The 72,089-nt window shown below is 33.6% G+C and overlaps 1 protein-coding gene and 1 pseudogene across 1 annotated transcript; both read right to left on the bottom strand.

The window, feature by feature from the left end:
- Positions 1-27,458: 27,458 nt before the first annotated feature.
- Positions 27,459-29,962, bottom strand: LOC120174169 (annotated as a pseudogene).
- A 15,532-nt stretch (positions 29,963-45,494) lies between these two features.
- On the bottom strand, positions 45,495-47,156 carry LOC120174162 (transcription factor HY5-like). Its single transcript, XM_039181114.1, has 4 exons — positions 46,976-47,156; positions 46,560-46,743; positions 46,268-46,424; positions 45,495-45,772 (listed from the first exon to the last, which is right to left on the bottom strand). Exons 1-4 carry the CDS (start codon positions 47,070-47,072, stop codon positions 45,512-45,514), a joined length of 699 nt encoding a protein of 232 aa, XP_039037045.1. The 5' UTR covers positions 47,073-47,156; the 3' UTR covers positions 45,495-45,511.
- Positions 47,157-72,089: the final 24,933 nt, after the last annotated feature.

The raw sequence follows: 72,089 nt of genomic DNA, 5'->3' as shown, positions 1-72,089 counted from the left end.
CAGTATCATCATTAACCTCATTTTGTTATCATTATTATATTCATTCATATTTCTTAGTCATATATTCTTGTACTTAACATTCTTAACTATCATATTATTCATTTAATCAAACAATAAACACAACTTCACATGATTCACATAATACCTTTCATATCATAACAACATACACATCATATAATACACATATCATTTCACAAGGAAACACATAATATCATACCAAGTTTATTTATTTTATCTCTTTATTAGCCCATGTATATTTCTGAGAACTTAAGGTATGTGAGTACTTTGAGGTTGTGCACATATGCTATCACCACAGCTCGTATAAGGGTCTATTGAGTGGCATGTGAAATTTGTCCTGAAAGACCTCATATATTTCCCGAAGGACCTATGTATATGACCTGAAGGACCTATGTAACCCTCGACTCTTGGCATACCAACTATACCTATAGCTCTCACATCATATAACATGGGCATTATCATTTACGTTTATCACATATGCACATGTAGTCTATTAACTTCTTATCACATAGATAATATAACATTCTTGTATATTCTCATAGCTCCTTGTCATATATTGCATATCACATATAATTATTTCACATAATTCAATGTCATTGAACTTATTTCACTTTCTCATGTTATCATATAGATATATCATCTCATATGTCTTATCAATACCATATAAGCTTACACATGGACTCATTTATACTCTTTCATATAATTCGCATAGTAATACCATATACTTATATCATATAATAATTACACCTAACTATATCTTAGATTCATTTCCATGCCTACATCATATTACATCTAGGTCTTCCTCATGGAGTTTATACTACATGTAAATACTACTTATCTTGTCTCATTTTTCCATTTACTCACATAAATCATTTATACCAGTTCACATGGTTTATTACACTAACCTGAATTTATATCGATCATTTAACCTATACAATAATATATAACTTACATCACTTATCTCACATTATTTATATACTAAGTTAATCTATTTATTTAATTCAGTTTCACATGACTCCTATAACCTTCTCATAGAGCTTTATAGTTCTTTACTCTATAACTCTTATATCATAGTTTCCTTTAAATATAAATCTTCCCTATATCGTTTATCTTATAAATTTGTATCATCATTTATGTTCATGTCCCTTAATGCATATATATTATTCTCATAGAGTCTCATAATTCATTATCATATGGTTTATATTTTATTTTCTTATGCCTTCTCATAGACGTGTATTTACATAAATCATATAGCACATATAAGAACATATCAATATATATAATCATGCATACATACAAATCATGTCATTCACATATCTATATTAAGGACTTCATGCACTATAATTATAGGAAATAGACTTATCGCAAGTCCAATTTCCATATAATCTTATATCAAAATAAGATGCACTCACCTGGCCTCACTAGTCAATACCGATCTTTTATCTCTTTCTCGATGACTACTACCTGGTCGACTCGTCCGAACCTTGCTCTCGATCGAAATCTATACGAATCCACAATCCAATAATTATCGGTATTCAATTTACTCGAAAATATTCTTACGAATATAAACTAACCAAAGCATTACTTTCTTAATCCCAACTTAAGTAGTATCAGTACTACTGTTACAGTACCGATACCCTCATGCTTGTAGTATCGATACCCTTCCACGGCATCAATACCCATTTTCAATTCTGTAATTTCATATAAAAATGGTACTGATACCTCCACCTTGGTACTAATACCCCTTCAACCAGTATAAATACCACCCCTTTAGGTATCAATATTTCTTAAAAGATTTCATCCAGTTATATCATATGGTATCGATATTGTTCCATCAGTATCGATACCCTAAGCTCAATTTATACTCTTTTTAGCTTTGAAGTATCGGTACTGGATGAACAATACTGATACCCCATGCCCAGAACTCACTTGTTTCACCCGAAAATTTTCCATCACTTGTCTAACTTCCACTCTATTAACTTCTTTTGATTAATTAAACTCAAATATACCTACTCAAACCATCTTATATCACTTATCAAATTATCCAATATCTCATTAGAACCCTTGAATTTAAAAATCTTACCAATTATTCAACATGTTCTTAATTCACTTCTATTACTTCTAACTTCTCAATTAGATCCTTGACAACTCAAATTTGACTTAAAAATCCATTTATAAATTCTTTCTTATCAATTCACTTAAAAACTCTTCATATTTAATCCTTTATAACTTATCTATATTGGAGTTTCAACACACTTTAATATCTTATTAAGCTTTTTTAACACTCTAAGAATCAAAGCTAAGCTTAAAAATTAAGAAATAATCAGTTTACCAAGTCTCACCTTTTTTTAACACTCTAAGAATCAAAACTAAGCTTAAAAATTAAGAAATAACCAGTTTACCAAGTCTCACCTTAGAAATGGAGCTCACGACAATGAGGGAGAAGAAGAGAACTAAGTCTCCAGACTTTTCTTTCATTTTTATCCCATTTCCACGTGTTTCATGTCCTTATAAAGAAATAATAAAAATCCTTCCATTGAAAGACTAATTTACCTTTACTTCATTACATATATACTAAACAATCCTTCACAAAATATTCCTAATTAAGTCCTTGAACTTTTCATTTTTATAAAATCAGACCTCAAAATTTCAAAACTTCCCTTTTAGTCACTAGCCCTGATTTTAGGATGTTACAAATCTCCCCCTTTAAGAAAATTCGTCCTCAAATTTTCACTGCACCAATAGATGAGAATAATGTCTACACATATCTATTCATTTTCGCATGTTGTTTTCACTACTTTAACCATTCCCAGTTGTAATTTATAATTTGTCTTTAATTTCCAAAGAACCCAATCCATTTCATATCTTTTCACTTCCTTTATTCTACATTTACCTTTGAACTTCAAAAATTCATATCATGTCACTTATCATATAGACAATAATATCAATTCTTATCACTCAAGGTCATAAATTAATTGATTCCTTCATCAATCTCTAATTGCCTTGCAATAATAACCAAACCTTTATTCCATTATCCTTTCAAAATCATATGCTTATCCTTAAAACTTGATCAAAGAGAATATTATTCTTCGATTGAATCTTGAACTTTCTTAATACTTATAAGCAATTCCTTATCTCTCTTACTACATTTTACTTGACAAAAAAACACAATCTTAAACCTTTATAAGATATGATTAAGACATACACTTTACGAACTCAAACAATCTTTTATATCACCTTACATACTTTCTTACTTCTATATCAGATTTATTATCTATACCTCCTTATAACCCTTTCCATATTGATCATTTATACTTCATCTTTTACTTTCATCTATCCATTTCTTTCTTCAAAATCAAAATCTCCTTGAAACATAAGTCATATCTTTTCCTTCTTGCTCACATACTCTTTCTATATCACTTATACTTATATCTGATTACCCATCTTTATCATATCTTCCTAACTTTGATAATCAACACTACCTGCGCAAAACTTTATTCAAATTACAATACACATATCCCTTTTTATCATCTTAAACTTTTCTATCAATCCTTATCTTCACTCAAACATATGAATCCTCATCTCCTTCACTACATCACATTTACATGATCAAAATACACAACCATATCCAAATCTGCGTCATACTTGGTTAGCTTAACCTGACATAATCTTCTAATCCTTTAACTCTAATACATTCATCATCACATAACTTTGTTAGTCAACACCAGTTCTTCCAATCATGTACATTCTTTCCGGTCGAAATTAACTTAACAATAATTTATTTAACTTATCAAACTCGCATTCTTACTCATTCACAATGCAATTTCCGCGGTTCAAACTTAAACATTACAACTTCCTTTGTCTAACAAACTGATCACCGATGTACCCATTCTTAAACTCTTCCGAACAATATTTGCATCACTTGATCCATTTTAGATACTCTACTACTTAAGTGTATCTAGATTTCATAGGATTTGATCTTTTGACATAGAATAAAACTAATTCAAACCAAGTCTATAGTGGAAACCCATAATCTCTATCTCTCTTTGATAGTGCTGATCTCTATGAAATACCAGTTTTCCTAATCATTCTGAGCTCTCTCTAGAACTTTAGCACAATTAAGCACTTCTTAAAAAGGGAAAAAATTTCAACACCAACAACACTATTTTAATATAAGCACAAGTTCTCCACAAACCACTTGTTTACATCATTTTCATTTAAATTAACTTAACAACAATTCGCTCAACTTATCAAACTGCACTCTTATCCATACACTTTACTATTCCCTTGTTTCAAACTCATAATTTTTGAATTAATATGTCTTATAAACTTGTCACCGAGATACTTATTATTGAAATTTTCTAAAAATAATAACCACATCACTTAATCTTCTATCATTCTCATAATAACATTTGTTCACTATACTTTAACCTGTCCACATAGTAACTGAACTTCTTCCTCTAACTTCTCCACTTCAAAACAGTGGAGACTTACCAACAATATCTTCACATAATTTAACTAAAGATCCACAACAACATGACCTTCCTCAATTTTACTCTTGAATTCGAGTGTTTCTAATCATTTTTCTCTTTCTACAAGCACTCCCTGAGGTATTCACTCTTCACCCTGTCTGGCTAGGGCAGGTGAATTGCTACTACCTTTAGGTATATCGCCTCTCACTTTACTTCGAAAATTCTCATGGTCAAACATATAATATAATATAACTATTTAATCCTATTAGCAAGACAACATACTCCTTACACTATTAGATTAGAAATTTTTCACTTCATGTTGGTATGTACACATTTGAAAACTGATTTGACTTCGATTTAAGCCTAAAATCAGCTAAACCTTAGCTCTGATACCATTAAATGTAACACCCCAAACCCGTACCCGACCCGGATACGAGTTCGAAGTGTCACATTGACTTTTCAAAACGTTTTCTTTTTCTAAATAATTGATAATTCAAATTGATTAAAAACTGAATAATTTATATTGAATATCATTATATAGTTTTACAAAACTGATCAGAGCATAATCTAATAAATCTTTATTTACATGCCAACTACAATCAATATGATAAAATAAATATGATTCAATTCTTTTCTGATCTGATTCTTGTAAAGGAGAAATTAACCTGTCTTCGATCACTTTTCATCCTCTCGGAACATACGTGTGAAACACTCACACGCTAAGTCATTGACTTAGTGAGGCATAATAAAATATATAATGAAACTCTAACTAATTAACAATGCATGATAATTTCAAATCAATGATATCTCACAAAATAATATCACATTTACATATAATCAATTGTATACATCTACATATCTTGTCAATATCATCATTAACCATATTTTGTTATCATTATTATATTCATTCATATTTATTAGTCATATATTCTTGTACTTAACATTCTTAACTATCATATTATTCATTTAATCAAACAATAAACACAACTTCACATGATTCACATAATACCTTTCATATCATAACAACATATACATCATATTATACACATATCATTTCACAAGAAAACACATAACATCATACCAAGTTTATTTATTTTATCTATTTATTAGCCCATGTATATTTCTGAGAACTTAATGTCTGTGAGTACTTTGAGGTTGTGCACATATGTTATCACTACAGCTCGTGAGTGGCATGTGAAATTTGTCCCGAAGGACCTCATGTATATCCCGAAAGACCTATGTATATGTCCTGAACGACCTATGTAACCCTCGACTCTTGGCATGCAAACTATACCTATAGCTCTCACATCACATAACACCTATGTACATGTAGTCTCTAACTTCTTATCACATAGATCATATAACATTCTTGTATATTCTCATTACTCCTTGTCATATTTTGCATATCACATATAATTATTTTCACATAGTTCAATGTCATTGAACTTATTTCACTTTCTCATGTTATCATATAGACATATCATCCCATATGTCTTATTAATACCATATAAGTTTACATATGGACTCATGTATACTCTTTTATAAAATTTGCATATTAATACCATATACTTATATCACATAATAATTACACCTAACTATATCTTAGATTCATTTCCATGCCTAAATCATATTACACCTAGGTCTTCCTCATAGAGTTTATACTACATGTAAATACTACTTATCTTGTCTCACTTTTCCATTTACTCACATAAATAATTTATACCAGTTCACATGGTTTATTACACTAACCTGAATTTATACAGATCGTGAAACCTATATAATAATATATAACTTATATCACTTATATCACGTTATTTATATACTAAGTTAATCTATTTATTTAATTCAGTTTCACACGACTCTTATAACCTTCTCATAGAGCTTTATTGTTCTTTACTCTATAACTCATATATCATAGTTTCATTTAAATATAAATCTTCCCTATATCGCTTATCTTATAAATTTGTATCATCATTTATGTTCATGTCCCTTAATGCATATATTATTATCATAGAGTCTCATAATTCATTATCATATGGTTTATATTTTATTTCCTTATGTCTTCTCATAGATGTATATTTATATAAATCATATAGCACATACAAGAACATATGAACACATGTAATCATACATACATACAAATTATGTCATTCACATATCTAAATTCAGGACTTCATGCACTATAATTATAGGAAATAGACATATCACAAGTCCAATTTCCATATAATCTTATATCAAAATAAGATGCACTCACATGGCCTCACTATTCAATCCCGATCTCTTATTTGATTTGTAATACCCCCAACCCATACCCAACCCGGATACGAGTCCAAGGTGTCACATTGACTTTTCAAATCATTTGCTTTTACAAAATACAAAAATTCAGTTTGACATTTCCAATAAAACAAAATAAGTTCTATTATATAAAACATATGGTTTTACAAAACTTATCAGAGCGTATACAATTCAAATCATTTATCTTACATGCCAACTAAAATTTTAGATAACAAAACACATATTAATAAAAGACTTTTCTGATCTGATAATCAGGAAGGAGAAGCTGACCTATCTTGTCTTGCCTACCTTTGCTTTACTCCTCTTCTTGCTTCTCGAAACCTATGTGTGAAACACTCACACGCTAAGTCGATGACTTAGTGAGGCATATATAAATGTTTTATGACATATCATTACTAGTCTGTACTATGCACATTTCATATAATCCTCATAAACTATAAAATGCATTATGCATCAAAATATAAACACAAACATATACATATCATTTCATTATTCTTATTCTTATTCTTATTATTATTCATATGATTAACAATCATATTTCTTATTTATGGGCTCTTGTACCTAACCTTGTTAACTAAATATGTACATATCATCATATATGTTTCTGTTACATATTTCAAATATTAACTTAATAGAATTATCATATACTACTTTACACAAAACTCAACACATTATCATATCATGTTTATTTATATTGTCTTTTATTTGCCCATCTACAATACTGAGAACTTAAGGTATGTGAGTACATAGAGGTTGTGCACTATGTTGTCACCACAACTCGTATAATTCCCACTAGGGGCGCGTAGAATTTATCCCGAATGACCACTATGTTCCGAAGGATCACATATAACACATATCACATATGTCCCGAAGGACCACGTAGAACCCTCGACTCTTGGCATGCCAATTATACCTAGCTCTCATAACATATAAAATGGGCATTGTCACTTATGACATTCATATATATACATTAATATCACATATCATGTAATACTCTCATGGAGTCTCATATCACATGTTCACATGTCACATAGGCACATTCACATATACATGTAATCATGTAGTTTATTTTCACGTAGTTCATATCACTTTTCATATGATCTCATATCCATGTCTCACATAGCTTATAACACTTCTCATGTGTTCATATAAACATGTATGTCTTATCTTGTTCATATATAATCCCCATATATATCACATAGTTTATATTTTATTCTCTTATGTTCACCTAGATATATTATATAATTGTTATAGCTTATGTCACATGTTCCTATCATTCTTTATGTCCTTATTATATCTCTTATTTCATATTCTTATATAATCACATGAATCATTTATACTATTCGATATGGCTTATCCCACTAACATGTGTTTACATAATTTATGTAATATACAACAACATGTTAACATATATAAATCATAACAAACATATGCTTATATTTATGAACTCATGCATTCTACTATAGGAAATAGACTCATCGCAAGTCATATTTCCATTAACACTGGATACCACTAGTATGCACTGACCTGGCCTCACTAGTCAATATCGTTCTCCTAACTTTTCTTCGATACCCAATACTTGTCGACTGATCTGGACTTGCTCTCGATTGATATCTACATAATCATATATTATACATATCAATATTCTAAATAGTATACTCAAATTTTCATTTCTTAAACTAAAAGAGAGATCTATTTCCATTTTCCTTTTGAAGTGTATCGATACCCACTATAGGGTATCGGTGCATCCTTTTACTGGTATATCAGTACACTGCCTATGTATCTGTACACAAATTACATTCAAAAACTTTCTTTTCAAGGGGGTATCGATACATTGCCTATGTATCGGTACTCTTTGAATATCTTTATGAATTTTACTCTTGCGGTATCAGTACCTATTGAATGGGTATCGATACCCCCTTGCCCAGAATTCACTTTTAAGCCCGAAAATCTCTTTATTTCCACTCAAATACTTTATATTTCATATCTTTTTATATTCCTAACTCACATACACATGCTTAAACTCATTAATACACATTTCTCACATCTCTAATCTCAAAATCCTATCATCTACATGGAATTTAAGAATCATACAAATTTTTCCACTTGTTCTAAATTTACTTCTATCACTTCATATCTCTTAATTTAACCATTGACAAATCAAATTTATCCTCCAATTTAACTTATAAACTCTTCTTCAAGATTTCATTTAAAAACTCCTTAACTTTAATCTCTCATAACTCTTTCATTCTTTATTTTTGAAGTTAACTTAAGCCTAACTTAACTTTAATCTCTCATAACTCTTTCATTCTTTATTTTTGAAGTTAACTTAAGCCTTCCTTAGGCTTAATTAGCACTCAATAATCATAAACTCAACTTGAATTCAAGGAATAATTAACTAACCAAAGAACTCACCTTATCAAGCTTGGTTCCACGTTTGGAAGAAAGAAGAAGATGAAGATAATTCTGGAACTCTTTTTTTTCCCTTATACTCACCCCACGTGTAACATATATATCCCATAAAAAAATTATCTTAGTGGTCAAATGACCATTTTGCCCTTCAATCTTTTCATATTTACTAATCAATTCTCTTGAATAAAATTCTCAATTAAGTCCTTAAACTGTTAACTTATTTCAAAATCAAGCACATAGTTTTCCAAATTTATAATTTAGTCACTAGCCCTGATTTTGGGATGTTACACGACTCGTCCGAACTTTGCTCTCGATCGATATCTACACGAATACACAATCCAATAATTATTGGTATTCAATTTACTCGAAAATATTCTTACGAATATAAACTAACCAAAGCATTACTTTCTTAATCCCAACTTAAGTAGTATCAATACTACTTTTACAGTACTGATACCCTCATGCTTGTAATATCGATACCCTTCCACGGTATCGATACCCATTTTCAATTCTGTAATTTCATATCAATAATGGTACCCATACCTACACCTTGGTACCGATACCCCTTCAACCAGTAAGGTATCGATACTTCTTAAAAGATTTCATCCAATTATATAATATGGTATCGATATTGTTCCATCAGTATCGATACCCTAAGTTCAATTTATACTCTTTTTATCTTTGAAGTATCAATACTAGATAAACAGTACCGATACCCCATGTCTAGAACTCACTTGTTTCACCCGAAAATTTTCCATCACTTGTCTAACTTCCACTCTACTAACTTCTTTTGATTAATTAAACTCAAATATACCTACTCAAACCATCTTATATCACTTTAACTTATCAAATTATCCAATATCTCATTAGAACCCTTGAATTTAAAAATCTTGCCAATTATTCAACATGTTCTTAATTCACTTCTATTACTTCTAACTTCTCAATTAAATCCTTGACAAGTCAAATTTGACTTAAAAATCCATTTATAACTTATTCCTCGTCAATTCACTTAAAAACTCTTCATATTTAATCCTTCATAACTTATCTATCTTGGAGTTTCAACATACTTTAATCTCTTATTAAGCTTTCTTAACACTCCAAGAATCAAAACTAAGCTTAAAAATTAAGAAATAATCGGTTTACCAGGACTCACCTTAGAAATGGAGCTCACGGGATAAATAGAGAAGAAGGGAACCAAGTCTCCAGACTTTTCTTTTCTTTTTATCCTATTTCCACGTGTTTCATGTCCATATAAAGGAATAATAAAAATCCTTCCTTTGAAAAAACTAATTTACCCTTACTTTATTACATATCTACTAAACAATCTTTCACATAATATTCCCAAATAAGTCCCTGAACTTTTCAATTTTTCAAAATCAAACCTCAAAATTTCAAAACTTTCATTTTAGTCACTAGCCCTGATTTTGGGATATTACATCATCTGTAATATCAGTATCAGTAAGACATCACCGATGTTTCTTTTGACTAGTAGTGGCATTTATATTTATGTTATAAACCTGGTTTATCAGTTATGACTATATGGTCTGTAATAGTAAATTATGGTTGTTTAGTTTGACTAGTTTAGTTTATCAGTATTTTGGTATGACTGAATATATAGTAGTTAAAATATTATGTTTTTAAATGGTACATATTTTTAAAAAAAATAGGTTTAAACGTTGAAATTATAAATGTTTAAAAGAAATAAAATTTTAAATAACTATGAATAGTGATTGTTAGTCAGTTTGATGTGATATATATGGCTCAGATTCTTAGAGGTTTACGGGCTATGGGTGTTACATTTATTGGTATCAGAGCTATAGGTTTAGCCGATTCTCGGCCTAAACCAAGCATATAATATGTCAGAAATATGTACATGCCACTAGGATGTCGAAATTATTGATCTGGTATGGTCTGATGATTTTATTTATAATATTCCTCTTTACTAATGTAAGTTTGTGATTTTGTTTAGATGTCATGTTCAAAAGGCATAAGACGAGCCACCGAATAAGAGGTTCCTAAGGGAACTGGTATTGGGAGTAGTAATGAGGTAGAGCATGTATCTCAGCGATAGGGAGAACAATTACATCAGGGAGTACATACTACAGATCAAGGAATGTTTTTGCACGTTCTGGAGGCTATCTTGGCTCGATATCAGTCATCAGTAGCACCTCCCCTTCCTCCGCCTCTATCTCCTCCTCTAGTTCTGAGAATATCGGTCCAAAATAATTAAAAAGTTTAGGAGCTGCAGAATTTAAAGGTGAAGAAAACGAAGTCCCAATAGTGGTAGATATGTGGCTGAATAATGTGAAAATAATGTTGGACAACCTTCACTGTTTGGAGAATGAAAGATTGGAGGGAGTAGTTTCATTGTTACGAGGCCATGCTCATTTATGGTGGACGAACGTGATGACACGTGTTCTTCCAGATTAAATCACGTGGCGATTTTTCTTAAAGGCCTTTCAGAAGAAATATATCGGTGAGCAGTTTATTATCCAAATGAAGTGAGATTTCTTTAATTTGATTTAGAGTGGTAAATATGTGTACGAGTATGAATTCGAGTTTAGTAAACTTGCTCGTCATGCCTTTGAGATTGTTCCCACCGAGATAGATATATGTCAGAAATTTATTCGAGGTCTCCGTCCCAGACCTAGGGAACTTCTGTTGGCTACGAACTTGACCACTTTTTAGGAAGTGACGAACAAAGCAAAAAATTTGGAAATGGTGCAAAATGAGGGTTATATGATAGAGTAGAGATGACAATATAAAAAATTAGGAGCATCATCCTCGTTTCAGTCTAAAAGAGGTCGAAGTTCTAGTTATCAAAATCAAAATAAATATGAAAGTGGTGCTTCTAATCGTAAAGGATTTGAAAAAAAGGGAAAAAGGTCAACAAACTAAGATGACAGCTTCAGGTGCTAGCAGATCAGCTTGATCACAGGATCAGATGTTACCATGTCAGCATTGCGGTAAAAAATCACCCTGGAATTTGTATAATGAAGACTGAAGCATGTTTTCGTTGCGGAGATACCGATCATTTTGTCAGAGACTGCCCATTAGCAGGGGAGAGATCAGTACAGACCGAGAGGTCTATAGCGGTGTCTCAGAGAGGCAGTAGATGTAGAGGTAGAGGGTGGGGATATTTAGAGACAGCCTCCCAGTCCGATGTTCGTGCTCCAGCAAGAATTTATAACATCAAGACTAATGAGGATCGTGATGACCCAGAGATCATAGCAGGTACTTTCTATATTTATGACGAGCCTATATTTGTTTTGATTGATCTAGGTTCTACGCATTCCTATGTTAGTTTGGAATTAGTTAAAAATAATAATATTCCGTTAAAACCCATCAATAGCGATATGATAGTTGTAAATCCACTGGGTCATAGTGCTAGAGTAAAAAAGATTAATAGAAATTTTTCGATAAAGATTCAAGGGGTTGTATTCCAGACGAATCTTTTAGAGTTAATGTTTGACGAGTTTGAGATTATATTGGGGATGTATTGGTTATCTCGACATTATGGCTGGGTAGATTATCGCATGAAGTGATTATTTATAAAGTATGTAGAGGGTACCGATATAATAGTAATTGAAGAAAAAGTAAAATCTTTACCCAATGTGATATCAACAATGACAACAACAAAAATGATGGAAAATGGATGTACAACTTTCTTAGAAAATGTAATTGACACTCGGACATCTGAAATTTGATTGGAGGATATTCCAATAGTTAGAGAATTTCTAGATGTATTTCCTGATAATTTACCTGGATTACCTCCTGATCGAGAAGTGGAGTTTAAAATTGAAGTTTTCCCAGGTAAAACACCTAATTCAATGGCTCCATATTAGATGGTTCCAATGAAACTCAGAGAATTAAAGGCATAATTACATGAGCTACTAGATCGAGGTTTTATTAGACCGAGTATATCTTCGTGGGGTGCGTTGATACTTTTTGTTTAAAAGAAAGATGAATCGGTGCGATTATGTATAAATTATCATAAACTGAATAAAGTGATGGTGAATAATAAATACCCTCTTCCGAGGATCGATGACCTGTTTGATCAGCTCATGGGTGCTTTAGTATTTTCAAAAATTGATCTTCGATTAGGTATCTTCAGCTAAAGATAAAAGAGGAAGGTATTCCAAAGACGAGTTTCAGAACCCGATATGGTCATTATGAATTTGTTGTGATGCCGTTTGGACTGACCAATGCTCTAGTATAATTTATGGATTTGATGAATCAGATGTTTTAGCCGTATTTGGATCAATTTTTGGTTATGTTCATTGATGATATTTTCGTGTATTCTAAGACTAAGGAGGAGCACGATGCAAATCTCTATATCGTACTACAGACGTTGTGAGATAAAAAGTTATATGCTAAATTGTCAAAATGTGAATTTTAGCTGACAGAGGTTACTTTTCTGGGGCACGTGGTTTCAGCAGAAGGAATTAGAGTTGATCCCAAGAAAGTGCAAGCGATAGTGGAGTGGAAACCTCTGAAAAATGTCTCTGAAATCTGAAGTTTCTGGGATTAGCTGGATATTATCAGAGATTTGTGAAGAATTTTTCAATAATTGCATCTTCACTTACCAAGCTACTTCGAAGGATGTACCATTTTTCTGGACTGAAAAGTGTCAAGAAAGCTTTGATATGCTTAAAAATATTTTGGCAAAGGCTCCAGTATTAGTGCAGCCAGAGTCATGAAAAGATTATGTGATCTACAGTGATGTGTCCAATAATGGTTTGGGATGTGTTCTAATGCAAGAAAATAAAGTGGTAGCCTATGCTTCAAGACAGTTAACGGCATACGAACAAAATTATTCGATACATGATTTGGAGCTAGCAACTATAGTGTTTGCTCTGAAGGTATAGCACCACTATTTATATGGTGAGCGATGATACATTTATACAGATCACAAGACTTTGAAATATTTTCTCACTCAGAAAGAATTAAATCTAAGGCAAAGGAGATGGATTGAGATTCTTAAAGACTATGATGTGATTATTGATTACCATCCTGTGAAAGCTAATGTGGTAGCCGACGCACATAGCCAAAAAACCTTTGCTGCTATGAGAGCTTTAGATGCATGACTATCAATGGAAGAAGATGGTGCATTATTTTTAGAATTAAGATTGAGACCTGGCCTATTAGATCGAATCAAGGATCATTAGAATAAAGATAAAAAATGTTTAGATAGAATGGATCAAGTAAAGAAAGGAGAAATGACAGATTTTAAAATTAAGTCTGATGGATGTTTGTATTATCGGAATTATATTTGCATACCAGATGACGAAAAACTGAAGAAAGATCTTCTTACTGAAGCTCATTATAGTCCTTTGACTTTGCATCCAGGAGGAAATAAAATGTATCAAGATTTAAAGAGTCGGTATTGGTGGGCAGGTATGAAAAGATATATCACTAAGTTTGTTTCTAAATGTCTATCCTGTCTGCAGGTAAAAGTAGAACACCAAGTACCTTCCGGGTTGTTGCAACCTATCTTCATTCCTCAGTGGAAATGGGAACGAGTTACCATAGATTTCGTGATAGGTTTATTTTTCACACCTAGTAAGAACGACTTGATCTGGGTAATTATTGATAGATTGACAAAGATAACATATTTTATTCCAGTTCTAGAGTATTACTATATGGACAAGTATGCTCAGTTATATATAAGAAAAATAGTACGACTTCATGGAATACCAATTTTGATAGTTTCAGACAGAGATCCGAGATTCACTTTGAGATTTTGGAAGTCTTTGCATCAGGCATTGGGAACTCGATTAAATTTCAACACGGCTTATCATCCTCAGACAGATGGTCAATCTGAGCAAACTATTTAGATACTTGAAGTCATGTTAAGGGAATATGTTATTGACTTCAAAGGATCATGGGAAAAGTATTTGCCTTTAACAGAGTTTGCTTACAACAATAGTTATCAATCAATTATCAAAATGGCCCCTTTTGAAGCATTGTATGGAAGAAAATGTCTAACACCACTGAATTGGTATAAACTAAAAGATCGAGATGTAATTAGTCCAGATCTGATTAAGGAGGTGGAAGACAAAGTGAAGATCATCAAAGATAATCTCAAGATAGTTGTCGATAGAAAGAAATCTTATGCTGATTTAAAAATAAAAGAGATTGAATACCAAGTGGGTGATAGAGTATTTCTTAAAGTTTCACCTTGAGAAACGATTCTGAGATTTGGATGAAAAGGAAACTGAGTCGAAGATTCATCGGGCCATACGAGATTGTAAAGAGAGTTAGACCAGTAGCTTATCAATTGGCGTTACCTCCAAAGATGGACAAGATTCATAATGTATTTCATGTATAAATGCTTCGAAGATATCGATCAGATCCTGCACATGTGATTGCACCAAAGGAAATTGAGATTCAACCGGATTTATCATACGAAGAGGAGCCAGTAAAGATACTAGCACATGGAGTTAAAGAATTGAGAAATAAGACGATTCCACTGGTAAAAGTTCTTTGGCTGAACAATAAAGTTGAGGAAGTAACTTGTAAATGAGAAGAATATATGAAGGAAAAGTTTTCTCGTCTGTTTAATGCATGTCCTTTATACTTTCTTAGGAAGTCTCACGAGACCTTAGCTTGCTCCGAATTCAAAGAAATACGCCTTTGATTTTCGCCATAAATGTAATACCCCAAATTTTGTATAGTGACTAAAATGTAAGTTTTGAAAGTTTAGTGGCTAAAGAATAAAATTTGAAAAGTTTATGCACCAAAATTATAATTTTTAAAAGTTATATATTTTATCTTGTAAATGAAGAGTTTGGATTAAAATAGAGATTTTAGAGGGAATATGATTTTTGGTACGGGAATTGTGTTAAAAGCTATAAAGCAGTAAAGTTCGGTATTGAAATCGAATATTCGGATCGAATCAAAATTTTATGAAAATTTGAAGGAGGTTATACAATGATTGGAAATATTATTTTCATAGTTTATATCAGAGAAATTTAGCTCAAAACAGTGCAATTTTTCAAATTTGACCGAAACTGTGGAATTTTAGTGACTAAAATACAAATTTTGAATATTTCATGGCCAAATTTGAAAGTCAAAGCCAAGTTGATTCATCTTTGACCAAGGAATATTTTAATGAAAGATAATACAATGTCATTTGTAATTTTCAAGATTTATTAAGGGTATTTTTTAGAATTCTCATTAATTGAATATTAAATTTAATTAATTAAAAAATTGCCATGTGTTTTATCTTTTATATACTAGAATAATCAATAAAATTAAGCCATTTTCAGTTTCTTTCTTATTCAAGATCTAATTTACAAGTTCTCAAAGGTAAGTATTTTTATTTTGATTTTTGAAGCTATATACTTGATTTTTGAGTTTAGATATTAGATAGAGAATTAATCTACATGAAATTCTCTATCATTTGGTACCAAAATTTCATGGTGAAGATGATTGTGTGATGAGAATGGATGATTAGGGTTTAAGGAGGTTTAGTGATCTTGAAGAATTGATGAAAGATTTTTATGTTTTTGATGTTAGTGATTATTTCTAAAGCATGTATGATGATTAAAATTAATTGTACATGCATAAATAATGTTTGGCTTAATTAGGGTTTATGGAAATGTTAGGATTTGGATTCAATTTGATGTTGTGATAATTAGAAATGCATGAATTTATTCATAGGAGGTTGAATTCATGCTTGAAATTGAATGAAAAATTCACTCTAAGTACATGATGATATTCGATCATAGTGAAGAAAATTGGGGGGAAATGTTGAAAAATTTCATATGTATTAGAAATGATATTAGAAGTATTCTATGTTGTTTCGAGATTTATTTGGATCAATTTGGAACCTTAAATGTACAAAAGGGTTAGTTTACAAGTTTTTGGAATTGTGGGATATTATTGTAAGATTGAAATTCTTGAAGGATTCAATGATGATTTTGATATTTATAATGCTGGAATTTTAATTGAAAAGTTGTTTGAAAGCCAAATTGCAAATTTGGTAAGTTTTGAGGTGGAATTTGAAAAGTCCCAAAACCTTGGGGACTTGTTTGCAAGTTCTTAAATGTAGAAGTATTATTTGAGTAAATTATTGAATGCTGGAAAATTTATTAGTATGCTCAATTTTGAATTAAATATTGAGTTGGGTTGAATTATAAATTTATAAAGTTTGGTGATGAAAATTGAAAGTTTTGGAAAGTTTGGGTTGAAATTGATAATTTTTGAATGTTGAAGTATTGATTGTGTATTTTATTTAAGTTCTGGAATTTTAGTAATTTATGTGAAATGATCATAATGTGAAGGACCATTATGAATTAAATGGAAAGGTAGAGGTGATTTCTAAAAAGAATTCATAATTTGTGGCTCATTTGTGTAAATTAGTAAAGATGAAAAGTTAAGGATGAAAATAAATAGTAATGGATTTGGATGAGTATTTTGAAAATATGGAAATTATAATGGAAATGTGATTTAGTTGATATCAATTTAATTTCGATTTTTATTTTATAGATTTTCAAATGTTAAAATCAACTTATGTTAGAACGATACTAATATGTAGTTTGAACATTTTGTGTTATAATTTGGTATTGTCAGGTTACGATAAATCTAACAATCTGAATAATCCGAAAGGAAAGGACAAAGCTCGTGACTAGGATTATTGTATACAAGTTCTGTAGTGAGGCAAAGATGAGTGCATTTTATTTATTTAATTATTATGATTCAGAACGACTTGTGATAAGTCTACCTCGTTTATTTTCAAAGATATAAATTATGTTTTGATTTTGGAAATATATATGTAGTATTTTAATAAATTTTACGAATGATTTTGGGTATGAACTGCCCATGTTATGTTTTACGAATGTGATTTTAATTTATTTATGATTTTGATATGATTTTTATCAAATGATTACGAAATGAACTGAAAGCCCATTGTATGTTATATTGAGAGTCAAAGGTACAATTGGCATGTCATGAGGTGGAGTGATTATATGTTCTGATTCTGATATACTGTGGTGTACCCGGAGTGTACACTAGTATATATATATATATATTTTAATATGAATGCACTTTGTGTGCATATTGTTATTTCTGATGTGATAGCATTGTGTGTTCTTATCTGTTCCAACTTTGATGATTTGAGATATGTATTGCACACACTCGTCTGACTCACGTACCTTATATTCTCTTAAAATATACTTTGGGCTATAAAATCGAAATACAAAAGTTCTTAAAAGTGTCTGGCTACAAAGGAATATGGACTGATTATTTTGTCTAATATGATTTATTATGATATTGTGAAAATTATCAAATGATTCTTTTCGTGTTTCTGATAAAGTTCAGCATGAGATATCTGGTTTAAACGTTATGAAAATTTTGTCTATTTTATTTTAATGATTTTATATATTTCAATGTTTTACTTAATTGTTCTCACCTTTAGTATTACTACCTCACTAAATTATACTTAGCGCGTGATGATTTTCATGCGTAGGTTCTGATTGAGATATGAACGTTTTGTGAGGAGCCTCCCAAGCATCGTGTACAGATCATCTGTAATATCAATATCAGTAAGACATCACCAATGTTTCTTTTGAATAGTAGTGACATGTATATTTATGTTATAAACCTGGTTTATCAGTTATGACTATATGGTTTGTAATAGTAAATTAGGAATGTTTAGTTTGACTAGTTTAGTTTATCAGCATTTTGGTATGTCTGAATATATAGTAGTTAAAATATTATGTTTTTAAATGGTACATAATTTAAAAAAATTGTTTTAAAAGTTGAAATTAGAAATGTTTTAAAAGAAATAAATTTTAAATAACTGTGAATAGTGATTGTTAGTGAGTTTGATGTGACATTTATGGCTCGTATTCTTAGAGGTTTAAGGGCTATAGGTGTTACATTTATTGGTATCAGAGATGCAAGTTTAGCCAATTCTCGACCTAAACCGAGCCTATAATATGTCGGAAATATGTATATGCCACTAGGATGTCAAAATCACTGATCTGGTATGGTTTGATGATTTTATTTATGATACTGTTCCTTCCTAACGTAGTTTGTGATTTTGTTTAGATGTCGGGTTCGGAAGGCATAAGATGGGCCACCGAACAAGAGGTTCCCTAGGGAACCGATAGAGGGAGTAGTATTGAGGTAGAGCATGTACCTTAGCGACAGGGAGAACAGGTACATCAAGGAGTACCCGCTCCAGATCAAGGAACGTTTTTACAAGCTCTGGAGGCTATATTGGCTCGATATCAGCTGGAAACAGAATCCTCCACCTCGTCCTCCAGTTTCAAGAATATCGATTCCGAAAGAATTATAAAGTTTAGGAGCTGTAGAATTTAAAGGTGAAGCAAAAGAATGTTAGTAGTGGCAGATTTGTGGCTGAATGATGTGAAAATAATGTTGGACAATCTTCACTGTTCGGAGGATGAAAGATTGGAGGGAGTAGTTTAAACGTTACAAGGCCAGGCTGGTATATGGTGGATGAACATGACGACACGTGTTCCTCTAGATCAAATCACGTGGCGATTTTTGTTAGAGGCCTTTCAGAAGAAATATATCAGTTGGCAGTTTATTATCAAGATGAAGCATGATTTCTTTAATCTAGTTAAGGGTGGTAAATATGTGTACGAGTATGAATGTGAGTTTAATAAACTTGCTCGTTAAGCCTCGAAGATGGTTCCCACCGAGAGAGAGATATGTCAGAAATTTATTCGAGGTCTCTGTCCCAGACCCAGGGAACTTCGGTTGGCTGCGAACTTGACAACTTTTCAGGAAGTGGTGAACAAAGCAAAATATTTGGAAATGGAGGAAAATGATAGTTATATGATAGAGCGGAGATGGCAATATAAAAGATCAGAGCATCATCCTTGTTTCAGTCTAAAAGAGGTCGAAGTTCTGGTTATCAAAATCAAAATAAATATGAAAGTGGTGCTTCTAGTCGTAAAGGATCTGAAACAAAAGAAAAAGGTCGACAAACTAAGATGACAAATTCAAGAGCTAGCAGATCAGCTCGATCACAGGATCAGATGTTACCATGTCAGCATTGCAGTAAAAATCACCCTGGAGTTTGTAGAATAAAGAATAGAGCATGTTTTCATTGCGGAGATACCACTCATTTTGTCAGAGACTGCCCATTAGTAAGGGAGAGATCAGTACAAACCGAGAGGTCTATAGCGGTGTCTCAAAGAGGCGATAGAGGCAGATATAGAGGGAGGTGATATTCAAAGATAGCCTCCCAGTTCGATGTTCGTCAGCGAGAATTTATAACATCAAGACTAATGAGGATCGTGATGACCCAGAGATCATAACAGGTATTTTCTATCTTTGTGATGAGCCTATATGTGTTTTGATTGATCCAGATTCTACGCATTCCTATGTTAGTTCGGAATTAGTTTAAAATAAGAATATTCCGTTAGAACCCATCAATAGTGATATGATAGCTTTAAATCCACTGGGTCATAGTGCTAGAGTAACAAAGATTAGTAGAAATTATCCAATAAAGATTAAATGGGTTGTATTCTCGGCGAATCTTTTAGAGATACCGTTTGACAAGTTTGAGATTATATTGGGCATGGATTGGTTATCTCGGCATTATGGTTGGGTAGATTTTCGCATGAAGAGATTATTTATAAAGGATGTAGAGGGTATCGAGATAATAATAATTGGAGAAAAAACGAAATCTTTGCCCAATGTGATAACAGTAATGACAACAATGAAAATGATAGAAAAAGGTTGTACAACTTTCTTACCAAATGTAATTGACACCCGAACATCTAAAGTTCGATAGGAGGATATTCCGACAGTTCGAGAATTTCCAGATGTATTTCCTGATGATTTACCCATATTACCTCCTGATCGATAATTGGAGTTTAAAATTGAAGTTTTCCCGGGTACAACAACTATTTCAATGGCTTCATATAGGATGGCTCCAACGGAACTCAAAGAATTAAATGAGCTATTATAGGAGCTACTAGATCGAAGTTTTATTAGACTGAGTCTATCTCTGTGGGGTGCGCCGATACTTTTTGTTAAAAAAGAAACATGAATCGATGTGATTATGTATAGATTATCGTAAACTGAATAAAGTGACGGTGAAGAATAAATACCCTCTTCCGAGGATCGATGACTTGTTTGATCAGCTCAAGGGTGCTTCAGTATTTTTGAAAATTGATCTTGGATCAGGGTATCATCAGCTAAAGATAAAAAGAAGAAGATATTCCAAAGATAGCTTTTAGAACCCGATATGGTCATTATGAGTTTTTTGTGATATCGTTAGGACTGACCAATGCTCTAATAGCATTTATGGATTTGATGAATCGGGTATTTTAGCCGTATTTGGATCAATTTGTTGTTGTGTTCATTGATTATATTTTTGTGTATTCTAAGACTAAGGAGGAGTACGATGCACATCTCTGTATCGTACTACAGACATTGCGAGATAAAAATTATATGCTAAATTGTCAAAATATGAATTTTGGATGTCAGAGGTTATTTTTTGGGGAACGTGGTTTTAGCAAAAGAGATTAGAGTTGATCCTAAGAAAGTGCAAGTGATAGTGGAGTGCAAACCTCTGAAATATGTCTTTGAATTCCAAAGTTTCTTGGGATTAGCTGGATATTATCAAAGATTTGTGAAGAATTTTTCAATAATTGCATCTCCACTTACAAAGCTACTTCGGAAGGATGTACCATTTGTCTGGACTGAAAAGTGTCAAGAAAGCTTTGATATGCTTAAAAAGATTTTGACAGAGGCCCAGTATTAGTGCAGCCAGAGTCAGGAAAGGATTATGTAATCTACAGTGATGCGTCCCATTTGTCTACACTGAAAAGTGTCAAGAAAGCTTTAATATGCTCCAAGACAATTAAAGGCACACAAACGAAATTATTCGATACATGATTTGGAGCTAGTAGCTATAGTGTTTGCTCTAAAGATATGGCACCACTATTTATATAGTGAGTGATGCTACATTTATACATATCATAAAAGTTTGAAATATTTGCTCACTCAGAAATAATTAAATATAAGGCAAAAGAGATGGATTGAGCTTTTCAAAGACTATGATGTGATTATTGATTACCATCCTAGGAAGGCTAATGTGGTAGCCGACACACTTAGCCGAAAAACTTTTACTGCTATGAGAGCGTTAGATGCACGACTATTAATGAAAGATGATGGTGTAACATCCTCAATGTCGGGTTAGTGAACAAATTGTAAAGTTTCAAAACTTGGTGACTAAAGTAGAAGAATTGAATAGTTCAATGATTTACCTGAAAATATTTCCTGAAATTTACTAGTAATTATTAAGGGAATTAAAGGGCGAAATGGTCATTTGAAAAGGAAGATTTTTATTTCTCTTTATAAGATAAGGGAACCCCGTGGGAAGGAAAGATTTCTCCAAAACTTTTTATTCCTTCTTCTTCTTCCTCTCCTCCCATATCTCCAAGCTCAAAGGTGAGTTTCTTTGTTTATGGATTAATTGTTGATTTTAAGGTTGGGTTTTGATTATTAGATGATAACTAAGCTTAAGGAAAGCTTAAGTTATCTTAAAATCAAAGTATGATGGAGTTAGGAGGGATTAAAGATTTAAGGTTCTTGGGTGAAATCTTGAAATAGAGTTCATAACTAGAGTTGGAAGTTAAATTTGACTTGTCAAGGGTCTAATTAAGAAGTTAGAAGCCATAGAATTGGAATCAAAACATATTGCAAAGTTGGTTTAATTCTTGAGTTACATATGAGGAATAGAATTTTGAAGTTAAAGATGGTTTATATGGATATAAATTGGTTTAAGCATATGTATATGAGTTGAGAACATGAAAGGGGATGAAAGATGAAGCAATTGAGTTGATTTGAGTAGATTTTCGGGCTTAGAAATGAATTCTGGGCTATGTGCATCGATGCATATTCAATGTGCACCGATGCATCAAGGGTAAATCTCCAAAAATTGTTCAGTGTGTATCGATGTACAGGAAGTGCATCGATGCACCTCTTAAAATTGGAAACATCTAATGCAATTAGTGCATCGATGCATAAGGAGTGCATCGATGCACGTGTTAAGGGATGCATCGGTACACTGTAGAATGCATCGATGTACTTCAAGGGGAAATTGAAATAGACATTTCTTTTGGTCTAAGAAATGATAGATTAGAGTATATCAACTAGATATTGATATGTATCAATGTATAAATATGTAGATATCGAGTACGAACAAGTCCCGGGATGACCATCAAGTTAAGATTCGATCGGAAGAAAGGAAATCATAAAAGAGGATTGGAACTTAGTGAGGCCAAGGTGAGTGCATCTTATTTTATAAATTATATGGAAATTAGACTTGTGATAAGTCTATTTCCAATAGTAATAGCTCATTAAGTCTTGATTATAAGTATGTTAATAACATGAAGTGTATGTATGTTTGATTATATGAATTGATATGTTTTTGTATGTGCTATGTGGTTTATGTAAAAACACTATTAAGTGTTAATGAAAAAAATATAAAATAAGTTATGAAATTATATGAATATAGAAGATAAGTCAAGTGATTTATGGAAAGGGAAATAGATGTCTATGAAGAGTCATAGGAGAACAAATATAAGTTATATGATAATGAAAATATAAGACTATGTTAATGCATGGTTATAAGATAAAATAGGTAATAATAGGAAAAATATGATGAAAGTGAGGTCATGAGAAGTGATAGGAACTAGGTAAACATGTGTAATAGTATATGCATAATAGAAACATGAGTTGGACAAGTACATAGTGGTATGATCCATTATGAGAATTAGGATAATAGAGTTTTTTGATTTAATGAGAGTTAAGGGACCTAAATAAGATTGAATTATAGAATGAAATGGTAATTGTATATCAATCAGGAAACTTGATATAAAGGGATAATACGAATATATAAGATAAGTTATATGCTAAAGATCTATAGAGCTATATGAAAAGGTTATAAGGAATATATGGAATTGAATTAAGTAAACAGATTAAATTAATGTATAAATAAAATACTATTAAATGATATATGTTTAGAAATATGACATAATTTATTTAATCTAAGGGAATATAAAGAAACGGAGCATAAGGTAGATGATAGGATATAAGCTACGTGGAAGTGTTCTAGGTGTTTCTATGTACTATATGAAGTATATATGATTATATGTGAACAAGATATGATATTTAGGTTTATATGAACATCTAAGAAATGATCTACGTGATTATATGCAATTTGGATTATGAAAGAATAAAAACTATGTGATATGCTATGAGAAATAATCCATGTGAATACATGAGCTTATGTGAATTGGTAATGTGAATGTATATGTGAATATAAGTAATATGAGCTACGTGCTTATGAGATATGAATATGGAACATGAGCTATGTGAAAATAAGTTAAGTAATTACATGTGCAAATGGAAATGTTATATGAAAAGCTATGTGGCTATGTGAAGATGTGTAATAGTATAAAAGATAATGCTCATGTTATGTGATATGAGAGCTAGGGGTATAGTTGGCATGCTAAGAGTCGAGGGATTATCAGTGGTCCTTTGGGACAAACAGTGGTCCTTCGGGACATAGTGGTTCTTCGGAACAATCAGTGGTCCTTCGAGACATAGTGGTCCTTCGGGACAAATATTCAGTGCCCCTTGAGGGAATTATACGAGCTGTGGTGACAGCATAGTGCACAACCTCTATGTACTCGCATATCTTTAGTTCTCACATGTGTACCATGGGCTAATAAAGAGATAATATTAATAAACTTGATATGATGATATGCTTGTTTCCTTGTGAAATGTTATGTGTGATATATAATTGTACAAATGGTAATTACAGAATAAATTGATAAAATGAATCAATGATAGTGTTAAGCATGAACATGATGATATAGTATCAAGTTTACAAGATAAATGATATGAATATAAGAGATCATAGGAATTTGAGATAAGAGATACAAATGATAATGACATACACGTATGTATGTATTTGTTACTTTTAATAGTGTATGAATTGTATGAATGATAATAGTAATTGTAATGTATGATTATTAGTTAAAGTTTTCATATATGTTTATTGCCTCACTAAGTCATAGACTTAGCGTGTGATTGTTTCACACGTAGGTTACAGAAGCGAGAAGAGAAGCGAAGAAGAGCAAGACAGGTCAGCATCTCCCTTACAAAATTTCAGATCAGAAAATAGATGATTTAAATGTGTTTGGATATTTCGAATATAGTTGGCATGTACTAAATGATTGAGTTGAATATGCTCTGATCGATTTTGATTATTTTGATCAATATATGTAAATAAATTATTTTAATGAAAGTTTTAAATTTTCTTTGAATTTTGTCAAGAGTCAAAGTCTAAAAGTCAATGTGATACCTCAGACTCGTATTCGGGTCGGGTATGGGTTGGGGGTGTTACAGATGGTGCATTAATTATAGAATTAAGATTGAGACCTGCCCTATTAGATCGAATCAAATATCTTCAGAATAAAGATAAAAAGTGTCTAGATAGAATGGAGCAAGCAAAGAAATGAGAAATGACATATTTTAAAATTATGTCTGATGGATGTTTGTATTATTAGAATCAGATTTGTGTACCAGATGACGAAGAACTGAAGATAGATCTTCTTACTGAAGCTCATTATAGTCCTTTGACTATTTATCTAGGAGGAAATAAAATCTATCAAGATTTAAAGAGTTGATATTGGTGGGCATGTATGAAAAGAGATATCACTGATTTTGTTTCTAAATGTCTAACCTGTCAGTAGGTAAAAGTAGAACACCAAGTACCTTCTAGGTTGTTGCAACCTATCTCCATTCCTCAGTGGAAATGGGAACGAGTTACCATGGATTTCGTGACAGGTTTACCTTTGACACCTAGTAAGAAAGATTCGATCTGGGTGATTGTGGATAGATTGACGAAGACAACACATTTTATTCCAGTTCGAGAGGATTACTATATGGTCAAGTATGCTGAGTTATGTATCAGGGAAATAGTATGACTTCATTGAGTACCTATTTCAATAGTTTCAGACAGAGATCCGAGATTCACTTCAAGATTTTGGAAGTCTTTGCATGAGACATTGGGAACTAGATTAAATTTCAGCATGGCTTATCATTCTCAGATAGATGGTCAATCTGAGAAAACTATTCAGATACTTGAAGAAATGCTAAGGGCGTGTGTTATTGACTTCAAAGGATCATGGGAAAAGTATTTTCCTTTAATAGAGTTTGCTTACAACAACAGTTATCAATCAAGTATCAAAATGGGCCCCCTTTTGAAGCATTGTATGGAAGAAAATGTCGAACGCCACTGAATTGGTATGAACTAAAAGATCAAGCTGTAATTGATCCAAATATGATTAAGAAGGTGGAAGACAAAGTGAATATCATTAAAGATAATCTCAAGATAGTTGTTGATAGACAAAAATCTTATGTTGATTTAAAAAAAAAAGAGAATGAAAACCAAGTGGGTGATAGAGTATTTCCTAAAGTGTCACATTGGAAAACGATTCTGAGATTTGGACATAAAGGGAAATTGAGTCCAAGATTCTTCGGGACATACGAGATTGTAAAGAGAGTTGGACCAATAGCTTATCAGTTGGCGTTACCTCCAGAGATGGACAAGATTCATAATGTATTTTATGTGTCGATACTTCGAAGATATCGATCAGATCCTGCACATGTGATTACACGAGAGGAAATTGAGATTCAACCGGATTTATCATACGAAGAGGAGCCAGTAAAGATACTAGCACAAAAGCATTTTGATATGAGGGAGTCATTTATACTTTGTTAGGAACTCCCACGATAATATAGCTTGCTCCGAATTCAAAGTAATACACCTTTGATGTGCATTTTTCATCGTAAATCTACGGTTAGATTCCCACTTCCAACTAGGTTTATCCGTGCCACCATTTAGAAATCGTGGTGGAACCATTACAATATAAGACAACACCATTGGCGGAAGGATCGCTTCTAATACTAACCAGTCCCAATCTCTCATAGGAGTCAACCAATCGATAACACTAGATTGAGCAAGAGTGCCTTGTCCTGAAGAAATTACGGATTTATCTAAAGGATCCCACTATCCTAGCCAGGGCCGCCTTGTAAATTTTGGTGGCCCTATGCCATAATAGTAAAATAGGCCTTTTAAAACTAAAATATTAGATATATAAAGAAGTTCACTAATATTTCAAAATTTATTATAACTATAAGAAAACGTTAAATAGTGTTAAAAATATCTTCATATAATAGAGTGAAATACAAAGTAAGCTATTCTCTAAATAAATTCGTTCTCCTAGCATTTTTGGAAGCAAAGTTATTGACTAGCTCTTTATAATCAAGACTCTCCAATAGATCGTTTTCAATAGCTATCAATGCCAATCCATTAAGTCTCTCTTGTGACATTGTGGACCGCAAGTAAGACTTCAATAACTTCAGTTTTGAAAAACTTCTTTCTGCAGATGCCACCGTTACTGGAATAGTCAATAGTACTATAAATGCAATTAGTGCATTAGGAAAACAATCAACCTTTTTCATAAATTTTAAAACATCAGTAGGTCTCATATTTTCAGCTGGCAAGAAATTGTTAAGTAACCTTAGCTCCACATAAAGTTCATTTGCATCAATATCCGATCATCCGTTTTTCTTGAGTGCATCTTCAAGATGACTACAATATGACTTAAGGTGGTTGTCATCAAAGAACTTCAACTTGTCACAAGAGAACAAGAAACCAAAATTTTTCTCGTACTCTTTGTATTGTTCAAACCTTGTTGTAAGAGAAGAAATTGCCTGATCAACAATATACAAGAAGTAGTTGGCTTTAAATGACTCCTCTGTAGAAAAAGAAGCATCTTGATTAATTGAACTCTCGTCAAATTGTCTTTTCCTACGAATTACACGTCTTTGATGGAAGACAGGATCAACTTCCATTTCAGTTGCAATTTGCTTAGCAATATCAACAGCTTTTGAAAACCCCGTGTTTCTAAACTCCTCAAAGAAAGAGATCAAACCTTTCACTTCTTTAATAGCAACATCAATAAGCATATCTTTGGATTGTAAGTTTTTGCTCACTAAATTTACGGTGTATAATATATCGAACCAAATGAAAATCAAAACTAAAAACTCAAAATCGCCAAGCTCATTTGTTGCTAAAGATTTAGCTTCACTTTTTATTTTGGAATCATTATCGTTCTCTGCAACTTGAAGTAAAGCTTCTCTTACTTCCACAATCTGAAATCTAATAGCTTTGACACTATCAACACGACTTTCCCAGCGTGTGGTTGACAATGACTTAAGTGTCAGTCCTTGAACATTATCCTTCAAAATTTGCCACCATTTAGAAGAATTGTAAAATATTGTGTATATGCGTTGTATTACTCCAAAAAAATCTCTAGCTTTTCCACAAGTATTAGCCATGTCACATAATGCTAGATTAAGACTATGACAACCATAAGAAGTATAAAATGCTCTAGGATTTATATCTAGAAATTTCTTTTGTACTCCCTGATGTTTACCTTTCATATTCGATCCATTGTCATAGCCTTGACCATGCATATCATCAATATCATGACCAAGTGACTTCAATTCATCTTGTGTTGTATCAAAAAGTCCCTGACCAGTGGTATCATTAACATTTAAAAATCCTAAAAAGGATTCCTCAACACTGACACTTGTGGATGAGAAATTTACATACCTCAATATCAAAGTCATTTGTTCCTGATGACTGGAATCTGGGGTACAATCAAGTATCACTGAGTAATACTTTGCTTGCTTAACTTTTTTTATGATATCTGATTTGATTGCATGTGCAAGTAAAGTTATTAACTCATTTTGGATTGTATGACCGAGATAGTGAACATGGATGTTATCACTTGTGATACGTCTCATGTGCTTTTTAATAATTGGGTCAAACTCTTCCAGCATTTCAATTAAACCCAAAAAGTTCCCGTTGCTCTTTTTGATACAACTTCTCGTTCGATCCACGGAAAACTAAATTATGTTTAGCAAGGAACTTTACAATTGAAATAATTCTCTGAAGAACTTTCTTCCAATGATCTCTCTCTTTTTCAAATTGTTCTTATGCCACTTTATCAATTGTTTCATTCTTTTTTTAATCTCTGACGCATATCAAGCCAAGTAGCCATGTTTGTGACATGTTATAGGCCAACTTCATGCTCTTTAAGTCTGGTGCTAAGACATTGCCAATCTGCAAAACCGTCATTAGCTAACTGACCTTTTGCAAGCCCTTTCCTAAATATTTTGCAACAGAAACAAAAAACTCTGTCAAGCTCTTTGGAATATACTAGCCATTCTCTATCCACCTTCTCATTGTTTGGGAGGATTCTAGTATATAAAGCGGTAGAAAATCGTCTTGAAAATTTATCTTTAGGACCTTTCTCAAATGACATATCTCTTTTAGAACCCTCTGATACCAGAACCTTAATCATGTCAGAACTAAGATCATCCCAACGTCTCGGATCAAATATATCAACATGATTAACATCAACATGGTCATTATTAACATCATCCGTACATTCACCGTCAATATCGCCATCATCGAAATTAGCATTATTAGCATCATCAACATCTTCGCCGTGTACATCAACATCATTAACATGATCATTAACAACATTTTGATCTCGAGAAAAAACTTGTGGTTCTCTTTGAATAAACTTATTTAGAGCTCCACTCTGAGACTTAATGAGTTCTTTGAGTCTTTTTCTCTTTTTACGTTTTTCATGTCCTGATTCATGTTTTCTTAACTTAGGAGGCATAATCTCTAAACATGTTCAACAAATAGCCAATACAAATTCAATTAGAAACTTCAAACATAAGATATGTGTGTAACTCAAATACTTTACTATTACTATTTTGTTTGATTTATAATAAAGTTATGAATCATTATAGTTTGTTTGATAAAGTTTAACTAATTAAATGTGGCTTTTACACTACTATTAGTTAACTAATAGTCTAATGTTATATATAGAATTATAAATCATAAACAACAACACCTAAAATAATTTAAAATATAAAAAATAAAGCTACATAAAAGTGAGCATAGCCAAACACTAATAATCTTGAAACATCACACATACATAAATAATTAATTATTTTATATTTTTTATTAATAAACTAAAAATAAAAACTAATAATCTTGAAGAAATTAAATAATAATAAAAAATATTTACTAACCTTGAAAAAGAGAAAAATACAGTCGTAATCGCAGAGGAGAGGAGAGGCAAACACTGAAACATCACATATACATAAATAATTAATTATTTTATATTTTTATTAATAAAATAAAAATAAAAAACTAATAATCTTGACAAAATAAAATAATAATAAAAATGTTTACTAACCTTGGAAAAGAGTCGCAGAGGAGAGGAGAGCGCAAAGATTTTTGTATTTTTTTTACTTTGCAGGGTGTTTCTGTAGAGAAGAGAGGAGACAAATATATAAGTTTTACTTTTCAGAATTTTTTTAAACTGGCCGTCAGATATTATTTAATGTATACAAAAAAACTTAAAATTTTTTGGAGGCCCTTATAAAAATTGGGCCTTGTGCGGTTGGGCAGCTTGCACAGGTCCAAAACCGGCCCTGCTCCTAGCCAATTATCTCGCAAAAAATCAATTGTCATACCATCACCAATCCTCCACACAATTCCTTCACAAATATCTTCCCAAAGAGATCCCAAAATTCTCCAAATACGAGAACAACCTGCCTTCTCTATTGACATGGGGAAAACTTCTAACATTTTATACTTAGCTCGTAAAACACGAACCCATAACCTATCTCGTTCATCTATCAATTTGAACCCAAGCTTCATAATAAGTGTTTCATTTTGCGAACGTATATGTCTTACCCAAGACCTCCTTTCTTGACATCGGAGCAAACCTCCTCCCAATTTACAAGGTGAATCTTCCTTTGCTGATTGGAGCTTCCCCAAATAAAGGCTCGGATTTACTTCTCAATCTCATCACAAACTCCTCACGGAAGATGACATGATTGCATTGCATACAATGGGATGACCGATAGCACAGATTTTTGCGAGTGTAGCACACACTGCCAACGATAGGTGCATCGCTTTCCACCTTATAAGCTTGTCTCTTACCTTCTGAACTAAGAACTGATACGTCTCATGGGAAACTTTCTTATGTAGAAGTGGCACGCCCAGATATTTCACAAGATCATCAACAAGAGTATATTGAAATCCAGCACTGATATTAGCTTCGGAAAGATCATTAACATTCTTGGAGAAGTAAATGTTAGTCTTGGAAAGACTCGCTTTACGCCCGAAAACATCACAAAAGTCACCAATTACGTTCTTAATAACCTCAAGTTGATAAAGGTGTAGACACACATTTTCTTAAAAGATAGAACTAACAAGAGTTTCTCTCCTAGGAGGACTCTTCCATCACCATATCTTTTAAAGCAACAACCACACCAACAAACGTGCAACAACCGAGCAAGGAGTCTAGTTGCATTAGGATTCTATTGTTAATAGGATTTTATTTTATATTTTTCCCCTCTTGCATTTATTTATTTACTATGTATATATTATTTTCACCATTATTTTCTAGTGTTTTATTTATTTCATTTATTTTTATAGACTTTATTTATTTATTTTTATGACTTATTTTATTTTATTTATTTATTTATTTTGTTTCTTTATTTTTATTTAATTTACTTATTATCGTTAATTTATTATTATTCTTTCCTTTGTCTTTCTTTTATTCGTTTTGTTTTATCTTCTCCATTTCATCAGTTTTCTTTTTTGTTAGTTTTTATTACCTTTTTTTCTAACACGTTTATTGACTTTTCTAAGAGTACGCTTTCAAATCAATTAATTGTAAGTAATTTGAATCGGGTCTGTTAAATTTTAATTTAAATTTCGAATTTTCGCAACTAAGACAACCGGCAAATTAATTGGTACCGAAAGGGCAGTTCAAAGGTGCTAATCTTTCCTTGACCGTAACCGACTCCCGAACTCGACATGTTTCTGGTACAGCGCAGATCAGGTAAGATGGTGTCCGACCTACCTAAATTCGTTTTAAAGTGGTCGGTGGCGACTCCCAACTCAATTATTTCAAGTCGAAGCCCAATTCCGGGGCCCAACCGAAAGACGGTTACGACATAAGGCTCTCATTTGCAAACAGAACAATGTCATTTGCAAATAATAAGTGGGAAAAAGTTGGACCTCCTCTTGATAAGTGAATAGGTTTCCACTGCTTGGCTTTGACTTCCGTTAGAATCGCTTGAGCGAAACATTCCATGCACATCACAAAATGTAAGGGGAGAGAGGATCCCCTGTAGGATGTCTCTTGAAGGCTTAAAAGATTCCGTTAATTCACCATTCCAAACAACCTGTGTTGTAGCCGAGGAAACACACTCCATAATCAAGATTCGGAGCTCATCCGGGATGCCAATATTAAGTAAAGTGTCGTAAATAAAAGACCACTTGAGCCTATCATATTCCTTTTCCAGATCTATCTTTATTGCCACCCAACCGTTCTTGTCGGACGTTTTTTCATGGAGTGAATAACTTCTTGTAGAATAATAACATTATCTGTGATTTGCCTACCCAGAACAAAGCTCGACTCCCCTCTGAAATCCATATGGGTAGAAACGGCTTCAATCTGTTAACAATCACTTTCGTTATCATCTTGTAAATAGTTGTACACAAACTGATCGGGCGAAATTGAGTAAAATTCTCTGGGCTTTGGACTTTTGGAATTAACACTAAGGAAGTACGCTTTATCTCCATAGGAATCCTTTTAGTGGCAAAGCAGTTTCAAATAAATTCTCCGAACCCGTTACATCCCAATTCCTCTGGTAGAAAAGTGCATGGAACCTGTCAACACCAGGAGCTTTCGATGGGGCCATTTCGAAAACAACTCGTTTAATTTCTTCATCCTGAACAGGCGAAACCAACCAAGAAAGTTGAAGATTAAAATTCCTCATAAACATACCTCGAACAGCATACCCATATCCATTAGCTCCCTCACTCTAAAATAATTTTGAATAGAAATCCATCGCTAAGCTCTAGAGCCGAGAGCTATCCGAGCACCACGCCCCTCGTCGAGCTTCAGGGATCTAATTGTGTATGTACGTTTCCTACTCATAGCATAAGCGTGGAAGTATTTAATGTTTCGATCCCCAAAATTTATCCAATTACACTTGGAATTTTACTTCCATAAGCCTTATTCTTGCGCCATTACTAAATTAATTTCTTCTCTCAAACTAATTTCAAGATTCAATAAGAAAGTCGAATCACGCTGAGCATGCACCTTGTCAATACCTCGCAACCTGGCCATGATTTTCCATTTCTTCCTGCCAATGTCACTAAAAGTATTTTTGTTCCAAGTCGTAAGATTATCACCAAGCATTTTCAAATTCTCTACCACACCTTTGTTTATTGTCTAAGAAGTTTGCAGCAATTCTTTGAAATTTTGGTGCTCCTACCAAGCGAAAACAAACTTGACTTATCTGAAGTCAACTTTTCGAGTACTAACCTTCCAATTTAATAAAATGGGGCAATGGTCCGAACCAATTATATCCAGGTGTAAAACACGGCCTCCGAAAAAGCAGAAACCCACCCATCATTGGCAATAAAGCGATCCAATCTCTGTCGCAGCATACCACGTGCCCACGTAAATGCATTACCTTGATAACCCAAATCCTTTTAGGGCATTATCGAAAACAAAATTAACAAAACTCCTACTCGGACCAACATTAGAATTTGACCCCTCTTCGATCTTCAGCCATAAGGGTCGCGTTAAAATCGCCTCCAAGGAGCCAAGGATTCTCATCCCCTGGATTAAGCTTGCCAAGCCATTCCCAAAGGTGCTTTTGAATCGATATCGCTGGACTCACATAAACAATAGTCACGAATATCTCCCTTGGCAGCTCTTCACTCCTTAATTTAGCATGCACATATTGATTTGAGACCTTGAGAAACTCAATCTGCAATTCATCTCTCCATAAGATCCAAATACCACCACTAAATCCCCTAGCTTCAACTCTAAATGAGTTTGGAAATCCCAATTTTCACAAGCCAGTAATTGGAAGAGTAGTGAAGGTGGATTACAAATGCTGGGGGAATGGGGAGATTTGCTCGGCTAGCTGTAGCGGCTGATCTTCACAAGCCGTTATTACCTTGCATTGGTATTGATGGACGTATTCAAAACTTGGAGTATGAAGGTTTGCCTCAGATTTTCTTTTAATGAGGGGCATATGGACATGGGAAAGAAACATGTGGACAACATCTTACCGAACCAAAGGAGCAGGTATCGGTGCTTCCTAATCAACAAGATGGCCAGCGAGCTGAAACGTTGATAGGTGATGACCTATATGCTCCATGGATGGTAGCAACAAGCAGTAAAAAGCGTCCATGTAATGTTGGAGCGAGAGAAGTCACTGGAACCAAGGAAAATGTTGTTCCTACTCATGATAGGTTTGGGTTGCTGTAGGAGAACATTGTGGAGGATGAACGAGCTGCAAAATCCCATGTAAATAAGGGTTCAAAACCAACAAACACTCGTAAGGAGGTGCCAGGGATGGAGTATGGAAAAGGTTTCCCAAGGAGTAGTAAAAGCATGAGGAAGAGCGTTTTAATGGAGTCCACAAAGGTGAACATCCAGGAAATAGGTACGTCTCGAAAGTCAGAGAAGACTGGTGGTTCAAAACTGGCGAGGAAGAAACATAATAAGGAGAATATGGCAGCACAGGTGCAGGCGCACATGCAGGTTGGACAAAGTCTGAGTGGGGTTCAGTTTGAACCTATGATAAATGGCCAGGAGACGTCTTTGGGGGTACATAGTTCAACTTTAAAGGAAGGTAACCATATGGCGATCACCATCCATAAGGATGCTCGTGGTAAGGAACCCTCTCAACAAAAAAAGAGTAGTATAGTCAAGGATGGAAGACTTGGTAAAACGGCGAGGTTAAAATTCATGAAACAACATTCCTATAAACCACCAAAAAAGCACTGCTTAGGTGAGTGGGTTCAATCAGCCTCAGATGAGTTGAATATTATCGTGAAGGCGAAAGATAAACAGAATGCCGTGTCTGGAAATCAGGAAAGTTCTACGACTAGGACTAAGGAGGTTGACCTAGCACAGGGAAATGCTGGGGTTCCAACTAAGGTGAGTTATTTGCTTATTGCCTCTCATGTTATTTATGTTTAGTGTTATGATATGGAATAGTCAAAGAGCAGCAAGCTCCAACTATCGACGTCACTTTCGGAATTTTATTAACTCTTATAATACCTTGTTGGTCGCGTTGCTCGAAACAAGGGTACGTGGCATTCGATCAAATATGATTATTTAATTTTTTTATTACTAAATTTTTAATCTTATCAATCAGATCATCTAACTATTTAAAATATTTAATCAAGTCAGTTATTAACTGTTAACATTTAATGTAGAAGATAATGAAACAGTTAAAAATTTCAATATAATTACACACTCGATTCCTGTTAATGTGTCAATTTGATCATAATTTTAATTTAATTTACTAAATTTATCATTTAATTAGATTATGACATGTGACAATCTCTAATTAAATTTATTAAATTTATTTTCCTCTAATTAAATTATGACATTTGTCAATCTCACTTATCCAAACTAAGAATAAGGCTTCGTGTAAAAAAATGTCTAAATTATAATTAATTTCTCAGATGCTTAACCATTTTTTAATCAATATAAATGTCTAATATTACTAACGCTATCATTTTTAAGTGTCTCAACTATAATAAAAGTAATTTTTTTATCTAACACTTGTTGTATTTATATATTTTTTAAAAAAATTATTTTAAAAAATAAAACAAAACCATTTGGAAAAACATTAAAAATTATAATTATTCAATGATAGTAGATGGGTGTTCGTCATCGTTGATAACAACTGTAATGGAATTTGGTCAAGATATTTGATGATATTTAAGAGTTTTATGATTTTCTTTCTTTTTTGTGGGTGAGATATTTTTCTAAAAAATATGAATTTTATTATTAGTTTTTAAAAAGTTTAAATGAAATAAAAAAAACTCTATTTTAAATATTGATTGATTTTTAACAAACATTTTTAATGATCATTACAGATGGAATAGGTTTAATGATAAGACGTATTAAATACAAAAAAGAAGTGTAGTGTGTGCATTTTTATATTAAGCCTAATAATAATAATAACATAACGTCTGAAGACAAAATCGTTGAGATTTAGTCAATTCGGTATTAAATTTTGAGAAAATAATCTCAATGACCAAAAATATCTTATAATATATGATTTTAACCAATTTTTTTTAGATTTGTCAAAATGACCAACTAAATCGCAATGCGATCGATAATTCGCAACGCGATCTCCGGTATCGCAAATCAGTTTCCAGATTCGCAACGCGATTCTGACTATCGCATTGCGATTTTCCAAATTCACATTGCGATTTTCCGACTATCGCAATGCGAATATATAAATCGCAATGCGAGTATGACTATCGCAACGCGAATATGTAAATCGCAATGCGAGTATGACTATCACAACGCGAATATGTAAATCGTAATGCGATTATGACTATCGCAATGCGATTCTGACTATCGCAACGCGATTCTGACTGTCGCAATGCGATTTTCAAAGCGTCATTATTATCGCAACGCGTATTTATTTTCAAATTCCAAACACGAATATTAATATATCGAAACACTGAACCGTCCACAGTATATCCCGTAATCGCAACTCATAACCTAAAACCCTAAATCACAACTCAGTCTCATCTCCATCTCTCACTCTCTAAGGCGACATCCTCCCCATCTCCGACGAAATCAGTCCCATCTCCGGTGAAATCCGTCTATCTCCATCTCTCAGAGCCACCCTCACAATCATTCACGGTCAGAAATGGAAAATCAACCAAATCAACCACCGACAGTTAGTTTTTTTAATTATTTTTATTTTGAAATTTTCGCATTATTATTAGGTTTTTCATATTGAAATTGATGATAAGTTTACTGGTAATTTCAATAATAGATTAACCATTTCATTTAGATTGCTTATTAAATTCATTCGATTGCTGCCAATATTGTTAAACTGTTTAGTCTTTAAACCCTGTGAATTTAGTATTTGTCTTTGTTTTGTCTTTTGGTTGAATATCGCAACGACAGAATCGCAATACGATTTTAGTTTCGCGTTGCGATAGTCAAATTCGTGTTGCGATAGTCATTTTCGTGTTGCGATTTTCATTTTCGTGTAGCGATTTTAAGTTTCAGAAACTATTTTTCTTCTGCAAATTGAAACTTGAATGAATTGCATTACTTCAACAAAAAAACAAAGACAAATACTAAATTCACAGTGTTGCAAATTTAAGTTTAAAGAATAAACTACTACTATGTATGTTTATTGTTCTTGGTATATCTTCACAGTGTAGTTTTTTGTATATCTAACTTGGTATGTTTATTGTTTTTGTAGAACTTTTATTCGGCTCAATTGACCTTAAGAAATAAATTAAGCCTGGCCAAAACAATTGCGTCGAAGCTTTCACCTGCACAAAGAAAAATATTTGAGGATACTTGCTTCGGGCCATGGCTGAAAGTACAACATCCGGGTGGAGATGCTATGTTGACCCATTTGTTTCTTCAAAGCATGACTAGCGATCTACCAGAGACTATACAACGTCGTGATGAAGAGATATGGTTTGATTTTCCACCGGCGTATACGTGTTTTGGGCGGGAGGAGTTTTGCTTAATCACCGGTCTACGCTTCGGACACGATGATGTAGATCGGTACACTAGACATATTACCCGCCTATCATGGTTATCCCGAGTTTTTCCTGAGCTGTCAATGGAGAAGCCGAATTTACACGTGGAAGACTTGACGAGATTATTGAATAAGAAAGATGGTTTTACTCGGATGGATGACGTCGATGTTGTCCGAGTATGCCTTCTAATAGTTTTGCATGCCGACTTTTTAGGCAGAGAGGCCAGACAACCTATTCCTAATGATCTAATTAAATTGGTAGAGGACCTAAATGCATGGAACCTGTTTCCGTGGGGGTTCGTATCTATGGAAAGCTACATGGAATAAGTTGTCGTCTGCCTTTGATGATTGAAAAAGTTTGCGTGGCGATGGTTCCAAATACACTTTGTCAGGCTTTATTTGGGCATTTAAGGTAAGAATTTTTATATAATGTTTCCAAAATTATAATTAATTATTATTTAACAATTACTAATGTTTGTTATTATATTGTTTGTAGATTTGGATATTTGAGGCCTTTCCCGCCATGCAGACATATGCATTAAAAACTGCTAATGATATTCCTAGGGCTATTTCCTGGAAGAGGAAACGGACCTTGCAGCAATGGGAAGATTTACTACCGTATACGATAATAAATAATGTAAGTTAACACAAATACTACCATATGTTTATAAACAAGTTATTACTAGTACACGTTTAACTTTGTTTGAGCTTTTATATTGTTAGGAGTCCAACACTCCATTACAGAGGCTGACACCCACGGAAGCTGAGCTTGCCACTGATTGGTGGCAAGCTAGTAATCTTTTTTTGATGGCATGGATGATGAGCAGCCTCCACTTCGAGAGCCATCACCTCACCCAGAGCCATCAACTGATCGACCCGACTATACACCTCCACAACGAGAGCCATCATCTATTCTGTCACATCATCGAGCCTCTTCTCCACCATCACCTCATGATAGGCGACCGACAAAGATGCCATGACGTTTATCTCCCTGTTCTCCACCTCCACCTTCACAGGATGAGTTAGGGGAGTTACGTGATGAGGTCAATGCCTTGCGTGAGGAGGTCGGTACTTTACGCGATGACAATGGTGCATGGCGTGTTGAGGTGTCTACTTTACGTGGTGAGGTAGCCGCTCTATGTGAGATGGTAGCATCGTTGCAGAATGAGGTTCATACTTTACGCAACAAGGTAAGTTTAATATTTTTCATATTTAACTTGATGATAAATTTACTCGTAATTTCACTTAGATTAACCATTTCACTTAGATTGCTTAGTAAATTCATTCGGTTGCTGCCAATACTGCTAAACTGTTTATTCTTTAACCCTGTGAAGTTAGTATTTGTTTTTGGTTATCTTTTGGTTGAAGTAATGCAATCCATTCAAGTTTCAATTTGCAGAAGAAGAATAGTTTACTTTTGCAACGCGAAAATGACTATCGTAACGCGAAAATGACTATCGCAACGCGAATTTGACTATCGCAACGAAAGAATCGCAATGCGAAATGAAAATCGCATTGCGATTCTCTCGTTGCGATAGTCAAATTCGCGTTGCGATAGTCATTTTCGTGTTGCGATAGTCATTCGTGTTGCGATTTTAAGTTTTAGATTCTATTCTTCTTCTGCAAATTGAAACTTGAATGAATTGCATTACTTCAACCAAAAGACAAAGACAAATACTAACTTCACAGTGTTGAAAATTTAAGTTTCAAGAATAAACTACTACTCTTTATGTTGTCATTGAACCTGCACTAAACCTATATGTTGTCCTTTTAAATGTTTATATAAGTGATTACTTCTGGAATGTTATCTGATGCATTTTGTGAACAATAATAGAATAATGACTTGAGTGAATACCGTGCAAGTTTGAAATATATTTGTCTTTGTTTTCACTGTTTAATATCATGTTTGTTTATTTACTGATTTATGTATTAATTTATTTTTAGTGGCCCGCTAAGGTGGATGGTTTACGTCAGGTTTTTCTTGCAAGACTGAGTTCACGCATCAGACGGCGTGCACGTGCCATTAAGTCTCCGTTCACCCCAATAGTGCGAAGAATCCGTAAGAAAAAGCCCAACTCACCTGTCATCATTCAAGAGGCCTCCCCTATCGTTCAAGAGGCCCCTATCATCCCTCAAGAGTCCCCTCCCACCGTTCAAGAGGCCACTGTCATCGTTGAAGAGGTCCCTCCCAACATTCTAGAGCCCGATTCCCACGACATAATATATCGAATTATTGAGAAACCCCTCACGTGCCGGACATGATGGATGACTGTTGGCTTTCGTATAAGTTACCGGCCAGTACTATTCCGGCAGATGAAGTGGAGACGAAACAACTACCGAAAACAATTTTGGATAATACCCTTTGGGTTAAGACCGCAGTTGATTTTTATCTACATGAGCGGAGCCAAGGGTGTTACGCTGACATATACAAACTCAACGATGATATGTATTTGTTGATTGAACGGTCTTGGTGGGGTGTGTTATTAGGGGTTGAAGATAATGGCTATTTCGATAGGGGGTAAGTCTTATATTTCTTCTTATATTTCATTTTGATTAATTTTTTTTAAATTTATGTAATTCACTAATATATGTCTTTTTTTGTAAAACAGCATATTGATGCATGGGTGTCACGTCTTCTAATAGTAAGGGCTTTGAAGAAAAATAAAAAAAAATATGCGATATACAATTATGCCGACGTCTTTTCATGTAGTTCACTTGAAGAATCAACGACAGGAATCATATGTGTTGGCTAATGGACAAGCTAAACTTTATCTTGCATGGTGGGAGGTCGATAAGGTTAGTATTTATTTTTTTAAAATATTTTAAAGGTGTTCATAAATAAGTGCGCAATTTGAATTATTACTTATGATTGCAGGTGTTTATCCCTGTTTTGGAACGTACTCATTGGCTTCTTGTCGAGCTTCAGCTCCCATCCCTGAAGACAATAGTATATGACAGCATGATAAATTACATACCATTGTCTGATTTGAGAGATATTATTAAGGGATGGAGCTCTCATTTGGCTAAATTCTTGGATGCGATTAATTATTGGACTTATTCTAGAAACAAGAAGCCAAAGAAGTTCAATGTTACAGTTATCAGAGACGAGACCGCGCCACAACAAACGTCGGAAGCCAGAGGGGATTGTGGTCCTCTCGTAAGCATGTGCTTGGAGCGTTTGACGACAGGAAGTACCCAGTTTCTACCTCCACCGATAGAGATAGAGGTGCAGTAGGCTTGTGGTTTCGACATTTTATGGCTATAGCGATATATTCGAGACGCTGCCTACCTGCATCCGCGTTATGAAAGTGTCCATAAACAATTTTTAAGTCAAATTCAAGTGTTGTTAAGTACCTAGAATTCAATAATAATTTGTTGTTTGTTGGTTTTAGATGCGTAGAAAGTGTTATTTGAGTAAATGTTTGGTTTCTGCATGTTAATCCTGAAGTGAGCTGCGTGAAATTGATGTGGATAAACAACTGTCTGGGTACACTTTTTTTATTGTAATTGATTCTTAAAAGTCTGACTTGTTTAATTGATGAGAAAAATAATATAATAAGAGTTTATTTGTTTAATTGATGTGTAAATAATTCTTATTTGTTTAATTGATGTGTAAATAATTCTTATTTGTGCTTGTTTAATTGATTAAAATTTGATTATTGATGTGTAAATAATTCTTATTTGTGCTTGTTTAATTGATTGAAATGTAAAAGTTGATTTGTTTATTTCGATCTGCATCAGTCTAATACACTTTGTGATTTTCTCGTTGCGATAGTCAAATTCTCGTTGCGATAATCAAATTCGCGTTGCGATATTCATTTTGCGTTGCGATAGTCATTTTGCGTTGCGATTATCTCGTTGCGATAGTCAAATTTGCGTTACGATAGTTAAATTCGCGTTGCGATAGTCATATTCGCGTTGCGATAGTCATTTTCGCGTTGCGATAGTCATTTTCGCATTGCGATTATCCCGTTGCGATAGTCATTTTCGCATTGCGATTATCCCGTTGCGATATTCAAATTCACGTTGCGATAGTCATATTCGCGTTGCGATAGTCAAATGAATGTGTAATAAGTGATAACAACTGAACAAATCATAGCAATGTTCAAACTCGAGTTACTAATATACAATGGCCTAACTGAAAATGTTAAAAGTTTACACATAAAATACACATAATACAACGTTTGCATTTAAAAATCACCTAAGTTAATAGTCCCAAAAGGTGAAGCCGGTTGTGATTGGGATTTTGATTTTGATTGCGATTTTGATTGCCTTTTGCTTGACACCATATGAGCTTTGGATTTTGATGATGATCCATATTTTGGTAGAGGAAAAGATGATTGTGGTGGCACTGGTGATCCACATGTCAACCTTGTATGACCACTTTCCTTGCACCGACTACATGTCGATCTCTTCTTCTCTTCACCCTTAGACGGTATACGATCGTGACTTTTTGGTCGGCCAGGTAGCCTTCTATCCATGGCTGGTGGCAAAACTATTTGTAAGTCATCTGGTATGTCCCACTCAGAAGGATGTGGAATAGGGTAGATAATCTCGGCATAAGTCTGTCGATATACTTCTGTAGTGTAGCAATCCATAGCATATGCGCTTGAATCATCTTGGTTTAGATGAATAGTAACTTTTATAACATGGCCACACGGATAACCAGATGTTTTCCATTTCATACAACTACACGTCTTTGCATTTAGATCGATAAGCCCATTTAAGTTATTATCCAGTACTTCAAACAAAGTGTTTGGACATGGTTCAACTCTCCATGACGTTGACTTCACAACACGTTTCGTTATCTTTTTTTCAGTCCATGGTGTAACACGATGTTCCAATGTTCCTGTAAATTTAAATAAATAATACTTAGTAAAATGTATAATAAGTTACGAATTTAAAGAAATAATACCTGCATGGTTTCTTTTCTTGTAGTACCACTGTTGAATAGAGCCTCGAAAAAACTCCATTAACATAGTAATGGGTAATTTTCGGGAATGACGACTTAGAGCTTTGATTGATTCTGCACTATTAGGCGTCATGAAACCATATTTGCTCTAAGTTGATGTACTCTTGACCATCTTTCAAACCCGACATCTTCTAGTGTTTGAGCACACTGAGGCAAAACACGTCTTAAACAATTTATATGCTTATTAAAATCCACTTCCCGATAAACTTTTACAGCCTTCCAGTATGTCCATTTATGATTTTTTATACCAGCATACCTTGATTTTAGATTTCTATATAAATGAACACCACAAAGTCCATGAAAAACATCTGGGAAACACCTTCTAACAGCGTTGTCAATTGAGTTTGCCCTATCGGATATGATTGTCAGATTGCTAATAGGACCTATGCAATCCCTAAGATGCCCCATAAACCATGTCCATGAATCAGAGGTTTCAGATTTGCCAACCCCGTAAGCTATTGAAAGTATCCCATTGTTAGCATCCATGGCTACTGCTAATAAGTTTTCTCCAAGGTATCGACCTTTTAAATGTGCTCCGTCAACTATAATAACTGGGCGCATGCAAGTAATAAACGAACGAATCTACAAAATCATATACACAAGAAATATAATCATTTAAATGTGAAATGCATGTAACTAACAAAAATAAGTCAACAAAATTATATTGATCAGCACCAATGGCGATAAACAGCAACTCAAAGCGTCAATCTCTATCTGTTTTGATATGAGTTACCGACCCAGGATTTTTCAACTTTAAATTGTGACAATAAGCCGACAGTTGGGTAAACGATGCTTCTAGCGACCCCCTCAACAATTCCAATGCATAACATTTGGCTCTCCAAGCTTGAGAATATGAGATACTAATCTTGAACCGAGCATTCATGCAGTCATAATTTCATGTTCCCGATATACCATGCCATTCAAAAACATTAACTCAGCCAGAAAACCACCCAACACCTTTTTGTTTGCCTGTCTATGGTGAAGAAAAATTTGGGTTCTTGAACATGTATGTTTATCAATAAAAGTCCTAACTTGAAACATTTCGTAATCTTTTATCCTCTTTGCAATTATACGCCACGTACAGTTTTTGTCATTATACACCTTGTTTCGAAACGATCTTTGATTGATTTGTTAACTTTTAGTTGATAACCATCTTCCACACATTTCGTATACAAAGTTATCTTCAAGTCTTTCTTTGTATCAAAACAATCATCTTTCTTGATACGAATAATTTTTGTGTAACAATCAACTGCTATTTTTACCAACTCTTCTTCCGGTATCTGAAGTAATTCTGGCATATTCCAGTTATACTCCCGTAGCATTTTCTTCGGGGACTTTTCTTCGGGGATTTTTTCTTCTTCTTTTTCTTCTTCAGGGTTATATGAATTACAAAATGGATGTTCAACATGTTCATTCACAGTCGTAACTTCCTCCTCATTATCATCAACAACATCTTCCTCGGCATCGGCTGTTTCATCATCAAAATTTGGGTATTGATCAATATCAAAATCATTACACGCAGGGTCTGTTTCTTCTTCTGAAACATCATCAAAATTCGAGTATTGACCAAGATCAAAGTCCGGGTATTGACCAAGATCAAATTTCGATTACCGACTAATACTCACAATTTTTTCTATTGGTTCATCATCGTCTAACTGGTTAATACGAAAACTGGAATTTGGTGCTGAAAGTTGATTGAGATTTGGATTAGGGAAAGGTTGTGGGTTTTGATATTGTGTTTGGTATTGAAAATGTGGTGAAACAAAATTTGCTTAGTGATGAAATTGTGGTAGAACAATTAAATTTTGAGCACCATAAACTGGGGTTGAAAAACTTACCTGATTACTACCCGCTACTGACCCAACTTCACTACTTCTAGGTTCAACAACATACAATGTAACATCATCTTACGAAACACTAATGCAAGCAATGAATTGTTCAACATCTTCATTGTCGGTTAACAAATAAACTTTACATTTTCTCTGATAAGATAACCTAAATCCACTTAAGGGCTTTAAATTCAATTTATTTGCAACACGTAACATTAAAGTTTCACAAGTTAACTTTTTTAATGACAGTTTTAGTTGAAGATTCATAGGTAAAGACATATATTATAAAACACCATGAACATTCTCTCATGACCCTCCAAAACACAAATCTATCCAAACATGATCAACATTAGATGATTTCATTATTGTAAATTAATTTACTAAACAAACGAGATACGAAACTAAAACATGTTGCCGGATGAGAAAAGATGTTGTTTGATATAAGAACAGATGTCGTCGAAAAGAGTGATAGATGGAGATGAAATGAGTTACGATTTAGGGATTTAGGTTATGAGTTGCTTCTGCTGCGTAATTATATACCCAAAACATTTGTGTTTCGTATTGCGATAGTCGAAAAATCAAACGCGAATTTAAAAAATCACAATGCGATATTCAAAATCGCGTTACGAATCTAGAAATTGATTTATGATACCGAAAATCACGTTACGAATTATTGATCGCATTACGATTTAATTAGTCATTTTGACAAATCCAAAAAAAATTAATTAAAATCGTATATTATAAAACATTTTTAGTCACTGACTTAAATTTTTTTGTCAAATGACCTATAAGAATATTGTAATTGAAAGAAAAAAAATTGAGTTTTGGGATAATTTACTCTGATTACAAGACGAGCAAAGTTCAACCGCAACGTTTGCATTGCTAAATCTAACAGAGTTTTCTAAAGCATAAATTTTAAGGGTTTTTCTCTTCTTCTTTTTCAACCCCCTAATGAATTTTATAATCGGGCAAGCCTTAGAGCGTTCATTCTGCTGCATTGAACCGCCATTTCCGCCTCTCCTGCTCGCCGTCGTGTTCTTCACTATCTGCACCCACATTTACAATATTCAGCATTCCAATAAACCCCAACCTGATCTGATTAATTCACGATACCCCCAGTGCCCTCATCTAATTAACCCTCCACCTGTACAATTGATAAATAATAAGGTACACCACAATCTTTATATTTTAATTTTATTTCGATCACTTACCATTTAAAAATTAACAAAATCTTTAACGACAATTTTATTTATTTTTATTGATAATATGTTATTATCTTACTATAACATATCAACATTATAAATAAATTTTTAACATGAGTGATCAAATTAACCTTAAATATACTTAGGAAAAAAAAAAGTGGGTGATCACATCCATAAAAATGATAGTTGAGGTGATACGTTCAACACCTAAATAGAAATCCAAAAAATAAAACTGGTACCACTTAGTTTGGCACCTAACCTACCAAACTTTGAAAGTCATTGGAGCAGATGAATACCAAAAAACTCATAGGTGAAAATGATGTAGATAAAGTGATTTACTTGTCGAAGCATCTGATTCTCGTTGTGCAACGTGGAGAGTCTCTCTTCAAGCTCAGAGTTCTTCTTCTCCAAGTCCCCAACTCTGCTCTCCAGCTCACTCAGGTACGCCTTTTTCCTCTCCCTTGCTTGCTGCGCCGACACTCTGTTCCTCAACAACCTTTCCCAAATTTCAAAGCTCAATCAATCAATACCATCCCAATTACTCAAATGGCCACTGCCTTTCACATGCTTTAACAAACCTGGGCAAAACGGTAATATCATACCCAACAGTGGCCCAAACGGCAAATATTACCTCTTTAAGCGCTTGTTCTCTTTGTCCGCTGGGCTCCTCCCTCTCTTTCTCTGACCGCCGTCCCCCGATGGCTGAACCCGGTCCGGTCCTGTCACTGAACTGGCTTCTCGACCTGCAGACGGAGCTGCTGAAGCTTCCCCTCCTATCTCAGGCACTCTCCGGATCTCTTCGTCACTTTCCATGCCTTAAAAAAAGAATACAATCAAGATATTCAATGTAATCAGTGAAAATGCAGTTGATCTCGATGCAGTTTCTTGAGTAATTAAAAAACAAGTCTCACATGGAAACTCGTTTAGTATTAAACTTTTTTTTCAAAATAAAGAAGAAAAACATCAAGGACCAAAGATAAACCAGTTTATCTTGAAATTTTAAAAACTTAAACGAATTTACAGCTTTTTAAGAAAACTAGAACTTACCTTCTTTGACTTCAATTTGAAGGGCGGAGCTTGAAGATCTTTCACTGCTTGAGGGCAAGGAACTAGCTGCAATTGAGCTCGTTCCTTGTTCTTGCATTTCTTCGTATATAAAAATTAATAAAAAAATTATTGGGAGATATATTTTTTAGGGAGGGAGGAGTATGGGCATAAAAACGGGATGTTAATGCAAGTGGAACATATTTAGAAGAGTGTTGCCGTGTTGCAGAAAGATTATCAGTCGTTGGATTGTTTCTGAATCCAAGGGTTGTAAACGAGTAAGCGTGGAATTATAACAGCCATGAGGAGTTTCAGTAATCAAAGGCTGATGGGATGTGAGCGTGGAAGGATTGGATTCGTTGAATGAGAATTGATCAGACGGTTGGTAATTAATTGAAAGGATGGTAGTAATGCAATGAATAGGGACCACATTGTTCTATATGAGACTGCTGCCAGAGTTTACTAAGTTACGTGAAGGGATGGATTTCGGATCTGAGTGCGACAGATTCCGACTGGAGCTGCTCAAGTCAGAAAATTTTTTAAAAAAATAGGTTTAGATCGATTCAGATTTTTAAGGTTATGTACAGATCAGATTTGAGTTTAAGATAAAAATAACAAATCTTATTTGAAAAAATTATAATTTTATCTTATATATTTATAGATAATTTTAATAATACATCTTAATATATTTTTTTAATTAAATTTTTATTTTTATTGAATAAAAATAATAATTTTTAATAAATATATTATTTTGAGTTGGGTTGGGTTTAGATTTTATCTTAAAAAATAGATCTGATTTGGATCAGATTGAAGTGTAGAAGGTGTATATTTTTTGGGTTGAGTGGAGGATTTATAATTTTCGGGTAGAATCGGGTGGACCAAAAATCTAACCCGACTTATGCTCATCCTTAGTTATGTGATTAACGGGTTATCATTATTTTATTTGGTAAAGTCATTTAATTATGGTGTTTTAATTTGATTATTAATTTTGTTAAATCGAAATAATTAATTATTTAAATAGCATCAATAAAGTTAAATATAATTAGGATAAAATATACAAATGGTCTTATGGCTATAAAGTACTGTTTTAGTAAGTTTTTCGATTATTAAAAGTTACAAAATGATTCTTCGGCTATAGAACATTGTTTTGTTGAGTCCCTTGAATATTAAAAATGATCACCCTATTTATTATGTTTCAAACTCGTCATTTTTTGTTAAAAAATTGACGGTATTCTGATATGAACGTTAGCATGCTAATTGTGATATAATAAAATCCGATTCCAAAATCTCAAACGACTATCATATCTTAATTATCATGTTAACATCCAGCTTAGACAACCATAATTTTTTAACAGAAAATGACGAGTTTGGAACATATTTATTAAACAGTCAGGTGATCATTTTATAATTTTAATAGTCAATAGACTTAATAAAGTATCATTATACAATCATATGACTATTTTATAACTTCTAATAGTCGATGGACTTAATAAAATAATACCTTATAATCGGAGATCATTTGTCTACTCTACTTATATAATTAATAATTAAAAATTGAGATACGATAAGTAGGTAAATTTATGTAATTATATATATAATTATTATTACTTACATTCATATTGTAATAATAATAATTTAATTCATATAAAATATATATTACATTTAATTTTTATTAAAAAAAAGTGTATGTTTTTCTTTGGTTGTAAGTTGTTCTTTGGGCATCAAAATATTAACTGATGATTCTTGTGCGTTCGACGAGCAACGATAAGCACTAATAATGATGAGTACTGATAAATTAAATTGTAAAACGATAAAATTATAAGGTGCTCAACGTATAATTATATTTTAGTTAATAATGTAATTGTAATTTTAATATTTTTTATAATTAGTTCAAATAATAATTCCAAATTATAAAATTGTTGGGATTTTGGAAGCTCAAATGATCAACCAAAATATGTCAAGAGGGGATGAATTGGCTTTTTGAAATTTTAGAGAAAAATAGGAAAAAATTGCACAATGATTTATAGTGGTTCAACTCCTTCAACGAAGTCTCTATCCACTACCTTAGCTCCTCATTAAGGATGTAACACCCTAATCTATTTTGACCCGAAGATCCATAGATTACAATGTTACACGAAACTACCGAAATAGTGACCAAAAAATTCTTTTAAAATTGCTTAATAAATAACTGAAATATATCATCAATAATGGTAAAAGTAAAACGAGGTAATAATCTGAGTTTACAAAATAATGGGTGTCGCAATCGTCTTTCGGGTGTGTCCGGAGTTGGGCTTCGACTTGAAATAAAAGTGCTAGAGTCACCACCGATCATCTTAAAAATATTTAGGTGAATCGGACACCATCTTACCTATCTGCGTTTTACCATAAATGTGTCGGTTCTGGGAGTTGGTTACAATCAAGGAATGATTAGCATCTTTGAAATGCCCTTTCGATACCGTTTTAATTTGTCAGTTGTCTTAATTGCAAAAATTAAAATTTAAAAAACCTGATTTAAATTACTTACCTTCGATTGATTAAAACATTTGTTGAAAACATTTTGATATTTCGATATAACAAATTAAGTTAAATGAATTTTAAGATTTTCCAAATGATTTTCTAAGTATATTCGATAGAATTATTCGAATATCAAAACATTATTCCAAATATTTCAAAGATCATTTTTAATCCTTACTCAAAGTGTAAAATTAAGTTTTAATCTTAAAACAATTTCAAAATAATTTTACAAAGTATTTCGAACCATTTCAAAGCCAAAAATTCCAGATTGCTCAGAGGGAACCGATTTCCCCCTAAGGGGGTACCGATTCCCCCATGAATGGTTTGGCTCCGAGAATTCCAGTATGCTCGGAGGGAACCAATTCCCCCCAGGGGGTACCGATTCCCCCTTGTATAACGATCGAAATATTTGAATTTTGCACTTAGGGAACCGATTCCCCATAGGGGGTACCGATTCCCCCCACGCTCCAAGCTGTTTTATTAATTGTTTTCACACTAAAACGGCTATATGATCTTCACTAATCATCCCCAACGTTCACAAGTTATTCAAGGTGTATTTAAACAAGTTCTGAAGCCCTTGATTAACAAGAAATCATAGAGAAACAAGAGAGAAAGCATCAAACACCAAGTTTGTGCAAATCAAGCAAATTTTCCTTTCAATATTCATTTTGCTTTCAAAGAACACCATTTGTGCTCATTTGTAATTATTTGTGAGTGTTCTTTTCTTGTTCTAGAACTGTTCAAACATCTTACCTTGAGAGGTTTTCCTTGTAAGTTTGCAATTTTGTAATCTTCTCTTTGGGAAAGACTGTTCTCAAGAATTTGGGTATATTCTTGAGGGTGTTGTAAGGTTATCTCTTTGGCCTCAAGAGAAAGAACAAATTAGTGAATTTGTTGAAAAATCCTTAGTGTGGATAACTAAGGTAGTGGACGTAGACTTTGATTGAGAAAGTCGAACCACTCTAAATCGCTTTGTAATTACTTTCAATTTTCTGCAAAAGCTTCCACCAAATTTTTAATTGCCAATTCACCCCCTCTTAGCCAATTCCGTCAATCGATTAACTCAAAAATTGGTATCAGAGCCTAACTTATTTGAAGGTTTAATCGCCTCTTGAGTCGATTAGGGAAGAGTTATATCGATAATCAAAGTCATCAATGGCCTCCGTTTCAAACTTCGACTCCGGTCTCGACTCGATGCCCGTCAGCAAGCCTCCTTTCTTCAATGGAGCTAACTATGCCTATTGGAAGAATAGAATGATGTACTTCATTCAAGCAAGTGACATGGGAGCATGGAATGCTGTAGAAGAAGGATACATCAAACCTCTCACTCATCCAAGATTGTGGAGTGAATGAGAGACAAGAATGTTCCAGCTCAACTCCAAAGCCATCCATATCATTTTTTGTGCTCTTGGACCAGATGAATACGGAAGAGTTTCATCGTGTACAACCGCCAAAGAAATATGGGACAAACTTCAAGTCACTCATGAAGGTACCGATGAGGTAAAGAAATCTAAAATTAGTATTCTAACGCATAGATATGAAAATTTCAGGATGAAACCAAATGAAGATATCAAAGCTATGACGGATAGATTTTCAACGATTGTCAATGGTCTCAAATCATATGGAGAGATTATTTCAAATGAAAAGCTTGTGAGGAAGTTAGTCTACTCTCTCCCAAAATCGTGGCAATCAAAGAAGACGGCAATCATCGAGTCTAAGGACTTAACGTCCTTAACTCTTGAAGAGCTAATTGGGTCACTCCTCACTCATGAAAGGATGCTCGAAGATGAGGTGTACATCGACAAGATTGGTGAGACACCAAAGGAGAAGGAGAAGAAGAAAAACATTGTAGTTGCTCTCAAATCCACAAAAGATGAGAGTGATTTGAATAACGATGACGATGACGAGGAAATGGCATTGTTTGCCAAACGGTTCAGAAAAATGATGAGACCTTATCGAGGAAGAAAATTCAAACAAAATGACGGCCTCAAAAATGAACCGAAAGAGAATGACCCAATCATTTGCTACGAATGCAAAAAGCCAGGGCATGTCAAATATGATTGCCCACAATTGAAGAAAAATGGTCAATCAAAGAATAAGCACAAGGCTCATATGGCTACATGGAGCAATGAAGAAAGTTTCGATGAAGAGGAACAAGAAGTAGCTAACTTGTGCTTGATGGCATTTGGGGAAGATTCTAAGGTAACCTCTAACTCATCTGATTTTGATGATTTATCCTATGATGAGTTATTAGAGGAATATAATGGGTTGGCTTTGGATTATGAGAAATTATTTTTAAAATATAAAAATGATGTTTCAAAATTGAAAAATGAAAACAACATATCCAAAACCAACAACGATCTTGAAAGTAAAATCAAAGATTTGCAAATCAAACTAGAAGAGTTTGAAAAGAAAAATTTAGATTTGCAAAATTTACTTTCAAAGATCAATGATGATCATCAAAAGAAATTGATGATCTTAAAACTTCTTTTGATAAAGTTGGAACAAAACATTTTGAAAAAGGTGGAAATTCAAAATCCAACTTTGTTAGAAAAAGTTTTAGAAACTACAATCATAGAGGTCCCCAAAGAACCTCTAATGGAAAAATCGTTAGAAGTATGTGGGTTTCTAAAGAACTCATTACTACTAAAGATAAAAATATCCTACACAAATGGATACCTAAGGGGACTAGGATTTTGGAAACTAATGAATATGGACCCAAAAGAATTTGGGTACCAAAAATCAAAAATTAATCTATGTTTGTAGGGAAAGGAGCATTGCTACAAGGCACGGGAAACAAATTCAAATTCATGGTACCTTGATAGTGGATGCTCAAGACACATGACCGGAGACAAAAGCCGGTTCATTGAGTTTAACGCCAAATATGGAGGAGAAGTGACTTTTGGAGACAATTCAAAAGGTCACATTGAAGGTATTGGTACAATAGGTAATATCTCTTCCATACAAATTAAAAATGTTTTATATGTGAATGGATTAAAGCATAATCTATTGAGTATTAGTCAATTATGCGATAAAGGATTCAATGTATTATTTGAAATTAATGGTTGTAAAGTCATTGACATTGCATCTAATCGGATTATGCTTGTTGGTCATAGAATATGAAACATATACATGGTGCATTTAGATTCTTTTGATATGACTAATTTATGCCTAGTTGCTAAGGATGAACATGATAGTTGGTTATGGCATAGGAGACTAGGACATGCTAGTATGAGTGTTTTGCAACGGTTAATTCAAGGAGACCTAGTAAGAGGGTTGCCTAAGCTTAAATTTGATAATGATAAAATCTGTGATGCTTGTGCTAAAGGAAAACAAAAGCGAGTTTCTTTTAAATCCATTAATGATGTATTAACTAGTAGAGTTTTACAATTGATCCATTTAGATCTTTTTGGGCCAACTAGAACTACTAGCTTGGGTGGAAAATAATATGCATTTGTCTTGGTAGATGACTATTCTAGATATACTTGGGTTCTATTTTTAAATAATAAAGATGAAGCATTAGAACAATTCATCACGTTTTCAAAAGTAATCCAAAATGAAAAAGGTTACTCTATAACTAGTGTTAGGAGTGATCATGGAACTGAATTTGAAAATCTTGGATTTACTGAATTTTGTAACTCTAACGATATTAGCCATAATTTTTCAGCACCTAGAACCCCTCAACAAAATGGAGTTGTTGAGAGGAAAAATCGAACTTTAGAAGAAATGGCTAGAACCATGCTTTGTGAAAATAATTTGCCAAAATATTTTTGGGCGGAAGCCACAAATACCGCTTGTTATGTTGTAAATCGAGTAATGATTAGGTCAATTTTAAAGAAAACTCCATATGAAATTTTCAAAAATAAAAAGCCTAACATTAGTTATTTTCATCCTTTTGGATGTAAATATTTTGTTTTAAACAACGGTAAAGAAAACCTTGGCAAATTTGATGCTAAAAGTGATGAAGGAATTTTTCTGGGTTATTCCTTAAATTCTAAAGCCTATCGTGTATTTAATAAAAGAACTTTAGTTGTAGAAGAGTCTATACATGTTGTTTTCGATGATAATCCCCTTCCGATGAAGGATTCTTGTGTGAATGACGATGTAGGTGTTATAAATAGAAATGACGTTAGACATGACGTTGGAGAACCATCATCAAAAGAAGAAACGAAAAAGGAGGAAACTCATGATCCTCTTGAGAATCCAACCATTGAAGAAAGGGAAGTATCTTATCCAAGAGAGTACAACTATGTCAAGGATGGTGAAATTATAGGTGATCCATCAAAAGGGGTAACAACTCGATCTTCTCTTAGAAATATTTGTAATTATGTTGCATTTATCTCATGCATAGAGCCTAAGAATATTAAAGAATCATTAAATGATGAACATTGGATTATGGCTATGCAAGAAGAGTTAAATCAATTTGAGAGAGAAGTAAAGTATGGACATTAGTTGAAAGGCCTAGTAATAAATCTACTGTAGGTACTAGATAGGTATTTAGGAATACGCTTGATGAGAGTGGTAATATAGTGAGAAACAAGGCTAGACTTGTTGCTCAACGGTATACTCAAGAAGAGGGCATAGACTATGATGAAACATATGCTCCCGTAGCTAGGATGGAAGCAATTAGAATGTTATTAGCATTTGCATGTTTCAATGAATTTAAATTATATCAAATGGATGTTAAAAGTGCATTTTTAAATGGTTTTATAAAAGAAGAAGTGTATGTGGAACAACCTCCAGGTTTTGAAGATTCAAATTTTCCGGATCATGTTTTAAAATTGATAAAAGCTCTTTATGGTTTAAAGCAAGCTCCTAGAGCTTGGTATGAAAGATTGTCAAATTTTTTAATTGAAAAAGGTTTTTCAAAAGGGAAGGTTGACACTACATTGTTTTTGAAGCATAAAGGTAAAGATTTATTAGTAGTTCAAATTTATGTTGATGATATAATATTTGGTTCTACTAATGATGTTCTTTGCCAAGAATTTTCTAAGCTAATGCAAAGTGAGTTTGAGATGAGCATGATGGGGGAGCTCTTATTTTTCTTGGGACTCCAAATCAAGCAAAGAAAAGATGGCATCTTCATCAATCAAGCTAAGTACGTCAAAGATATGCTCAAGACGTTTGGACTGGAAAATGGGAAACCTCATGACACTCCAATGAGCTCTTCAACAAAGCTTGACTTAGATGAATGAGGTAAATGTGTAGATGTTAAATTATATAGGTCAAATGATTGGATCTCTACTTTATCTAAATGCAAGTAGACCGGACATTATGTTTAGTGTTTGCTTATGTGCTAGATTTCAATCATGCCATAAGGAATCACATTTACTAGCTGTTAAGAGAATCTTTAGATACCTTAAGGACACTCCTAGTTTAGGACTTTGGTATCCTAGAGACTCTAGCTTTAACTTGCATGCTTTTTCTGATGCAGATTTTGGAGGATGCAAATTAGATAGGAAAAGCACCTCCGGTACTTGCCAATTCCTTGGAAATATGCTAATTTCTTGGTTTTCAAAGAAATAAAATTGTGTTGCATTATCTACCACTGAAGCCGAATACATTTCAGCTGGTAGTTGCTGTGCACAAGTTTTATGGATGAAACAACAACTTTTTGATTATGGAATTGAAGTAGGTACCATTCCTATCAAGTGTGACAATACTAGTGCTATTTGTCTCACTAAAAATCCCATTCAACACTCTAGAACTAAGCACATTGAAATAAGACATCACTTCATTAGAGACCATGTCACTAAGGAAGTTGTAGTTCTAGAATTTGTTGATACTTTGCACCAATCAGCGGATATCTTTACAAAACCTTTAGACAAGGAACGATTTTGGACACTTAGGAGAGAATTAGGTTTGACCAATCTATCTTCACTTAGTGTTTAAAATAATTTTAGCACTTTTAATAATAAATGAAAAATGCTTATAATAGTAATTTTTTTATTGCATTCATTTCTATTAGTTAGGGGGAGTTTATGATTCGTGATGAAAAATTAATTTTATGTTCAAATATCGTTTAAAGATTAATTGAATTGTTTGAATATGATTAATTTTCAATATATGAGTTTCCAATACCACTAGAGGAAATTAATTTAGCATTTTGGGTGTTTAAAATCGGATTTTAGCATTTTGGTGTAGAGGGAATCGATCCCCCCCTGAGGGAACCGATTCCCCCTTTGAAGGGGAACCGATTCCCCCCCCCCACAGGGGAATCGATACCCCCCTGGGGTTCTGGTTTTAGCACGGGCAGAACCCAATATTTTCTCAAACCCTCTCTTATTCCTTCACGCCGTTTCTTACCTCTACTCTCTCAAATCTCCATTCTTGCCTCAAATCAACGTTTTTAATCGGAATTCACTTCAAATATCATCCTCTAAACCTGTTGGAATCATAAAAAACATGCACACTTTATCTAATCTCACTCAAATCCGAAATCCTTCAAGGTATTTTTCCAAAACTTCTATTTTATCAATTTATGAACATAGAACTAGTTTTAATTAGTTCTAGATTGAATTTTTGATCGGGCATTGATTATTTAGTGATTAGAAACTAGATATTACAACTAATTTCATCAAAAACACAAGATTTTTTCAAAATTTTCTAAATTTTCGAAATAAAAAAAATTAAATTATGTTGTTATTATGAAAACTATACATATATTGTTTCTCAAAACCATATTTTTCAAAAGTTTTTCAAAAACTTTGCCCATTAGGATTGATTTAGAGAACCTTGAAATATTAAGGACTCAATTGAGTTTTAGGATTGATTGAATTGTATACATGTGTTTTCTAAATTGCAGGTTATCAATTCTATTCTGATTTCCTAAACCATGTCCAATCCTAAGCGTGCTAGGTCTTCATCTAGTCGTTCACACCATCAACCAAATCCACCTCCAAATCCTCCTTCTATTCCAATTTCTAATCCTAATCCCATTGATCCTAATTTGACTATCCAAAATTCGTGTTTCAATCATCCTGGTCGTAGAAAACATCGTTTTTGGTATTATCAATATTTGGACTCTTACAAAATCTGGGAAGAACGTATTCCTTCTCGTCAAGCTATGTTAGTTATCAATTTTAAATATCTTCCTCTTTTACAAGAGTGGAAATTTGATAAACTCTTTGACCTTGAACCCATCGTTTACAATCAACTTGTTCGTATTTTCTATTCTAATGCTGTTTGTGTTAAAAACCAAACTGAAACCGAAACCATAGGAATTCGTTCCTACCTCCTAGGACAATTCTTATATATTGACTCGGCTTACATAGCCAATACATTCGGATTAGATAACGATGGTGTTGAAAACATTTTGATATTTCGATATAACAAATTAAGTTAAATGAATTTTAAGATTTTCCAAAATGATTTTCTAAGTATATTCGATATAATTATTCGAATATCAAAACATTACTCAAAATATTTCAAAAATCATTTTTAATCCTTACTTAAGTGTAAAATTAAGTTTTAATCTTAAAACAATTTCAAAATAATCTTTCAAAGTATTTCGAACCATTTCAAAGCCAAAAATTCCAGATTGCTCAGAGGGAACCGATTCCCCCCAAGGGGGTACCGATTCCCCCCTGAATGGTTTGGCTCCGAGATTTCCAGAATGCTCGGAGGGAACCGATTTCCCCATAGGGGGTACCGATTCCCCCCCTGTTCAACGGTTGAAATATTTGAATTTTACACTTAGGGAACCGATTCCCTATGAGGGGGAACCGATTCCCCCCACGCTCCAAGCATTTTTATTAAATGTTTTCACACTTAAACGGCTATATTATCTTCATTAATTATCCCCAACATTCAGAAGTGATTCAAGGTGTATTTAAACAAGTTCTGAAGCCCTTGATCAATAAGAAATCATAGAGAAACAAGAGAGAAAGCATCAAACACCAAGTTTGTGCAAATCAAGCCAATTTTCCTTTCAATATTCATTTTGCTTTCAAGAATACCATTTGTACTCATTTGTAATTATCTTTGAGTGTTCTTTTCTTATTCTAGAATTGTGCAAACATCTTACCTTGTGAGGTTTTCTTGTAAGTTTGCAAATTTGTAATCTTCTCTTTGGGAAAAAGAGTGTTCTCAAGAGTTGGGGTATACTCTTGAGGGATTTTGTAAGGTTATCTCTTTGGCCTCAAAAGAAAGAACAAATTAGTGAATTTGTTGGAAAATCCTTAGTGTGGATAGCTAAGGTAGTGGACGTAGACTTTGTTTGAGAAAGTCGAACCACTGTAAATCGCTGTGCAATTACTTTCAATTTTTCTGCAAAAGCTTCCACGAAATTTTTAATTGCCAATTCACCCCCTCTTGGCCGATTCGTCGATCGATTAACTCAACAATTGGCATCAGAGCCTAACTCATTTGAAGGTTTAATCGCCTCTTGAGTCGATTCGGGAAGAGTTATATCGATTATTAAAGTCATCAATGGCCTCCGCTTCAAACTTCGACTCCGATCTCGATTCGATGCCTGTCAACAAGCCTCCTTTCTTCAATGGAGCTAACTATGCCTATTAGAAGAGTAGAATGATGTACTTCATTCAAGCAAGTGACATGGGAGCATGGAATGCTGTAGAAGAAGGATACATCAAACCTCTCACTCATCCAAGGTTGTGGAGTGAAGGAGAGACAAGAATGTTCCAGCTCAACTCCAAAGCCATCCATATTATTTTTTGTGCTCTTGGACCAGATGAATACGGAAGAGTTTCATCGTGTACAACCGCCAAAGAAATATGGGACAAGCTTCAAGTCACACATGAAGGTACATATGAGGTAAAGAAATCAAAAATTAGTATTCTAACGCATAGCTATGAAAATTTCAGGATGAAACCAAATGAAGACATCAAAGCTATGACGGATAGATTTTCAACGATTGTCAATGGTCTCAAATCATATGGAGAGATCATCTCAAATGAAAAGCTTGTGAGGAAGTTAGTCTACTCCCCCCCAAAATCATGGCAATCAAAGAAGACGTCAATCATCGAGTCTAAGGACCTATCGTCCTTAACTCTTGAAGAACTTATCGGTTCACTCCTCACTTATGAGATGATGCTTGAAGATGAGGTGGACCTTGATAAAGTTGAAGAGACACCAAAGGAAAAGGAGAAGAAGAAAAATATTGGAGTTGCTCTCAAATCCACAAAAGATGAGAGTGATTCTAATAATGATGATGATGACGAGGAAATGGCATTGTTTCCCAAACGGTTCAGAAAAATGATGATACCTTACCAAGGAAGAAAATTCAAACGAAACGAAGGTCTCAAAAATGAACCAAAAGAGAAGGACCCAATCATTTGCTATGAATGCAAAAAGCCGGGGCATGTCAAATATGATTGCCCATAATTGAAGAAAAAAGGGTCAATCAAAGAATAAGCACAAGGCTCATGTGGCTACATGGAGCGATTAAGAAAGTTCCGATGAAGAGGAACAAGAAGTAGCAAACTTGCGCTTGATGGCATTCGGGGAAGATTCTAAGATAACCTCTAACTCATCCGATTTTGATGATTTATCTTATGATGAGTTATTTGAGGAGTACAATGAGTTGGCTTCGGATAATGAGAAATTGTTTTTAAAATATAAAAATGATGTTTCAAAATTGAAAAATGAAAACAAACTCATATCCAAAACCAACAACGATCTTGAAAGTAAAATCAAAGATTTGCAAATCAAACTAGAAGAGTTTGAAAAGAAAAATTTAGATTTGCAAAATTTACTTTCAAAGATCAATGATGATCATCAAAAGAAAATTAATGATCTTAAAACTTCTTTTGATAAAGTTGGAACAAAACATTTTGAAAAAGGTGGAAATTCAAAATCCAACTTTGTTAGAAAAAAGTTTTAGAAACTACAATCATAGAGGTCCCCAAAGAACCTCTAATGGAAAAAATCATTAGAAGTATGTGGGTTCCTAAAGAACTCATTACTACTAAAGATAAAAATATCCTACACAAATGGATACCTAAGGGGACTAGGATTTTGGAAACTAATAAATATGGACCCAAAAGAATTTGGGTACCAAAAATCAAAAATTAATCTATGTTTGTAGGGAAAGGAGCATTGCTACAAGGCACGGGAAACAAATTCAAATTCATGGTACCTTGATAGTGGATGCTCAAGACATATGACCGGAGACAAAAGCCGGTTCATTGAGCTTAACGCCAAAAATGGAGGAGAAGTGACTTTTGGAGACAATTCAAAAGGTCACATTGAAGGTATTGGTACAATAGGTAATACCTCTTCCATACAAATTAAGAATGTTTTATATGTGAATGGATTAAAGCATAATCTATTGAGTATTAGTCAATTATGCGATAAAGGATTCAATGTCTTATTTGAAATTAATGGTTGTAAAGTCATTGACATTGCATCTAATCGGATTATGCTTGTTGGTCATAGAATAGGAAACATTTACATGGTGCATTTAGATTCTATTGATATGACTAATTTATGCCTAGTTGCTAAGGATGAGCATGATAGTTGGTTATGGCATAGGAGACTAGGTCATGCTAGTATGAGTGTTTTGCAACGGTTAATTCAAGGAGACTTAGTAAGAGGGTTGCCTAAGCTTAAATTTGATAATGATAAAATCTGTGATGCTTGTGCTAAAGGAAAACAAAAACGAGTTTCTTTTAAATCTATTAATGATGTATCAACTAGTAGAGTATTACAATTGATCCATTTAGATCTTTTTGGGCCAACTAGGACTACTAGCTTGGGAGGAAAACAATATGCATTTGTCTTGGTAGATGACTATTCTAGATACACTTGGGTTCTATTCTTAAGTACTAAAGATGAAGCATTAGAAAATTTCATCACATTTTCAAAAATAATCCAAAATGAAAAAGGTTACTCTATCACTAGTGTTAGAAGTGATCATGGAACTGAATTTGAAAATCTTGGATTTATTGAGTTTTGTAATTCTAATGGTATTAGCCATAATTTTTCAGCACCTAGAACCCCTCAACAAAATGGAGTTGTTGAGAGGAAAAATCGAGCTTTAGAAGAAATGGCTAGAACCATGCTTTGTGAAAATAATTTGCCAAAATATCTTTGGGCAGAAGCCACAAATACCGCTTGTTATGTTGTAAATCGAGTAATGATTAGGCCAATTTTAAAGAAAACTCCATATGAAATTCTCAAAAATAAAAAGCCTAACATTAGCTATTTTCATCCTTTTGGATGTAAATGTTTTGTTTTAAACAACGGTAAAGAAAACCTTGGCAAATTTGATGCTAAAAGTGATGAAGGAATTTTTCTGGGTTATTCCTTAAATTCTAAAGCTTATCGTGTATTTAATAAAAGAACTTTAGTTGTAGAAGAGTCTATACATGTTGTTTTCGATGATAATCCCCTTCCGAGGAAGGTTTCTTCTGTTAATGATGATGTAGGTATTGTACAAGCAAATGACGTTAGACATGACGTTGGAGAATCATCATCAAAGGAAGAAACAAAAGATGAGGAAACTCATGATCCCTTCGAGAATCCAACCAGTGAAGAAAGGGAAGTATCTTTTCCAAGAGAGTACAACTATGTCAAGGATGGTGAAATTATAGGTGATCCATCAAAAGGGGTAACTACTCGATCTTCTCTTAGAAATATCTGTAATTATGTTGCATTTATTTCATGCATAGAGCCTAAGAACATCAAAGAAGCATTAAAAGATGAACATTGGATTATGGCTATGCAAGAAGAATTAAATCAATTTGAGAAAAGTAAAGTATGGACATTAGTTGAAAGGCCTAGTAATAAATCTACTGTAGGTACTAGATGGGTTTTTAGAAATAAACTTGATGAAAGTGGTAATATAGTGAGGAACAAGGCTAGACTTGTTGCTCAAGGCTATACTCAAGAAGAGGGCATAGACTATGATGAAACATACGCTCCCGTAGCTAGGATGGAAGCAATTAGAATGTTATTAGCATTTGCATGTTTCAATGAATTTACATTATATCAAATGGATGTTAAAAGTGCATTTTGAAATGGTTTTATAAAAGAAGAAGTGTACGTGGAACAACCTCCAGGTTTTGAAGATTCAAATTTTCTGGATCATGTTTTAAAATTGACAAAAGCTCTTTATGGTTTAAAACAAGCTCCTAGAGCTTGGTATGAAAGATTGTCAAATTTTTTAATTGAAAAAGGTTTTTTAAAAGGAAAGGTTGACACTACATTGTTTTTAAAGAGAAAAGGTAAAGATTTATTAGTAGTTCAAATTTACGTTGATGATATAATATTTGGTTCTACTAATGATGTTCTTTGCCAAGAATTTTCTAAGTTAATGCAAAGTGAGTTTGAGATGAGCATGATGGGAGAGCTCTCATTTTTCTTGGGACTCCAAATCAAGCAAAGAAAAGATGGCATCTTCATTAATCAAGCTAAGTACGTCAAAGATATGCTCAAGAAGTTTGGACTGGAAAATAGGAAACCTCATAACACTCCAATGAGCTCTTCAACAAAGCTTGACTTAGATGAAGAAGGTAAATGTGTGGATGTTAAATTATATAGATCCATGATTGGCTCATTGCTTTATCTAACCGCAAGTAGACCGGATATTATGTTTAGTGTTTGCTTGTGTGCTAGGTTTCAATCATGTCCTAAAGAATCACATTTACTAGCTGTTAAGAGAATCTTTAGATACCTTAAGGACACTCCTAGTTTAGGACTTTGGTATCCTAGAGACTCTAGCTTTAGCCTTTAGATACCTTAAGGACACTCCTAGTTTAGGACTTTGGTATCCTAGAGACTCTAGCTTTAGCTTGCATGCCTTTTCTGATGCGGATTATGGAGGATGCAAATTAGATAGGAAAAGCACCTCCGGTACTTGCCAATTCCTTGGAAATATGCCGATTTCTTGGTTTTCAAAGAAACAAAATTGTGTGGCATTATCTACCACTGAAGCGGAATACATTTCAGCCGGTAGTTGTTGTGCACAAGTTTTATGGATGAAACAACAACTTTTTGATTATGGAATTGAAGTAGGTACCATTCCTATCAAGTGTGACAATACTAGTGCTATTTGTCTCACTAAAAATCCTATCCAACACTCTAGAACTAAGCACATTGAAATAAAACATCACTTCATTAGAGACCATGTCACTAAGGAAGATGTAGTTCTAGAATATGTTGATACTTTGCATCAATTAGCGGATATCTTTACAGAACCCTTAGACAAGGAAAGGTTTTGGACACTTAGAAGAGAATTAGGTTTAACTAACCTATCTTCACTTAGTGTTTAAAATAATTTAGCACTTTTAATAAATACTGAAAAATGCTTATAATAATAATTTTTGATTGCATTCTTGCTATTAGTTAGGGGGAGTTTATGATTCTTAGTGAAAATTAATTTTATGTTCAAATAATGTTTAAAGATTAATTTAATTGTTTGAACATAATTATTTTTCAATATATGAGTTGCCTATACCACTAGAAAAGATTAATTTAGCATTTTATGTGCTTAAAAGTCGGATTTTAGCATTTTGGTGCAGAGGGAATCGATCCCCCCATGAGGGAACCGATTCCCCCTTTGAAGGGGAACCGATTCCCCCCACAAGGGAATCGATACCCCCCTGGGGTTCTGTTAAATCGGGCAGAACACCCCCAAAAACCCCAAAACCCTCATTTTCTTCTTCTTCCGCCGTTCTTCACCTCTAAATCTCTCAAATCTCCATTTTTGCCTCAAATCAACGATATTAATCGGAATTTGCTTCAAATATCATCTTCTAAACCTGTTGGAATCATTAAAATCGTGCAAACAACATCAAAATCCCCTCAATCTTCATCTTTCAAGGTAAATTTTTTTTAAACTCTCTATTACATTGATTTTGAACATAGGATTAGTTTTAATTAGTTCTAGGTTAAAATAGTGATCGGGCATTGATTGTTTAGTGATTAAAAACTAGATGTTACAACTAATTTCATCAAAAACACAATAATTTTCCAATTTTTTTTTAAATTTCGAAATTAAAAAAAAATGTTAATTTTCAAATTATTGTGTTTTGATTAAATTATGTTGTTGTTATAAAAACTATACATATATTGTTTCTCAAAACCATATTTTTCAAAAGTTTTTCAAAAACTTTGCCCATTAGGATTGGTTTAGAGAACCTTGAAATATTGAGGACTCAATTGAGTTTTGGGATTAATTGAATTGCATACATTTGTTTTTAAAATTGCAGGTTATCAATTCTATTCCGATTTCCTAAACCATGTCCAATCCTAAACGTGCTAGGTCTTCATCTAGTCGTTCTAGTCGTCAACCAAATCCTCCTCCTATTCCTCAAAATCCTATTCCAAATCTTGATCCTAACTTGACTATCCAAAATTCTTGTTTCAATCAACCGGGTCCTAAAGATTATCGTTATTGGTTTTACCAATATTTTGACTCGTATAAAATTAGGGAAGAACGTATCCCATCTCTTCAAACTATGGTTGATATTAACTTTAAATATCTCCCTATCTTGCACGAATGGAAATTTGATAAACTTTTCGAACTTGAACCCGTTGTCTATCATCAACTTGTTCGTATCTTCTACTGTAATGCCGTTTGTATCAAAAATCGTGACAAAACCAAAACCATAGGAGTACGTTCCTACCTCCTAGGTCAATATTTCCATCTTGATCCGGATTACATATCCAATGCCTTAGTCTTGGATAATGAAGGTTTATCAAACGAAAAACAAGTTTTAGGCTCACGATATAAACGGAATGATAGTGCAAGTGTTCTAGATCTTCATGAGCATTTTCTTCATCTCATGATCACTTGGTGGTTTCGACCATCCAGGGGTCGTTATTCTACTCTTAGAGCTTTAGACCTTTGGTGGTTGCATTGTTTTGAACACAACATAAAAATAAACCTTTCCGAGATTATCTTTGCTGAGATCGTTGAAACCGTTAACCTAGTGCCAAATAAGAAACTCTGTTCTTCACTAGTTTACGGTTGTATCCTTAGTAATCTCTTTTCTAAAGTCGAGCTTCGAGTTGGTCTAGATGCCGCTTTTCCTCTTAAGAAACAAATTAACCTTCTTTCCTTAACAAGAGCGGGATGGATTAAGGATAAGGAAATCGGGGAATGGGTTCGATCTTCTGCAACTACTCCGGGAGCTAGTTCTTCACGAGCTCCACCCGAAGCTGATGAAGATCTCGAGCTTGAGCAACTAATGCGAGACATCGATGAAACTGAAGCTGAACCTGAGCAGGCCGAGGAGCAGCCCGAAGAGCAAGCACAACAATCGACTCAAATGCCTCCATATTTTCAATCTTTTATGGAGACATTTGATTACCGATATGCGACCATGGATTCGCGCTTTATTTCTATAGAGTCCCATTTATCCACAATGGGAGCTCAATAATTAGAAATTCTTCGGGAAATGCGTGCAAATAATGAAGCAACCAATGCACGTATTAATGACCTCACTAACGAAATGGCCGCTATGCGAGCTCATTTTCCTCCTCCCGATCCTCCTACGGATGTTTGATTCTATGTTTTAATTTGGTTTCCAAACTTATTGTTTTAACATTTTGAATATTTTGGGATGTTTGAATTTGAGTATTGTGAATTTGTTTGGATTTGTTTGGATGGTTTAAACTTATATGTTTGGTGTGATTTATTTATTATTGCATCATTTACATCAATATTAGCAATATGACCAATTTTGCCATATCACATTATTTATGAATATTGATTACGGAACTAATGGCTAACGGTTCTCTTGATTGTGATCTTAGCAGCTTAATTGGCTTAATATTTTTCACATTTATTTGAATCTTTTTGATTTAACAAAAAGGGGGAGAAGTGTGTTTTAAGTGTGTTTTTAAAATGATAAATGGGAGAAGTGTTAAAGTAAGGGGGAGTAATTTCAAAACTTGATTTCAAAATCTTAAAATTACTAAAATGTTTTGTTATATCAAAAAGGGGGAGATTGTTGAAAACATTTTGATATTTCGATATAACAAATTAAGTTAAATGAATTTTAAGATTTTCCAAAATGATTTTCTAAGTATATTCGATATAATTATTCGAATATCAAAACATTACTCAAAATATTTCAAAAATCATTTTTAATCCTTACTTAAGAGTAAAATTAAGTTTTAATCTTAAAACAATTTCAAAATAATCTTTCAAAGTATTTCGAACCATTTCAAAGCCAAAAATTCTAGATTGCTCAGAGGGAACTGATTCCCCCCAAGGGGGTATCGATTCCCCCTGAATGGTTTGGCTCCGAGATTTCCAGAATGCTCGGAGGGAACCGATTTCCCCATAGGGGGTACCGATTCCCCCTGTTCAACGGTCGAAATATTTGAATTTTACACTTAGGGAACCGATTCCCTATGAGGGGGAACCGATTCCCCCCACGCTCCAAGCATTTTTATTAAATGTTTTCACACTTAAACGATTATATTATCTTCATTAATTATCCCCAACATTCAGAAGTGATTCAAGGTGTATTTAAACAAGTTCTGAAGCCCTTGATCAATAAGAAATCATAGAGAAACAAGAGAGAAAGCATCAAACACCAAGTTTGTGCAAATCAAGCCAATTTTCCTTTCAAAATTCATTTTGCTTTCAAGAACACCATTTGTGCTCATTTGTAATTATCTTTGAGTGTTCTTTTCTTGTTCTAGAATTGTGCAAACATCTTACCTTGTGAGGTTTTCTTGTAAGTTTGCAAATTTGTAATCTTCTCTTTGGGAAAAAGAGTATTCTCAAGAGTTGGGGTATACTCTTGAGGGATTTTGTAAGGTTATCTCTTTGGCCTCAAAAGAAAGAACAAATTAGTGAATTTGTTGGAAAATCCTTAGTGTGGATAGGTAAGGTAGTGGACGTAGACTTTGTTTGAGAAAGTCGAACCACTGTAAATCGCTGTGCAATTACTTTCAATTTTTCTGCAAAAGCTTCCACGAAATTTTTAATTGCCAAGTCACCCCCCTCTTGGCCGATTCCGTCGATCGATTAACTCAACAATTGGCATCAGAGCCTAACTCATTTGAAGGTTTAATCGCCTCTTGAGTCGATTCGGGAAGAGTTATATCGATTATTAAAGTCATCAATGGCCTCCGCTTCAAACTTCGACTCCGGTCCCGATTCGATGCCCGTCAACAAGCCTCCTTTCTTCAATGGAGCTAACTATGCCTATTGGAAGAATAGAATGATGTACTTCATTCAAGCAAGTGACATGGGATCATGGAATGCTGTAGAAGAAGGATACATCAAACCTCTCACTCATCCAAGGTTGTGGAGTGAAGGAGAGACAAGAATGTTCCAGCTCAACTCTAAAGCCATCCATATTATTTTTTTTGCTCTTGGACCAGATGAATACGGAAGAGTTTCATCGTGTACAACCGCCAAAGAAATATGGGACAAGCTTCAAGTCACACATGAAGGTACAGATGAGGTAAAGAAATCAAAAATTAGTATTCTAACGCATAGCTATGAAAATTTCAGGATGAAACCAAATGAAGACATCAAAGCTATGACGGATAGATTTTCAACGATTGTCAATGGTCTCAAATCATATGGAGAGATCATCTCAAATAAAAAGCTTGTGAGGAAGTTAGTCTACTCCCTCCCAAAATTATGGCAATCAAAGAAGACGGCAATCATCGAGTCTAAGGACCTATCGTCCTTAACTCTTGAAGAACTTATCGGTTCACTCCTCACTCATGTGATGATGCTTGAAGATGAGGTGGACCTTGATAAAGTTGAAGAGACACCAAAGGAAAAGGAGAAGAAGAAAAATATTGGAGTTGCTCTCAAATCCACAAAAGATGAGAGTGATTCTAATAATGATGATGATGACGAGGAAATGGCATTGTTTGCCAAACGGTTCAGAAAAATGATGAGACCTTACCAAGGAAGAAAATTCAAACGAAACGAAGGTCTCAAAAATGAACCAAAAGAGAAGGACCCAATCATTTGCTATGAATGCAAAAAGCTGGGTCATGTCAAATATGATTGCCCACAATTGAAGAAAAAGGGTCAATCAAAGAATAAGCACAAGGCTCATGTGGCTACATGGAGCGATGAAGAAAGTTTCGATGAAGAGGAACAAGAAGTAGCAAACTTGTGCTTGATGGTATTCGGGGAAGATTCTAAGGTAACCTCTAACTCATCCGATTTTGATGATTTATCTTATGATGAGTTATTTGAGGAGTACAATGGGTTGGCTTCGGATTATGAGAAATTGTTTTTAAAATATAAAAATGATGTTTCAAAATTGAAAAATGAAAACAAACTCATATCCAAAACCAACAACGATCTTGAAAGTAAAATCAAAGATTTGCAAATCAAACTAGAATAGTTTGAAAAGAAAAATTTAGATTTGCAAAATTTACTTTCAAAGATCAATGATGATCATCAAAAGAAAATTGATGATCTTAAAACTTCTTTTGATAAAGTTGGAACAAAACATTTTGAAAAAGGTGGAAATTCAAAATCCAACTTTGTTAGAAAAAGTTTTAGAAACTACAATCATAGAGGTCCCCAAAGAACCTCTAATGAAAAATCATTAGAAGTATGTGGGTTCCTAAAGAACTCATTACTACTAAAGATAAAAATATCCTACACAAATGGATACCTAAGGGGACTAGGATTTTGGAAACTAATGAATATGGACCCAAAAGAATTTGGGTACCAAAAATCAAAAATTAATCTATGTTTGTAGGGAAAGGAGCATTGCTACAAGGCACGGGAAACAAATTCAAATTCATGGTACCTTGATAGTGGATGCTCAAGACATATGACCGGAGACAAAAGCCGGTTCATTGAGCTTAACGCCAAAAATGGAGGAGAAGTGACTTTTGGAGACAATTCAAAAGGTCACATTGAAGGTATTGGTACAAAAGGCACGTATTAATGACCTCACTAACGAAATGGCCGCTATGCGAGCTCGTTTTCCTCCTCCTGATCCGGATATATGATTCAATGTTTTGCTTTGAACTCCAAACTTATTGTTTTAACATTTTGAATATTTTGGAATGTTTTAATTTGTGGATTGATTGACTTTGAATTTGTTTGGATTTATGAATGGTTAGAAATTATCTATTTGGTGTGATTAAATTTATTCATTATTGCATCATTTACTTCATGATTAGATATATGACCAATTTTGCCATTTCACATTAATTATGAATATTGATTATGAAACTAATGGCTAACGTTTCTCTTGCTTGTGATCTTAGCAGCTTATATTATATATAATCAATTGGCTAACTATTTCAAAACCTTGTTTAAATTCTTTAAAATGTCTTTTTGATTTAACAAAAAGGGGGAGAAGTGTTAAAGTGTTTTTAAATGATAAATGGGAGAAGTGTTAAAGTAAGGGGGAGTAATTTCAAAACTTGATTTCAAAATCTTAAAATTACTAAAATGTTTTTGTTATATCAAAAAGGGGGAGATTGTTGAAAACATTTTGATATTTCGATATAACAAATTAAGTTAAATGAATTTTAAGATTTTCCAAATGATTTTCTAAGTATATTCGATAGAATTATTCGAATATCAAAACATTACTCCAAATCTTTCAAAGATCATTTTTAATCCTTACTCAAAGTGTAAAATTAAGTTTTAATCTTAAAACAATTTCAAAATAATTTTACAAAGTATTTCGAACCATTTCAAAGCCAAAAATTCCAGATTGCTCAGAGGGAACCGATTCCCCCCTAAGGGGGTACCGATCCCCCATGAATGGTTTGGCTCCAAGAATTCCAGTATGCTCGGAGGGAACCGATTCCCCCCAGGGGGTACCGATTCCCCCCTTCTATAACGGTCGAAATATTTGAATTTTACACTTAGGGAACCGATTCCCCATAGGGGGTACCGATTCCCCCCATGCTCCAAGCTGTTTTATTAATTGTTTTCACACTAAAACGGCTATATGATCTTCACTAATCATCCTCAACGTTCAGAAGTGATTCAAGGTGTATTTAAACAAGTTCTAAAGCCCTTGATCAACAAGAAATCATAGAGAAACAAGAGAGAAAGTATCAAACACCAAGTTTGTGCAAATCAAGCCAATTTTCCTTTCAATATTCATTTTGCTTTCAAAGAACACCATTTGTGCTCATTTGTAATTATTTGTGAGTGTTCTTTTCTTGTTCTAGAATTGTGCAAACATCTTACCTTGAGAGGTTTTCCTTGTAAGTTTGCAATTTTGTAATCTTCTCTTTGGGAAAGAGTGTTCTCAAGAATTGGGGTATATTCTTGAGGGTGTTGTAAGGTTATCTCTTTGGCCTCAAAAGAAAGAACAAATTAGTGAATTTGTTAGAAAATCCTTAGTGTAGATAGCTAAGGTAGTGGACGTAGACTTTGATTGAGAAAGTCGAACCACTCTAAATCGCTGTGCAATTACTTTCAATTTTCTGCAAAAGCTTCCACCAAATTTTTAATTGCCAATTCACCCCCTCTTGGCCAATTCCGTCAATCGATTAACTCAACAACATTCCCCTAAAAAGTAAAAGATATTGTTAGATTGTAAAATAAAAATAAATATGAAAAAGGAAATAAAAAATATTAATATAAGAATAATAATAAAATAAATAAAATAGATTAATAAAGATAAATAAAATTGAGTAAAAAATAATAATAAAAATAAAAACACAAAATAAAATAAAATAAAATAATAAAAAGGGTAAATTTTGAAATAAAAAAGAGAAAACGTTAAAAAATTAAAAAAAAATAGAGGCCCTAATGTAAAAACAGTACATTTCAAACACTAAAATATAATAAACTCATACAATTAGAACTAAAATATAAACTATCCAAAATTACAAATTAAAAATCGAAATTATTAAAAATTATAATGACCAATAAAAATACACGTAAAATAATACGACCAAATTAGAAACAATAATATTTAGTGAGGACCGGACATATAAATAAACCAAAGCAAATTATTTTAACACATTGGCTAAAATAAAACATAAACAAAATAAAAAGGATTTAAAATGACAAATAACCCACAGACAATGTAAATGATTGAAATGAAATAAACAGAAACATAAAAGGATCCAACAGTAATTAAAAAAAATATCTAACAGTGGCTAAAATATAAATATACAAAATCTTGAGGGACTGCGGGAACAATTTTCCCCTGAGCCCAACACACAGAATCCCTCCCCAAAACTACGTAGTTTCAAGGAGGGTATTTATATCCCATAACATGCCTAAATGCCCCCATCTCTCATTTTTCATTTTCCCTGTCTCTCTAAGAGAGAGAAGCTCTAGCTTCTCTCTAAAATCCCTCGTCGGAGAAAAATCGGCCATCAGACGGTCACCGTCTGCCGTCACTGACAGTCGCCGGATTGTGGCCGGAGAACATCAAAATCTCTCCAAATTCTCCTCTCAACCCCACAAACACTAATTCGACCTTGTTTTCAACCGAAAACTATCGTAGCGACGTAGATCTACAAAGTTTACCTTCGATGTCTCATTTCTCCGATGGTGTGTGGAGGCTCCGACGAACTTGGTAAGTCTTCTCTCCTTTCTTTTCCTTTTGGTTGTCTGCTGGTTGTTTGTGGATCGTTGCTTGTAGCTTTGTTTGTTTTTATCTCTTTTTTTATTTTTCTTTCGAACGGATTCAAATCTTTTTTTCTCGGTATTTTCCTCTTCGAAACTATTTTTTTGTTTGGCATTTGGTTCCTGAATGATTCCTCTTGTTTCGAATGTTTTCTCCTTGCTCTCGTTACATGTGTATTTATAGTGCTAGAGTCCTATTTTCAATTTGGTTTTAGACTCCCATTAGGACTGAAATTAGTGGTTTGTTGAGAGTCTGACTTGGTTGTTTTCTGTTTTGAGTTGGTTTCGAGAACCCTATGTTATTGAAAGCGACTGGAACGGGTGTGAGGACTCTCGGTTTAGCCGGCTGGAGTGGCGCTAGAGTAAGGGGCCTTAGGGTTTTGGAACCTTAATATTTAACGTGATCTGGACCGTTGGATGGGTCCAGATCCGACGGTGAAGATCGAAGGACAGATGGTACAAAAAGATAAAAACTCTAACTCTCCTAGGGTTGCACACGTGTTGGGCTTAGCAGGGCTGGCCTTCGAATATGGCCTGACATCCAACAAAAACAAAAAGAAATAAATATTAAAAATATATATTCATTATATAATATAAGTGTATAACATAAATATATAATATAATATGCATATACCATATAATATAAATAAGTCAAGCAAATATATTATATAATACATAAGCAATGTGATATAAAGCAAGGTCGGACGAAAATACATGTCTACAATAGGGAGCTCCCAAAATAAATCCAAAATACAGTACCAAGTACAAATCAAAGTTACAACTAAATAGGATACAAGGTTCATAAATAGTACATGCCCTCTAAAGATGACTCAAGACGTACTCTGATGGTATCTAATGGCCTAGTTTGTTACACTGGAATGTCTGGTGATGATAACTCCCCTCGAACTGTCTCTAAGAACTTGCGTATGGAAACACATTCCGAACGCCGAGCTTACGACCTTAGTGCCTCACTAATAACTGTACTACACAATATGCATTCACTAAATGAGATAGCTGATAGCACATGTCCAACATGCAAAGCTACTGATTTAACTACTGAGTAGGCCTCATGGTACGACTGAGGGTTATGCA

The sequence above is a fragment of the Hibiscus syriacus genome, unplaced genomic scaffold (assembly GCF_006381635.1).
Source record: "Hibiscus syriacus cultivar Baekdansim isolate YM2019G1 unplaced genomic scaffold, ASM638163v2 tig00112010_pilon, whole genome shotgun sequence".
NCBI lineage: Eukaryota > Viridiplantae > Streptophyta > Magnoliopsida > Malvales > Malvaceae > Hibiscus > Hibiscus syriacus.
Note: the sequence above shows the minus strand (reverse complement) of the source record. Positions and strands in the feature narration are given on the sequence as shown.

Bases quoted from the DNA above. Each gene is read 5' to 3' on its own strand.
- LOC120174162 (XM_039181114.1), bottom strand. From the start codon at position 47,072: ATGCAAGAACAAGGAACGAGCTCAATTGCAGCTAGTTCCTTGCCCTCA. The intron at 46,744-46,975 runs GTAAGTTCTAGT...TCTTTTTTTAAG, and splicing joins TCAAATTGAAGTCAAAGAAG to GCATGGAAAGTGACGAAGAG. The intron at 46,425-46,559 runs GTAATATTTGCC...AATTTGGGAAAG, and splicing joins GAGAACAAGCGCTTAAAGAG to GTTGTTGAGGAACAGAGTGT.